Source organism: Nicotiana tabacum, chromosome 14, assembly GCF_000715075.1.
Source record: "Nicotiana tabacum cultivar K326 chromosome 14, ASM71507v2, whole genome shotgun sequence".
Taxonomy (NCBI): domain Eukaryota; kingdom Viridiplantae; phylum Streptophyta; class Magnoliopsida; order Solanales; family Solanaceae; genus Nicotiana; species Nicotiana tabacum.
In genome coordinates this window covers 55452808-55524896 of record NC_134093.1, presented here as the reverse complement: position 1 = coordinate 55524896, position 72089 = coordinate 55452808, and the positions used below count along the sequence as shown (strand labels likewise).

The window sequence follows — 72089 nt, the reverse complement described above, 5'->3', positions numbered from 1 at the left end:
GTGTGTGTGTGTGTTGCGCATGTGGCGAGACAAGGTGGGAACATTATTATGCACGTGTGGCGAGACAAGGCGGGCATTTATGTTACTATTACACACGTGGCGAGACAAGGTGGGCTGTGTCAGGGATTGATTTGTGATGATTTATGGCCTGGGGGCATTCTTGTTGTTGATATTTGTGTAGTGGTATACGTACCTGTGTGAGCTTTATCTTGTGAAAGCTAGGAGAAAATATTCTACATGTTATCCGTTCTTCTTCTTCCTTATGCTTATTTGCTGGTATGGACTATGTTAGGACACTTGCACAAGCATACACGTAGTTAAGCACTCTTATCGGATAAGAGATGTTCTTGATATTGTTCAGCATAGATGCTCACCCTTGTTTACTTGCCTTCTATGTGAGAATGGCTCTATTGGCACGTGAGTCGTCAGTGCGGTTATGAGGTGTTATCAGGGCACAAGATGCCAAGTGTTAGGGTTCAGGTATTGAGACGCGTCAGTTGTGAATTTGTCCGAGGTTCGGTACCTCGTGGAGTTGTTGGCTAAAACCTGATGTAAAAGCGGTTGTAGTTACTGAGCTATTACTTGTCCTTGCTGTATTCGTGATTCCGGATTTAGGTTGTGTTCCATTCACTTTGTCTGCGTCATTTTAATGATATTCCGCTGATACTTGTTGTTTCTTGCTTTAATGCTATTACTGTATCGTGAGCCATATTGCATAGTCTTTATGTAGACATCATACTTCTGTTATTCATATACTTATATCTGTTCAGTTTATTAGACCAGCGGGTGTCTTGACTGTTTCTCGTCACTACTCCACCGAGGTTAGTCTTGATACTTACTGGGCACCGCTGTGGTGTGCTCATGCTACTCTTCTGCATATTTTTGTGCAGATCCAGGCACTTGTTCATTAGCTAGCTGTGTGGACTGTTGCTGTGGAGACTCAAGGTAAACCTGCTGCTGTGTTCGCAGGCTTCAGAGTCACCTTCAAGTTTTCGTTTTGCGCTGTTCATTCATGTTCCTGGACAGTTGTATTTAGAGGCTTTCTAGCAAACACTCTGTAGAGCTTATGACTTGTACTACTGGTTTTGGGAATTATAAGAGATTCTATTTAAATAATATTATTATTTTAATTATTGTTAGGCTTACCTAGTCCCTAAGACTAGGTGCCATCACGATACCCAAATGGAGGAGAAATTGGGTCGTAACATAAATATTTCTATATGATAACGGGCAATCAAGGCAATTAATATCATTAGTGAGCCTGAATTAAGTAAGGGGTTCATTATAATTTTATCCTCCTATAAAAGGACTGAAATCTCATTTGTAATGGCACGAGATAATTATTGAAATTTATGCAATCATTCTTTACTTTATTCTCAGAGTTCTAAACCGTAATTTTGGGAGTGATTACTAATTTATTTCATATTTTCTTCGATAATTATTTCCATTCCTTGATTTATTCTTCAAATTATTATGAAAGTGAAGTAAATCTTGGTTATCAGTAACTAGAGTTCTTCTAGAGTAACTAGAGTTTTTGGATTAAACACTCTTTCCTCGCAAATTGACTTCCGAAAGCCTCGAAGATATCTAGCCACAAAAAACTCCATACAGTCAACACAAGCTATAGAAATCAATTCTATATGACAAAGCTAAGTTCTTTAACAAAAGTCATAAAGCCAACTCAAAAAGTCAACCCCATGACCACGTCTCGGAATCCAACAAAATTAACAAAATCCGAACACCCATTCAACCACGAGTTTAACCATACCAAAATTACTCAATTTCGATCCCAAATCGACCTTCAAATCTTCCAATTAAAGCCTATAAAGTTTCTATAATTTTTCCAATTTTACTCAATTCCGATCCCAACTCGACCTTCAAATCCTCCAATTAAAGCCTATGAAGTTTCTACAATTTTCCCCAATTTTTACAATCCAAAATACTAATTAAATAATAAAAACAATGATAGATTCATGTATATTAACCAAATACGACTTAGAATCATTTACCCTAATCAATTTCTTGAAAATACCTCTAAGAATCGCCTCAATCCGAGCTCCCAAAGTCCAATTATGAAATATAACTCTAACCCTCATTTTTCATATTTAACAGTCTGCCTAGATGTTCTTATTCGCGATCGTGGAAAGTCCCTCGCGATCGTGAAAAACTAAATAAGCTTCCCTCAAATAATAGCCTACGCGAATGCGAAGACCAAATCTCGAACGCGACTCACAGGCTCATCACACTACGCGACCGCGAACCTCTTCTCGCGATCGCGAAGAACAAATCGCGTGAACTCTAGTCGCCTTCTTTCTTCTTCGCAAATGCCACCTAACACCCCGTTCGCGTAGCACTGCCTTCCCAAGCTTCGCGATCGCGAACATCTTCTCATGAACGCATAGCTCAAATTCTCCAGCTGCCTACAACACTCTTCGAGATCGCGATCCTCCACTCGTGATCGCGTATTAGGAAACCAACATTAGAAAAATCAGCAGCTCTGCCAAGGTTCAAAATGCGCTGAACATGATCCGAATCACACCCAAGGCCCTCGGGACCTCAACAAAACATACCAACAAGTCCTAAAACATCATATGAACTCGCTCGAAGCATCAAGTCATATCAAACAACACTAAAACACAAATCGTGCATCGATTCAAGCCTAATGAACTTCTAACTTCCAAAACTAATGCCGAAACATACCAAACCAATCCCGATTAACCTCAAATTTTGCACACAAGTCATAAATGGCACAACATACCTATTACAACTTTCGAAACCAAAATACGAACCCGATAACCACAAAGTCAACTCTCGGTCAAACTTCTCAACTCTCCAAACTTCTAATTTTCCAACTTTCGCTATTTCAAGCCAAAATCACCTACGGACCTCCAAATCAATATTCGGACACGCTCCTAAGTCCAAAATCACCATACGAAGCTATTAGGACCATCAAAACTCCATTTTGGAGCCATTTAAACACAAATCAACATCCAGACAACTCTTTCAACTTAGACTTCCAACCTTGGGACTAAGTGTGCCCCTTTCAGGTTATCTGATGAGTGTGAGGAGAGCTTTCGAAACCTTAAGACTACCTTGACTACAACTCCAGTTTTGGTTTTGCCTTCAACATCGGGTTCTTACATAGTTTATTATGATGCTTCACAGATTGACATTGGATGTGTGTGTTGATGCAGTAGGGTAGAGTTATTGTGAGAAGAACTACCCAGTGCATGATTTGGTGTTGGAAGCCATTGTTCACATACTTAATATTTGGAGGCACTATCTCTACGACGTGTCTTGTGAGGTGTTCACGGATCACAAGAGTCTCCAATACTTGTTCAAGCGAAATGATCTGAACTTGAGACAACAAAAGTGGTTAGAGCTACTAAAGGACTATGATATCACCATTATTTATCACCCGAGGAAGGTCATATGGTGGCTGATGCTTTGAGTATGAACGCTGAGAGCATGGGGAGTCTTGCTTTTATTCCGGTTGGTGAGAGACTGTTAGCTTAGGGTGTTCAAGCTCTAGCCAACAGGGTTCGTGAGGTTGGATATTTCGGAGCCTAGCCAAGTTCTTGCTTGCATGGTTTCACGATCTTCTTTATTTGAGTGCATCAAGACACATTAGTATGATGATCCCCACTTTCTTATTCTTAAGGACATGGTGCAACACATAGATTCCAAGGAAGTTACTATCAATGGTGACAGGGTAATGAGGCTTAAGGGTCATATTTGTGTTCCTAATGTGGATGGGTTGTGTGAGTTGATACTTGAGGAGGCCCATAGTTTGATCTGAGCGCCGCGAAGATGTACAAGAACTTGAGGCAGTACTATTAGTGGTGTATGATGAAGAAGGATATTATTGAGTATGTTGCTCGATGTTTGAACTATCAGTAAATGAAGTATGAGCATTATAGACTGGGTGGTTTGCTTTAGAGGCTTGATATTCTGGAGTGGAAGTTGGAGCGTATCACTATGAATGTTGTAGTTGGACTTTCACAGACCTTGAGGAGATTTGATACGGTTTGCTTTAGAGACTTTATATTCATGAGATTGTTCGCCTCCATGGTGTGCCCCTGTCTATTATCTCATATCAAGGTGCACAATTCACATCGTATTTCTAGAGAGATGTGTAGCATGAGTTAAGCACACATGTCGAGCTGAGTACAGGAATTTTATCCCCAGATGGATGGACAATTCGAGTGCACTATTTAGATATTGGAGGACATGTTATGATTTTGTGTCATTGATTTTGGGGGTTCACGTGATTAGTTTCTTCTGTTATCAGAGTTTGCTTACAACAATAACTATCAGTCGAGTATCTAGATGGCTCCGTATAAGGCCTTATATGGGAGGCAATGTCATTCTCTGGTTGGTTGGTTTGAGCCTTGGGAGGCTAGGTTGTTGGGCACTGATTTGGTCCGTGATAATTTAGAGAAGGTAAAGTTGATTCAGGAGCGACTTCTTACCGTGCAGTCTAAGAAAAAGCGTTATGCTAACAGGAAGGCTTGTGATGTTGCATATATGGTGGGTGAGAAGGTTCTACTATGAGTTTCACCCATGAAAGGTGTGATGAGGTTCGGGAGGAAGGAAAAGTTGAGCCCTAGGTATATTGGACCTTTTGAGGTTCTTGAGAGAGTGGCAGGGGTGGCCTACAGACTTACCATAGCACATATTCTATCGGGAGTTCACCTAGAGTTTCATGTTTCCATGATCTGGATGTATTGTGCGGATCCGATACATGTTTTTTACTTCAGTACGGTGCAGCTAGATGGGGATTTGACTTATGATGTTGAGTCAGTGGCCATTTTGGGCCGGTAGGTTTGAAAGTTGAGGTAAAAAAATATAGCATCAATAAAGGTTCTCTATAGAGGCCACCTGGTCAAGGAGGCTACTTAGGAGACAGAGCAGGAGATGCGGAGCTGATATCCCTACTTTTTTTAGACTTCAGGTAAGATTCTAGACTCGTTCGAGGATGAATATTTGTTTAAAAGGGGAGAAAGTAATGACTCGGTCGATCGTTTTGAGTATTTTAGTGTCGTTTATCCTATTTGATGCTTTTCATATGTGTATTTGTGGTTACGTGACTTTCGGAGTGGTTGCTGGTTTCATAAAAGTTTTGGATTGAATTAGGACACTTAGTCCCTTAGTTGAAGGCTTAAGTTGTAAAGGTTGACCAGAGTTTGACTTTTGTATAGAAATTCGGAAAGGTGTTTTGATAGTTTCAATAGGTATGGTGATTTTGGAGTTAGTCGTACAACCGGATTTGGATTTGGAGATTCTTAGGTTATTTTGGCCTAAATTAAGGAAAATTGGAAGGTTGATAGGTTTGACCGAGAGTTGACTTTATTGTTATTGAGTTTAGATTTTGGTTCCAAGAGCTGGAATAGGTTTGTTTTGTTATTTAGAACTTGAATGCAAAATTTGAGGTCATTACGAGTTGGTTTGATGAGTTTCAGCATGGGTTTTGGAAGTTGAATGTTTATTAGATCCATAGGCTTGAATTGAGGTGTGATTCGTAATTTTGATGCTGTTTTATGTGATTTGAGGCCTCAAGTAGGTTCGTATTATATTTTTGGATTGGTTGGTGTGATTAGACGGGGTTCCGAGGACCCCGGGTGTGTTTCAGTTTGATTTCAGACCATTTTGAGACTTAGTTGCATCGCTCAAGGTTTCTGATTACTGGTGCTTAAAGGTGGCAAGTGGGCCGGTCCGAACCCGGGGCCGCGGGCCAAATAGGCAAGGACCGGTATTAGTGGACCTAGGCCGGTCTCGTGGGCCGGTCCTATGCTTTGGGACCGCAGGGACCGGGACCGTTTGGACCGCCAGGGACCGGGACCGGACCGGTCCCTTGGCGGGCCAAAAGGTCCCAACTGCTATAATTTATAAAAAAATTGAAAAGTTTAAAAAACATCCGTTGGGGACTGTCAAAAATAGCCGTTGGCTATTTACAAAATAACCATTTAACCCTCCCAACTTTGTTTTAACCCCAAATATTTTATAATTACACTTTTCCCTATTTTCAACTATAATTACCCCTTGATTCTTTTATTTTTCTTACAAAATCATCAATCTATCACAATCTCTCTCTAATTTTCTTCTATAATTGCTACTATTGCTTACTTTATTGTTACAATTTGTGAAAAAATTGTGAAGTTGGTGAATTGACGTCTTCAAGTCTTCAACAGTAATCAGTTTCAACAATTTTGTGAGAGATACCATGTAACTTGTATGAACAAAAATTAGTATGTATTATGTAACTTGTATTTTGGCACATCTTGATTAGTTTTATTTTCTTCTCAATGGTGGTATTAGCACCTTGTTGTGCTCATTCCATAGGTGGAAGGAAGACTAAGAAAGATATTGCCATATTGTTTTAATGCTATAATAAAATTACAAGGCATTGCTTTGAATATCTCTTTACAATATTTTTGTCTTTAGACTTTAAAGTTGAATTAAAAAATTTAGGTCACAATTCTATAATAAAATTTACAAGGCATTGCCTTAGATATTATTTTTAACATCTTTTTGTCTCTAATTTCTATTTAATTTTTTTTTAAAAGTAAAAAATATTTGTTGGGTCCACTTAGCTCACTTAGCCCGCGGGCTGGGACCGTTTAGCCTGGGACCATGACTTCGTGGACCCGGTCCCGGGCCGGTGCCTACAAAAAGACCATTTGGCCCGTTTAATTTGGAACTGGCCCGGGACCGTTTGGACCGGCCCACTTGCCACCCTTACTGCTGCTTTTGCACATGCGAAGGAATGGATGCATGTGCGGATCTGCAAGTGTGGACATGTAGCGGCAAAAGCGAAGCTGGGCAGGTTGGGCTGAGTTTGCAGGTATGGACATTTGACCATAGATGCGGTGTCGGTTGAGCCCGGGAGTTTCCGTAGATTCAGGATCGCTAAAGCGGGTCCTCAGGTGTGAGGGTGAGGAAGTAGAAGTGGAAGGCCAAGTGTTTAGAGGGAATCGCATATGCGATGATTTGATCATATAAGTGGCACCGCATATGCGGTTAAGTGTCTGTAGATGCAGAATCACTGGGCAGGCTATATGATTTCGAGGGTTTGGTCATTTTTCATTATTTGGAGTTGTGGAGCACCGTTGGAGGCAATATTTGAGAGACTTTTCACTACAATTTAAAAGGTAAGTGAAGTTTACTTAATTTTGATGTTAGACATTGATTACCCATGGATTATTACACCTAATTTATGTGAATTAAAGATGAAATTTGGGGATTTTTGACTATGATTTTGGAGAGTGAGATTTGATTATTTGAAGGTCGATTTGAGGTTGAAATTTGATGAAAAATATATATTTGGACTCGTATCGGAGTACGTGTTCGGAATTTGTGAGTTTGGTTGAGTTTCGAGGTGCGGGCCCGGGGTTGAATGTTGAGTTGAATTTTTTATTTTCTTTCAAGATCGAAGCTTTATTGTTTGAGATTGTTTTATATAGCTTCTATTAATATTATTAAGTTATTTGGCAAGATTTGATCCGTCTGAAGGTTGATTCACGCGGGAAGGGCATTTTGGAGTATTGATTTGGCTTAATATCCCTTAGGTGTTAGCCCTAAATAGTTGATTTCTATGATGTGAAAGTGACGTGTACATGAGGTGACGAGCATGTATACGGGTACTATGTGTGTTTTTGACCGGAATGGACCGTAGGCTATTAATATGCCTTAATGTGATAATGAGATTATTATGAAACATCTGGAGAAAACTCTACTTTATTTGTTGAACACTTTTCGCTTTTATGATTATTGTTGTCATGACCCCAAAATACCACCTTGAGGATGAGATCAATAGAATTGAACCACTTTTACTATTAAAATAAAGCTGAAATGCCATAACAAAATAAAGAGCGGAATACAATAGTAATACATCCCCAAATCGGTAGTATAAAGTCATAAGCTCTTCTGAGAGTACGTTAAAAATTTCAAATACATCATTGTTTTGGAATACAAATGACAGTAATAAGGAAGCTATGGAAGATGACTCCGAGGCCTGCAAGCGGAATAACATATATACCTTGATGTCTCCTTTGCTATTCGAAATCAGACCACTAATATTCGACACGCTTTGAGGTACCTCGATCTGCACAAAATTATACAAAAGTATAGTATGAGTACACCACAAACGGTACCCAATAAGTATCAAGACTAACCTCGATGGAGTAGTGATGAGGTTCAAGTCAAGACACTTACTAGACATAAAACCTGTGCAGAATATCAATATAGAGCTAACAACGGAGAGCATAAGCAATAAATGAAAACAAAGAGTAAGCATGTGATAACACGACAAATTAACCAAAGCAAGTAATACACGAAGTGAAACTAGTTAAGGAAACAAAGAAAGTTCAAATCATCAAGTCGTTCCAACCACAAGAATAACAACAAGAATCACCCCGAGGTACCACAACTCATAATGACAAATCACAAGTCACAATTCACTGATCATCCTTATGACGCCGCGTGAACTTCACATTTTTAAAACATTTTCCCGACATAGCTTCACGCGCTTTAGACCCCCTTATCTTGCCATGTGTGCTTCACAATGAAGTATTTCCCCTTACTAGCTACACACACATAAGCCCCCTTATCTCGTCGTATCCGCATAAATATACCCACCGCCCTTATATCGCCACATGTGCATCTCAATCACAACACAACAATAACAATCAACCATACACCACTTGCTCATAAGCCACAACATTTCTCAAACCACAATACCAATGCAACAACAATACATAGCCCACAACTCAACAACAGCGTATACAAGAATTATAACAATAACATAAAAGTACGGGAACTAAATTAACAAATGAGATGCTTCATATAACAACGAACTTCAATTCAAGGCATATTAATAGCCTAAGGGCTCGTTTTGCACAAGGGATCATTAATCCCAGGATTAAATTTGAGATGAGTTTATCCCAAAATTGTTTGGAATAAAATCATGGTATAACTAATTCCGGGATTAGTTATACGGGGAGTGTAGTATTTTTTTATCCCCATGGGAGGGTAGGATAACAAATTCCGAAATAATTAATAATGGGATAACTTGTTTCCCAACCAAACGACCCCTAAGGTCTAATCCGGTCAATTACCACACATAAGCCTGTGTACACAATCGTCACCTGGTGTACACGTCTTTCACATAGTATGAATAGTGCAAATAGACCAAATCCTAAGAGGTAATTTTTTCCATACAAATTTAGGCAAGATACTTACCTCAATTAGACCAATTCAATACTCTAAATAATGTTTTTTCTTAAAATGTACCTACAATCGGCTCAAATCTAGCCAAAAAATAACTTAATAATATCAAAAAAGCTAGAGAAATCAATTTCAATTAATAAAGCTAAGTTCTTTACACAATTCCCCAAAAGTCAACCCCGGACCCGCCCGGTCAAAACCTGAGATAAAAGATAGACCTCGACTACAAATAACCCCCACGAGTCCATATATGTGTTTGATTTTCAAATTCGAGTCCAATTCGACTCTCAAATCTCAAATTTTAATTTTTCAAAATATAGTCAAAAATCCCCAAAATTTCTCTTCAAATCTCATGATTTAGATGTTAAATCTCATAAGTAATCAAGTTATGTAATAAAAAATGGATAAAAACCACTTACCCAATAGCTGTGTATGAAAATCCCCCCCTCCAACAATCGCCTCCCATTGAGGGTAAAAAATATGATAAATGAGACTAAGTCCCGAAATCCCAACCTTTTGTTCAGTTGTGAATGTCGCAAATGCGGTGTCTGCTAATCCTAGAAAATTTCACAAATGTGACCATAACTTCGCATTTTCGAAGTTAGGCCCCGTCACAAAAGCGATCAAGCCCGCTCAGATCCTCAAATCGCAAAAGTGATAAATAGTTCGCAAATGCAAACAAGGCAGCCCCCATCCCACCTCGCAAATGTGTTTCCCCACCTCGCAAACAGTCTCTCGCATTTGCGAGACCTGCAACACCAGTCAAGCAACAACAACTATGAAACATGACCAAATCAATCTGAAACATGTCCGAAACTCACCCGAGCCCCCAGGGCTCCACACCAAACCTCCGCACAAGTCTAGAAATATCATATGAAGTCGCTCGCACGATCAAAACACCAAAATAACATTTGAAATTATGAATTGTACACCAAAACACAACTTTTTCTTATGAAACTCAAAAGTCACTAGAATCTTAACCAAGTGTTCCAACTCAGAATGAAACCAAATTTTGAAGACAAGTTTCAAATGAAAAAATGGACCTATTACAAGTCCTGAATTCAAAATTTGAACCTAATAGCTATAAAGTCAACCTACGGCCAAACTTAGGAAATTTCTAAACCTTTAAATTGCCAACCTTCAGCGAAACAAGCCAAATTAACCTACGAACCTACGAATTCAATTTCGGGCATACAACTAAGTAAAAAATCACCATACAAATCTATATGAACCATTAAAACACTGTTCCGAGGTTGTTTTCTCAAAAGCCAAACCTCGGTCAATATTTTCAACTTAAGCTTCTAAGCTAAGAACCAATCATTCCAGAACCTCTTTGAAATGAAATCAACCATCCCCGCAAGTCATAAAATCATAAATACACATACAATAAGCTTTAAAAGGGGAAACTAGGCTCATATACACAAAATGATCGGTCAAGTCATTATATTCCCCCTCTTAAAACAAACGTTCATCCTCGAATGACTATAAAGACATACCTGACATGCCAAAAAGTAAGGATAATGACTCTACATGTCGTGATAGGTCTCCCATGTCACTTGCATGACTAGTTGACCTCTCCATTGAGCCTTTACCGATGCAATATTCTTCGACCATAATTTTCGGACCTGACCAAAATAGCCACCGGCTCCTAAACATAGGTCAAATACTTGTCCAGTTGCACTTAAATAAAATCTAACATATGAGACGGATCACCATAGTACTTCTGGAGCATGGAAAAATGAAACATCGGGCAAACTTCTAATAAGCTGGGTGGAAATTCGAGTTTGTAGGCCACCTCACTAACTCTATCAAGAATTGCAAAAGGACCAATATACCGAGGTCTCAACTTGACCTTCTTCCCATACCTCATCACATTCATGGGTGAAACTCTGAGTAGAACCTTCTCACCCATCATGAATGCCACATCACAAGCCCTTATATCAGCATAACTCTTCTTCCTGGACTATGCTATACGAAGTCGGTCCTGTATCAACTTCACCTTCTCTAAGGCATCCCGAACCAAATAAATGCCCACCAACCTAGACTCCCTAGGCTCAAACAAACCAACTGAAGAATGACATTGCTTCCCATACAAGGCCTCACAAGAAGCCATCTAGATGCTCGACTAATAGTTGTTATTGTAGGCAAACTCTGAAAGCGGTAGAAATTTTTCCCATGAACCCCTGAAATTACTGGAATGAATAATATAAGGAAAGCTCAAGAAAGGTATGTTGGCTAAACTCCCTTTCTAGAATCGGAATCCATGAGTTCCTCGTAATTTCCAAATATGGTTTGATCAATCTCTTTTCCTACGATTTCAAATTACTTCTGATGATAGATTTTCCTAAATGCTTATGTAATCGAGTCATGTTTAAATTTCCCTTATCATATTATGCTCCCCTTAGTGGGAAAATGTTCAAATATGGTTGTTGTAACTAACGCATATGATTTGTACCCATGTTTCAATCGTAAATCACCATGCTCAACTTTGTAAGTATCTCCAATATGTTTTGAGTTCTTACATACTCATTAGTTGAAAATGTGTATTGCCCTTTGGGAGAAGTATTTCAAAAATAAATGGTGTATTACTCATTTATGATTTTAACTTGTGCTTTGATTGCCATTCGTTTTGCTCCATTCTTTGGAAAGAAATCCACTGTGTGTAAAACCTTCATTACTTGTGAACGTAAAGTTATGATTTTCGAAATATGCTATAAGTTTATATTTATGATGATGATCCTTGAAAGTAAAGAAATAAAAGTGTGAAATATGAAATACGACCATCGTACGTTGAATGAAGAACTCTGTGTATGGCCAAGAGAGCCAATGAAATAATAATTTTATGAGAGGTTATGAGATGAATGCATTTATATTTATATTTCCTTTATTTATAAAAATATTTTTGGGAGTATCATTAGCGAGCCAAGGAAGGGTGGGTTGTAAGAGGCCACACTCGAAACTACTCGTACCGGTGCAGGCGATGATTGAAGTTATTCCCCTTAAATTGGGATGATATTGATGTGTTGAGATTATTTTCCTTAATTGGGATGAGATTGTTGCTCGCCTTTAATTGATGTCTACTCACACAACATATGTGGGGAGACAACCTAGCCGATCGTGTGGTGATCGGATGCCATGTCGCGCGCATGGTGGTTCCTTTATCTTATTATCATATTTTATTTGCATCACCATGTCAATCCACATTGATTTGTAGAGATATGGCTCAGCTAATCGAGTTTGTGATCGGACTACATGCCTCGTGTATGGTGTGATGATCAAAGGATAATGATCTCCCAATCAAAAATATTAATTTCTTATTTATAAAATGGTAATGTTTTAACTTGGCATTTGAAAATAATTGTTTTTTCCTTGTTGTTTTCATTTATTTTTCCCTTCTTATATGGGCATTCTATTTCATGAGAGGGTATTTAGCTTTACATACTAGTATTATTCCATATGTACTAACGTCCCTTTTGCAGGGAGGTGATGTATCTTTAATGAATGCAGGTGGTTCCTCAGCAAGCGACTCTGATCCTCGTTAGCAGTTACCCTCTACAGGGCAAGTTTTGGTGAGCCCTACTTTATTTTGGGGCCTTATGTCGCTTGACATTGTACATTGTGTTTAGAGGTATAGCTAGGGTCTTGTCATTGACACTTTCATACTACTCATCTGTTATTCTTAGATGCTCCGTAGACAGGTTGTAGGTGGTGTTCGGTTTAGGGTAATGAACTGTAAATGTTGTTGTTGCCAAAATATTTTCCCTTCATAACTATGAACTTCTAATAATTTGGAAATTGTAAATGAAACTTCTATAAGTAATGGATAAAGGATGTGTTACACTTTACGCTTCTCATGTCTATTTCTTATTACTGATCCTTAGATTGTTCACGGGTAAAGTTGGGTAGAAGGCATCAAGTAGGCTTGCTTAGCTGGGATGTCTCGGTCGAGCTTCGGCCGCACTCCTCAAGGTCGGGGCATGACACAGATGCAGTGATAAGTCTTTCAGTCTATTTGTGGTATGAAGGATGAGTGTGCACTTGGCAGAGTCTTTGGAGTATTCTACGACTAGTATTACCTGAGCTTATGAAGTATTCAGTTGATTCATAGTGGGGGATCGAGGCAGCTATGAATATATGGTACTATAGATTACCGACGATATGTTCTATGGCTTTGAGCTAAGTGGGAGAGTTTGTTATCGATGATCAGATTGCGTGATTGTACATTGTATTTGTTTTGGGGCTGAGGTATTGCTTGGTTATTTCCTTGAATAGTCATGCGCTGGTGAAGCGCGGGTTTCTAGGTGCATATTAGCTATGTATTGAAGATCAGAGTAAGGTGAGTGGTTATTGATAAGGTTTTGATGAATTCCATATCATATGTGGCGCTTAAGGACTCCTGAATTTGTGAATGAATAAGGCTTAAGTTTAGTACTGAATGGTGACCGGATCTGCGATATTTCTATGTCAAGAATGATACTACATGGCAAAATTAAAGAAATTTAAGAAACTGCTTCGGATTCATAGAAGGTTCCTTAAGAGCGAGCATATCTGATTGGGTTAACTTTGGGTTGGCAGTATGCGATTGAGTTAGAGGAGATCAGTTCTGATGGCTTGATTTTGTGTTAATGAGTTTTGAAGAATTAATCATGGCTACGGTCATGACCCGGAGTTGATGTTTTCTACAGGTATAGCAGATATATTGCATGTGGTGATGTTCTACTAGTTTGAGTTAAATGGGAAGTTCTCGGTTGATGAGGCGTTCATCCTATTTGTGACTCAGAGTTGATTATGGGATTTTTGAGTTGTATCGAATTAGCATGTTAGTGGCGGTACACCATGTGGGGTTGAGAGTTGCGAGTTCAAGGTTGCAATTTGGTTTTGAAGGGAAGGATATGAGTTCTTGATGGCACGAACAATTTCAGGTGTTTAAGAGAATGTTGTCACTATTTGATGTCGCTGGAGGAGAGTGCGCCTGTTGGCAGGTGCATTGTGTTTTCACTTGTGGGTATTTTTTGTAAGATGATGTAATATGAGTGACGTATCATCCATTTGAGTAGCGTTGTTGAGATTGGACATGGAGATTCTGGTATTCATGAGGTTCAAAGACTGGATGTTCTCGTTGGTAGACTATTCCTTGATTGCGAAGTGTGAAGAAATGTTGCGAATTGGATAATTGATGGTATGTGTTATGGAAAGGTTGCTATGGACTTTTGGAAGATTATTTACCTATTTGGGAATGATCAGAATTTGTTTTGGGGGAATATTGTGAGCCTAATGAGAATGTGTATTATGTACCTGATTAGATTTACTTGCTCTTGCGTAGCTGTTACCACATGTATATCATCGGGCGGAACAGATGTTATTCGTGCCTTGGTCTATGTTGTGTGTTTCTCTCTTATGTTATGACCGGTTGTGAAGGTTAAATGATTATTCACACGCATATTGCAATTCCATCTAGGCCTTATGGCGTTATGGGCGAGATCGCCCTCGCGATGTTTGTTTGCTTATTGCACCATAGTTGCGCTTGTCCTTCTCTGTATTATTTGTGCCTAATCATCTTCCCAAATTTATATTTTTGCACTCTATCGTGCTAGATTTTCACGCACATGTGATCAGTGAGCTCAAGTATTATGGCTCGATGGGTACCCCTATGTGGATTGATATGATTGGATCGGGTTGTGCGCCGCAACGATACTGTGATGAGATGTAATTCCTTATACTTATTTTGTGTGTTTTGCTTTTAATTTGTTGAAAATAGTTCATAGAAAGATGTTATTATTACCCCTTTTCCCATGTTAAACTTGTTTGGTAGCATTCTTATTTAACCATCTTACTATTATCGGTCATGTCTAAATTATTACATGTTTGGTGCACGAACCGCATTGTGTGGGGGCTCCATACAACTTCTGGTGTGACTTGTCGGTTGGGCTTCTTGAAATAGCGGAGATGAGGTTTCTAGGCCTGAGATTTGCACTATCGTATTAGGATGAGGAATGTTTGGGAGAATGATACCATATTTCCACTCGAAATTGGGCAATGGTCCTTGTAGGACGAGTGAGCTTCTTGACTTGTTGATTTGATGAGTGGTTATGAGATTCTGCATGTTTCTTTCATCATTGTTGTGAATATTTTAGTTATGTGATATATCATGTTATTAAATCTTGGGTTATAGTTATGTCTTGATACAATTTGTTTAGACTTATACATTGTGTAGATGCGGGATTCGGGTCTTGTAATAAATTTCAAATGTTGGAAATTGGGTTCTAAGGTTTACAGATTAATGTTAAAGTAAGGATCTTCAGTTATATTGTGTTGGCGGGATTATATAGATTGGGTTGACTTGTGATCACTCCCTTTTATGTGCATGGTAAGGTTATACCGTGATTTGATGGCCTTGGAACGAGTCTTGGCATGTTCGTGGACGGACATATGTTTAAGCAGGGGGGATGTAATGACCCAACCGGTCGTTTTGAGCATTCACATTCCGTTTGGCTGTTTGAAGCCTTGAGTAGCTTCAAATGATGTATTATGACTTTTGCGAATTGTCGGTTTTGGTTTTCAAGTGCCTTGGGATGGACTTGAAAGAATGAATCTCATGTTAGAAGCCTTAAGTTGGAAGAGTTGACCAAGTTTGGCTTTTGTGTATTTGACCTCGGATCAGAGTTTTGATGGTTCCTTTAGGTCCGGATGGTGATTTTGGACTTGGACGTATGCCCGATTTTGCATTTGGATATTTCTTGGTGGTTTTGGCGTTAATTGGCAATTTGAAGGTTTGAAAAGTTCATAGGTTTGACCAGGAGTTGACAGTGATGGTATTGGATTCGGATGACAGTTCCATGAACTTAGCTTTGTTATGTCATTTGGGACTTTTTTGCAAAATTTGAGATCATTCCAAGTTGATTTGATGTGGTTCGGCACGCGTTTTGGGAAGTTAAAAGTTCAAAGTTCATTAAATTTGATTTAAGGTGTGATTCGTGATTTTGATTTTGTTATGTGTGATTTGAGACCTCAAGTAGGTCTGTATTATATTTTGAGACTTGTTGGTTTGTTCGCACAGGGTCTCGAGAGGCTCGAGTGAGTTTCAGGGTAGAATGAAACCATTTTCTTCATGATTTCATTGTTAGTTTCAGATGCATCAATAGTTCTTTGCAATTGCGAAGATGCGGACGCGATATTGTAAGGTAAAGTCTGGAGGTGGGAATTTTCTTCTTCGTGTTCGCGAGAGATTGAACGCATTCATATAAGTTGTGGGGGCTCGTGCATCGCGTTTGCATATGAATAATCGCGGTTGCGTAGTGTTGAGGCAGGGTAGTTGGGAGATGGTGATTTCTCTTTCACATTCACGTGGAATTGTCAGCGTTCATATCTGTGGGCATCGCGTTCGTGTGAGTTGGCTCGCGAACGCGTAGAATGTTTTAGGGCAGTGTGATTTTTCTTCTTCGTGATCGCGATTGTATTTCCGCAATCGCGATTCATATATATGTTCAGTGATTCTAAGAACTATATTTCAAAGATTTTGGTTAATTTATCACATTTTAAGTTATGGAGCTCGTATTTGAGCAATTTTGGAGGGGATTTTCACCACATGGATTGGGGTAAGTATTTTCTACTCGGTTTTGATATATTTCATGAATCTATCTTCCATTTTGGCGAATTTAAAAAGCAATTCTGCATTTTGAGTTTTGAACCTCGATTCAGAGTCGGATTTTAGTGAAATTAGAATGGTTGGACTCGTAGTTGAATGGGTTATTGAAATTCATGAGTTTTGTCGGGTTCCGATATGCTAGCTCGAGTTTGAATTTTTGGTTGACTTTGAGTAAATTTGTAAATATTCGACCTTTATCGTTTGCGTTTGCTTCCTATGGCATTATTTGATGAATATAGGTTGATTTTGGCTAGCATTGATTCGTTTAGAGGTTGACTTGAGCGGGATGGCGCTTCTAGTGTATGGATTTAGCTTATTTGAGGTAAGTGTCTTGCCTAACTTTGTTGGGGGAATTTTTTCTTTTAATTGTTATTGTTTGCTACATGCGTGAGTGATGTATATATGAGGTGACAAGCGTATATGCATATGCCAGGGTTAATCATGCTTGGAGGTAGATTATACAATTATTTATGCCTTGTAGGATTATGTGACTTTCTTGTTTTGTGTTTTACTTAACTTCTAAATATGAATATGAAGTTGAATGCTAGAAACCATGATTTAGTATTATAACTTGATTAAATATTTGAAGAACGTTTTGTGAAATTATTGATGTGTTAAATTCGGTCGTCACTATACGAATCATAAATACATCACTATGACTATTATTCATGATGTATTGGATTTTATACTTGAGTCGAAGATTATTTTTGAGATTTGTTGAGATACTTGTACAATAAGGTTCTTGAGATTTATTGTATTGTTATTGGCTTGAAACCTGCGATTTATGTTCATTTGGAATATTCGCTTAAATACTCTCCTTGATGTTATTCATGCTTCTTACCTTGCTTGTTATTGATATACATGTGCTTGGTGAGGAAGAGTATAAAGCACGAAGGGTGATGTCGTGCCATTTCATATACATTACCATGAGAGGAAGAGTGTAAAAGCACGAAGGGTGATGTCGTGTCATGTGACTTAAGCACGAAGGGTAATGTCGTGCCATGTGAGGAAGAGAGTAAAAGCACGAAGGGTGATGCCCTGCAATTGTTTTTATAATATTGTATGTTTATGGCATGAAGGGTGTTTCCGTGCAGGCGAGTACGAGAAACATAAATTATATTGTGATATCTTTTTCTTGTGCATATAGTCATGCCTTTATCTTGAGTTGTTAATGTTGCACTATATTTTCTATGTGACTTGTTGTTGTTGTTCTGTGTTTGTCCTCTACCTCAATTGTTGTTGTAATATCCATGCCTTCTATCTGTTTAACTTGTAAATATCATATTTTCCTTCTTGTTTATCATATCTACATCTATGCCGTTTCTCATTTGTTGCACTTTCATATAAGCCTTCTACCATGTTAGTTATTCATGCCTTCTATTTGTTTAGCTTATAAAGATCACGCTTTCCCTCTTGTTTGTTATATCTACATCTAAGCCTCATATCATGCTAATTAGTGAAATTTATGTTCTTCTATCTTAATTGCTGTCATTACTTCTATGCCTTCTACCTAGTTTGTTACCATTTTCCATATGTACTGCCTTGTTCGTTACTGCTACCTGTGTAATTCCCACTTGTTGTTATGGTTATTAGCATTTCTTTCACTTGGTTGGTACCGTTATACATATATTTGGAGAGAATGAGATAAATGCACGTAGGGTATTGCCGTGCCATTTGATTTGATATCTTGAGTACATTTCTCACACTATGAAAGTTATGAAATTACTACTGTGGTGTTTTGGTCATCGTTTTTAGGGAAAGATTGGTTGCGATATTGAGAAATATTGAAAGTGATTTCTTCTAGTAATCATTTACTGCTTCACATATTTGTTCTTGTACTCTTTTCTGTTATGTTCCAATATTGTTTCAATTGATAGTCTACTGCACAAATTATATCACTGAGTATATTTTAACTAAAACACCTTGTCACTACTTCACCAAGGTTAGACAAGATACTTATTGGGTACATGGGGTCGGTTGTACTCATATTATACTTTTGCACCTTGCGTGCAGATTTTAGAGCCAGACTTGTTGTATATGACAGGAGCTGACTCTAAAGATATATGTGCCTTTCGAATGTAGCTACCACTTGTCCCTGGGTAGTTTTAGAGTTGAATTCTGTTTATGTACCTTTCAAATAGAAGTTGTAATTATTTCATATCAGTTTTAGCAAAAAATCAGTCTTAGTAGCTCATGACTTGTACTATCAGTCCTTAGGATAATGTATGGAATCCAGATATATCATTGTTGATTACTTTTATTTTATTAGAATTGTGTTAACTGTTAATTAGCTGACCTAGCAGGTTAGGTTAGGTGCTATCACGACTAGTGAATTTTGGGTCATGATAATCATTTATAATTCTTGTTTTTTACCTCGCCGAGGTTAGTTATGATACATGTTGATTACATTGGGTCGGTTGTACTCATGCTACACTCTGCACTTAATTATGTAGATCCAGGTGTCAGACCCAGTCTTCAATAGCTGAGACTTGTAGTAGAGCTGAGCATCGAGAGACGAGGTAGAATTGCACACTCGACCATAGTCTTGACGTCTCTTTCCATATGTACTATTGTCTTTATTACATAAAGTATTATATTTGGCCATTTCAGACTTGCATTTCTGCATTAGAGCTCATGACTCTGTATTTGTCGGTTCTGGGGGATTTATCATGTATTAGTATTATTATGTTATATTAAGGTTTCAGACTTATGTTATCTCTATAAATTCTACTATTTTGGTTCTTTATTGTTATATCCGTCTTGCCTAGCAAATGTGTTAGGCGCCATCAAAACTGGTTGGGTTTTGGGTCATGACAGAGAGGCATATATTCAAGGTGATGAGTTTATGAGCGAGCCATGTGATATGTATGCGAGTGAAATTTGTCTTACTTGTATCATATTAAATTGCGAGTTGTGTCTTCCATGTCATAGATAGATTATAAATCCTTAATTTCTCACTTTCAAATTACTTCTTATATTGAGATTTTTGCGATATTGGGTGTTGAGAACATGGGAAATTGTTGATTGGTTGTTGGCCTTAGTTGTAAAAAGATTCTCTCATATGACGAGCATATTTTCATATTATTGTTGAAGTTGAAATTGCTTCCCACCTTGCTTGATATTGTATTTTTGTTATTGCTTGGCGAGGAAGAGTGAAAAGTATGAAGGGTGTTGTTGTGCGTTGTTTGCATTTTGATATCTTTGCTAGAGTGAACATGAGGCTAAAGCACGAAGGGTGATGCCATGACCTTATTTTCTCTATTTATATTATTATGTGAGGATGAGAGTAAAACCATGAAGGGTGATGCCGTGCACATGCCCTATTTATACTACATAGTGAGGATGAGAGTAAAAGTATAAAATGTGATGTCGTGCACTTGATTTATAATATATGGTGAGGATGAGAGTAAAATCACGAAGGGTGATGCCGTAAAATTTGTTGATTTCATTGCTTTGACTTGATACTTAGATTTTGAATTTAACTTGGCGGTTTCATTGTTTATTTTGGAAAGAGACTTACTTAATGATTCTTAGCTTTATTGTTCTGATCGTTGTCTCTTTTTATATGTCCCCACCCTGATATTGCTTTTGATGCTTTACTCGTTATATATATATATATATATATATATATATATATATATATATATATATATATATATATATATATATATATATATATGTGTGTGTGTGTGTGTGTGTGTGTGTGTGTGTGTGTGTGTGTGTGTGTGTGTGTGTGTGTGTGTGTGTGTGTGTGTTATGTGACCTGCAGGGATGGTTGGTTCGGTTTTGGGGAGGTTTTGGATTGGAAGCTTAAGTTGGAAATAGTGACCGAGGTTTGAGTTTGTGAAAATGACATCGGAACGGTCTTTTGATAGTTCCAATAGGTTTGTATGGTAATTTTAGACTTAGGCGTATTTTCGAAATTGGATTCAGAGGTCCCTAGGTTATTTTGGCTCGTTTGCTGAAGGTTGGCAATTTGTAACTTTAGAATTTCCCTATGTTTGACCATGGTTTGACTTTATGGATATCAGGTTCAGATTTTGGTTTCGGGACTTAGAATAGGCCTGTTTTGTCATTATTTTTACTTGTGTGTAAAATTTGGTATCATTTCGAGTTGGTTTGGTACAAATCGGACCCTTGGGTGTGATTTTAGTGATTCTTTAGTTTCATTGTAATTTCCATGTGTTTTGGTGTCCGATCCATAGTTCTCAATGTTATTTTGGTATTTTGAGATTGCGAGTGAGTTTGTATGATGATTCTATACTTGTGTGTATGTTTAGTGTGGAGCCTCCGGGGCTCGAATAAGCTTCAGACGCATTTCAAAGTGTTTTAGGATGTTTCAGATTTTTTTGGTTTTGGGTTGATATTGTAGGTCTCACAAATGCGAGACCCTATACGCATTTGTGGACCTCGCATTTGCAAGGTGGGCATCGCATTTGCAAGGCGGGTTAGGGTCTGCAGTGTTCACTTTTGGGAACTTTGGATCGCAAATGTGATTTGGCACCTACGCATGGACGACCGCATTTGCGATCAACTGATCGATTTTGCGGAGGGGGGCAGACTTCGTGTTCTCTTTTGCAAACTTTGGATCGCATTTGCGATTTGGCACCTGAGTAGGGACAACCGCATTTGCGATCAACTGATCTCTTTTGTGGAGGGGCGTAGACTTTGCAAATGTGAAATCTGGGTCGCATTTGCGACATCCGCAGCTGAACAAAAGGTTTGGATTTCGGATTTAGTCATATTTTATCACATTTTTTAGCCCTAAATTTAGTGGGAGGCGATTTTAGGAGGAGACTTTCATATCAAACTATTGGGTAAGTGATTTTGACTCAATTTTGATTATATAATATGATTGTTTATGGTTTTTAACATCTAAATCAAGAAATTGAAGAGAAAATTTGCACAACTTTATACTATGTTTTAAAAAATAAAAATTAGAGATTTGAGAGTCGAATTGGGCTCGAATTTGAAAAATCAAACACATATATAGACTCGTGAGGTTATGGGCAGTCGAGATCTACTATTCAATTCGGGTTTTGATCAGGCGGGCCCCAGGTTGACTTTTGTAAACTTTTGTAGAATTGTGTAAAGACCTTAACTTTATTAATCGAAATTGGTTTCTCTTGCATTATTTGATGTTAATAAATCATTTTTGTTAGATTTGGGCCGAACGAAGGTGAATTTTAAAGGAAAAGCATTTGTAGAGCATTGATTGAGGGATTTTAAGTTAAGTATCTTGCCTAACCTTGTGTGGAAAAAATTAGCCCTTAGGATTTGGCTTATTTGCTTATTTGTGATATGTGTGAAACGACATGTGCAGAAGGTGACGAGTGTGTACATAGTCGTATGTGTGATTTTGACCAAATTTGAACCGAGGTTGCTCTTATTGCCTTGTTTTGATTGTGAGAGTTCTACACTACGTGTTTCTTCTTTGAATTATTACTTGAGTTCATGTTCCATGTTAGAGATTATGTTTTAAGTATTTGAAATTCCTAAATTTTCTAAGTTGGGCATTTTTAGATTGTTGCTAAATTGAGTTAGCTGAATTCATACTTATATGTTGAACACCCATCCGCATTCCTTTTATTGGTTTGACCTTGTGCTCTATGTTGGCAGATTGTGAGTCTATTTCTTGATGAGCAAGTTGTGCTTTTAGGATTATGGCACATGTGGACTTGTAGGAAGAATTATTCGGGTGTTTGCACGAAGTTTTTGTCATGTTAATGTCATTATTGATATTGCACATGCGGCGAGATAAGAAGTGATACATATATCCATTTGCGCATGTGGTGAGACAAGGTGGGATGATTGTTAATACGCGTGTGGTGAGACAAAGCGGGCATTTACTTTATTGTTGGCAGATGGTGAGATAAAGGTGGCTGTGTGGGGATCATATCTGATGACCTGGGTAGTTTTATTGATGATGTTTGTATGGTGGTAAAAAAGGGGTATTCTTGTTTGTGCTTATGACTTCCTTGTGGGTGTTATGCATTTTACGTGATTTGTTGCATTCTTTCCAATATGCTAATGCATGTCTCTGTTATTACTTGATGGTTTGGTTGCCAGGATGGATTTGCTTGCCTGGAGTTGTTATCCTACATTCTATTGAGTTGTTGGTAACATAACAGATTGAAGTAAGAAGAAAGATGTTATGATGTATTACTTTATTTGACTTTTGATAAATTCTTTTTGAACATGTTATTGGTTACTAACACGTGTACAATATACGTGGTGGCACGAGGTCTTTATCGTGCGGTTGTGGTATATGTTGAGGCACGAGGTCTTTATTGTGTGAGTGTGACTTATATTGAGGCACGAGGTATTTGCCATGCGAGTGTGACTTATATTGTGGCTCCAGGTCTTTGCCGTGCGAGTGTGACATATGTTGTGGGATGAGGTCTTTGTCATGAGAGGGTGATTGATAATGTGGAAATGAGGTGCCATGTGTATGTGATTCTATTTGATGACTTTTCTAAATGGTTATCGTTTATTCTAAAGAGATTTCAATTATTGCCTTATATTATTCTTCCTGTTGCCGGTTTTTAAAATTTGCACAAGTTATGTGAGTAGTGAGTGTCTTGAATTAAACCTTAACACTACTCCATTGAGATTAGTGTTTATACTTACTGGTTATCGATTGTGGTGTACTCATACTATGGATCTGCACAAATCGTGTAGGTCGCTAGAGTTTTGAGCTGAGTTGTGGGGACTTCAAAGTATACCTGATGTTCCGCCTGCAGGCCTCGGAGTCACCTTCTATTATTCCTTAATATTTGTTTATTGTATTTCCAAATTGTGTTGTATTTTGATATTCTAGTGTCTCTACAGAGCTTATGACTCAGTATTACCAGGTGGGATATGTGTGACTATGTATTATGCTTTTAGTTATGTTATGTTACTTTTCAGCTTTCATTAATATTTAAGTTGGTGCTTAGTTTTGATATTGCTATGCGATAGGCTTACCTAGTTCTAGGAACTAGATGACATCACGATCCTCAAGGTGGAAATTTGGGATCATGACAAATTGGTATCAGAGATCTAGGTTCAAAGGTTCTATGAGTCATAAGCAAGTTTAGTAGAGTCTTGCGGATCGGTATGAAGACGTTTGTACTTATCTTCGAGAGGCTATGGAACTATTAGGAATCTTCTCTTCTTTCATTCCTATCGTGGGGATTTATTGATTTCGGAGTTTGAGCCTTTGTCTTTCTATTCTCTCACAGATGGTGAGGTCACGGGATGCAGTTACTGATGATGCTGCCCCCCGGGGCTGGTCTTGCTAGGGGTCGGGGCAAAGGCTGAAGAGAGGCTCATACTATAGCTAGAGCACCTGCTAGAGCATCAGCAGAGGAGCCACCAGTAGCTCCAGTTAGGGAGAAAGTAACTGAGGCGCCTGTTGCCACCCCTGGACTTTAGGAGACTTTAACACACTTCCTTAGCATGTTTGGTACCTTGGCTTAGGCGGGGTTGATCCAAGATACACCAGCTACTTCTCAGGCTGGGGGAGGAGCTCCGACTCACGCTGCTCGTAAACTAGAGCAGCAAGCTCATATTGATCAGGCTCCTGGTATTATACCGAAGCATCCTGTGATTGCAGTTCAGCCCGAGGTCAGGCCAGTGGCATCAAAGGAGGAGACTTTCAGTGGCACAACTTCTGAGGATGCATAAGGTTTTTAGACTAGTGTCATTGTATTCTGTGCACTATGGGCATTGTGGAGTTAAGCAGGGTCATCCTTACTACTTTCTAGCTGGCGGGGCCGGCATATAGATGGTGGAAGACTTATGAGGAGAGTAGCACAGAGTGCACATCGCCACTTACTTGAGTTTATCTCACTGATCTATTTTTAGGGAGTTTATTCCACAGATTCTCATGGATGTGTTGCGCCAGGGGACTATGAATGTGTTCGAGTATGCTATGAGGTTTTGTGAGTTATCTCGTCATGCAAATTATTTGGTTTCCAATATTAGAGAGATTCTGCATGATTATTGAAGGGCTCAGTTATGGTCTCAAATTCGGGATGGAACGGGAGTTGGAGACTGATACTCTATTTCATTAGGTTGTGGAGATTGCTAGGAGGTTGGAGCGTATCCGCGATCTGGAGAGGGAGGATAGGGAGGCTAAGAAGCCTCGTGGACCTGGAGGATCTACTGGTCCCTATTTTGGGGGCAGGGGGTAAACTCACACGTAAGTATATGCGGTCGTCAAGTAATAAAGTGATAAGATAAAGTGTCGAACCCACGAGGACTTGTGATTAACTATTAACCAAATTAGACTATCCTAATTACCTAAAAAAAAGTTAAACCTAGAAGTATATGACTCTGATCTAATTAAACTAAAAAGAAAATAAATAATGAACACTGAATAAAGGAAGTGTAGATTTTTATGTTATCAATGTAATTAAAACGATCCAGGGTTATGGGCTATCTAACATTCCTGTTGCATTCTTCAATTGAAGTGACTAACTAATTCATCTAGTTTATTGGTTGACATGGTTAATATTGCTCATAAGAATCTGGCGAGTTCTTACTCGCCTATTCAAGCTAACCTAATGCTTATATATCTATGGAGTTAGAACTAGCAAGAACGCTTTTATAATTCATGTACATCAAGCAAGCAAGACAATTAGGTATATGTCTATCCTAACCGCGAATTCGCTCCCTGATTCCCAGTTTCAAGAACTTTCTCTACTCAATCCTATGTGCAATCTAGAATTTTCACTTTCGAGTTCAATTCTAGATTCGTAGATAGTATTCAATTGGTGATCAAATAATCAAATAATTAAGTGTGAGATTGAATAAATAAACCAATATGATAAATCAAGAAATAAAAATCAATGTACGAATAACAATAGTCATGAAAGATATGGTAGCCAAATAACAAATCATACAAAGAAACATAAAAATAACTAAGTTGGTGGAAGAAGATGAAATCCGGCCTCCACGGTGGATCCTTGCTCTCCCTCGGTTGAATCACTTTCAAAAAGTGTGTTTGATGCCCTAAAAGAGGCATTTTTGACTTATATATTGCGTACAAAAGTCGTGGGCCAAAGTTTTCCTTTTCCTTTTTCCGAATCAGCTTCAGGGATTGATCCTGGGGTGGATGCTTCACGTCCACCCTCTGTTCCCTCAAACTTACTGTGCCTAGGTGCGGATGCTAAGGTGGATACCTTCTCCCGACTTCACTGCTAAGGGTGAACTAACTAGCCTTTTTTCAAGGTTGGATATGACCCATCCACCCTCTTCTCCTATAGCTAGAGCATCTTTTCTTCATATTTTCACACTCCAAATATCCTAAATCATCACATACAATTTAATTAGTCATAAAACCAATAATTAATGCATGTTGGGCATTTTAAAGACCAAATAGAACCAAACAATGGTTAAAACATGAGTAAAGTAACATTAAAACATATAATAATATGCCCAACATCACCACCCCACACTTAAACATTTGCTCATTCTCGAACAAACCATCACTATAGTAGATGAAACAAAATTAATCTTCGATCATTCAAAGCACACTACACCTATGTTCATGGTTGATAGCAATAATTAAGCCCTAGCATATGCATTTAACACATACTCCCCTTTAAATCATACCACACTTCAAACATATTCACAACAAAGATAATATTCTCATAACAATCCTAGCTTCAAAAACTGACTCAATGTCACAATGAACTTGTGGATTGAACGCTCAAAATAGTAGAGAAGTATAATAATATTACCTATCCCTCGTGAAACCATGTGCCCTCAAAAAAAGTAAGGAGGGTGAGTTGAATCCACACATTCGAATCTCATGATCAAATATAATTTAAGGACCTCACATATATCAAAGAAATCGTTCACTCTCACAAAGAAGTCACATGCGCGCAATTGGTACCATAGGTTTGCCCATAATGTAAACATCTAATAATGTAGGCTCGCTCGATCTAAAATCAATTAGGACTTTTTCATGGTTATAATGTGGACTAAGGGACGGGTAGGATATATTTTAGGAACAGCGGCTAACCTTCCTAAGCACTTTAACACATCACATGATAAACTTTAAGCGCATCTTCTTCAACACCACTTTAGTTTCACAAATAAGATCACACCCCAAAAATATTCCCTCTTTCTTTAAGTACTAACTTAATTTAAATCCCTCTAGCAAGAACAAGACAACGATTTATTCATCTATATTTGTTTCTTCCTTTTTCCAGAATTTTCTCTTCTTTTTTTTCAACTATTCTTTTTTTTTTTTCAATTTTCTCTAGTGGGGTATTATTTTACAAAATAAGTGTACCTTTCTCCCTTTCATTGGTTCCACTCGAAAGCTACCCAAATCCCCTCCTTACTTCTTTTAGCGCTCATTTCACAATTAAAGTGCTTTAAGAGGTAAAGGATCAAAAGCTTCAACTAAGAACAAAAGGGTATATGCTCGTAATGTGGGTGCCAAATAAATGGTCTACAGACTCAAGATATTTAACTAGGGATAGATTTTATTTATGACAAGCAATTAAGTTTTAAAATATCAAAGAAAGCCTAAAAGCATTTTTTTAAATCGAGCATCACCTAGAATTTCGCTTCAACTCACATACCAGGCAAGTTCTAGACTCAATTACAATACATGGACTACAGAAACCTCACAACACATGGAACATGACTCACTAAGTATGGTCTCATTCGGACTCTCAAATTAATTATCACGACTCGAAATTTCCACCTTCGGGACCATGATAGCGCCTAACATTTCACTTGCTAGGCAAGCCAATGTTAGAATAAATCTTAGCCTTTTTTAACAATTCAGTTGAAATGATAATAGATCAACCAAATATCTGGAATAAATACGAAGTAGAAATTTAATGCAATTTCCAAAACCGGTAGTACAAGTCACAAGCTCTACAGAGTTTACTAGAAAATCTCTAAATACAATTGTTCCAGAATAGAATCAATAGTGCAGGAAAATATCAGAAGGTGACTCTGAGGCCTGCGAACGTGACTTCCAGTATACCTTAAGTCTCCATTGCAATGTCCGATCAATTAGTAAGATTATCAATAACACTGAGGTACCTGGATCTGCACAAAAGATGTGCATAAGTGTAGCATGAGTACACCACAGCGATACCTAGTAAGTATCAAGCCTATCCTCGGTAGAGTAGTAACGAGGCCAGGTCAAGACACCTACCAGACATATAAACCTGTACAATATGTTACATAAGGCTAACAAGGAAAGAATATCAATATAACGCCAATAATAGAAGAATTTTCAATTCAATTCAACAATGAAAACAATGATAACGCGGATGCCATCGAGCAAACAATAAAGCAATTAAGCAACAACACAGTCAGAGTACAACTATAATATAAACACAGTACGACATCACCCATCGTGCTTTTACTATCGTCCTTACCATGAAATGATGAATAATTTAAACATAATTAAACACAATTCCAACTTGAACATAGTAAAATGTCTAATGAGTTATTCCAATTTAGGATTTAAATAAGGTAAAATAGTAGATATGTTGTACTAATAGAATATCAATTGAACTTACTTTAGAAATATATGATATCCGATAAAATATTGTATTTATACAAATAAGACATTCAATCAAATATTTTCGAGATAAATATGGGATTTATTAAAGTAACACGTGATAATAAATTTTACGTAATTTACACGACAATAAGATAATGATCAAATTTGAGATACCAATTAGAGTAGAAATATAATCACCATTTAGATTAGTAAATCTCCTAATAAAATATGAGTTTTATTTGTGAAAGACACACAAGTAGAACCTCTTGAAAATTCTTTCATTTAAATCTGCTAAGTTTCAACAATTTATCATATCACATAGGATGCATGACTCACACAAGAAGTCCATATTGTTCCATTTTTAATATATTGACGGTTAATTAATTATGTACAAAATATAATGAAGTGATTTAAGAAACCACAATAATCGTTCCAACATGAAATGCATCATGAGAATTACAATCAGAATTAACCTTAATATCACAGTAATTTCATATGTAAATTCCATTGCGGCGTGCAACCCGATCCTCCAATATATTCATATTAAATTCTGCTGTGGCGTGCAACCTGATCCTCCAATATATTCATTTTAAATGCCGTTACGGTGTTCAACCCGATCCTCCAATATATTCATTTTAAATTTTGTTGCGGTGTGCAATCCAATCCTCTAATATATTCATATTGAATTCTGTTGCGGCGTGCAACCCGATCCTCGAATATATTCATTTTAAATTCCGTTGCGGCGTGCAACCTGCTCCTCAAATTAAACATTTGACATATTTGTTGTGGCGTGCAACCCGATCCTCCAATATATTTATATTAAATTCTGTTGCGGCGTGCACCCCGCTCCTCAAGCAACACAAATTAAATAACCAATTTACAACTAACTACGGTGTACCACAAAATCAAAAGGAATAACGAGTTTCCACAAAGAAGTCACAATTAATGAAAAAAATGCTACACGATAACTCACGATGTCAAATAGCAAGGTAACAATCCATAATCAAGGCATGTAGCATACAAGCAATGATTCAACAAGTGACTACAATAAACAATTAGCATATAAAGGTGAACTTGACAACAAGGATGGAAAATGTACTAACAATTTCAAGTAAAGCACGTACAAACAATTCTAACAACAAAAGATATAATCATGACACGATATTTACAAACAATTGTATAAAAAGAGTCTAACGGTCCTAACCGGTCAAATACCACATATAGGTTGTGTACCGACTCATCACCTCGCATACACGACCTTCACATAATACGAATGACACAATCATCTCAAATCCTAAGGGGTGATTTCTCCCACATAAAGTTAGACAAGACACTTATCTTAACAGAGTTAGGCCGATATTCCAAAATAGCATTCTCACGTGAATTGCACTTCGAACGGCTCCAATCTTTCTTGAGCTTTCCTTACATTACTACAATGTTTTGGAAATCCTAGAAACTTCAATCTATTTAGAAACATAACAAAAGTGAAACATAATTAGGAAACTATTCGTGGGTTCACCTCATTTAAGCATTTCATCAAATACTAGGTGTGCATCTTGATTTCAAGATTCTTCTATGGTGGATTCTTTTATCCCCAAACCCAATCTTTACTTATTTGAGCTCAACAATATCCCCACAACCTTATTGGTACAAGCATATATACATAATACTCTTATACCCAAGAATCATACTCTCAATCACCCATCTTTTACCCCAAACTCGAAATTGAAGACTAGAGGTTTGAATCTTACCTCTTGAGTGAAGATCTTGTGAGATTTTCTTGTTCGATTTCAAGGATTGAGCTAGATCTTGATGAACAAAATACTCCATCTACTTCCTCTCTCTAGAACACTCTCACTTCTCTCTAAAATTATCAGATAATTTCCCCAAAATAAGCCCCAAAGTCTATTTATCAAAATGGACCCTCATAACTCAGGTATGTGGGTCGCACAATGGACCGCACAATGGGTATGCGGGTCGCACAATGGACCGCAAAACCAATGCCCAAAATTGGGTTGCACTGGTCAGGTTTGTGACCATTTTGCGGTTCGCAGACCATGTTTGCGGTTCACATAGTGATTTTGCGGTCGCACAATTGGGCGCAAAATCACATTCTGCCAATGTTTGGTAATTTGGCCATAACATCTTGTAGGAGTGTCCAAATGACAAATGGTTTGGAGCGTTAGAAACTAGATTCGAAGATCTTTCATTTTATAGATTTTATCATCACATAACTCCTTATATATATATATATATATATATATATATATATATATATATATATATATATATATATATATATATATATATATATATATATATATATATATATGTTGATATGTGCGTACTCATTTGGAACTTTAGTCTATCATAAAATCTCCAACTTGACTTAGGCTTAGGCCTCTCCTTAGACCCCACATCACTTATAATATGCCTCGTACACTTATTATCATATCCAATTGATATCCATCATATTAATAGTCCTCATCTGCACACATAATAATATAATTAGCACACATCAACCATTTAATTTTTTCAAAATGCGCTGAATTGTTCTACGGACTTCCAACTCCAATTTCGGACATACGCCTAAGTCCGAAATTACTATACAAAGCTATTGGAACCATCAAAGTTCCATTCCGGGGTCGTTTGCACAAAAGTCAAACTCATATCAACTCTTTTCATTTAAGCTTCCAAAATAATAATATATTGTTCTTTCAATTAAATCTCGAATCATCTGAAAATCAAACTCGACCGCGCGCGCAAGTCATAATACACATTACGAAGCTACTCGTGGTCTTAGGCCGCTGAACGGGATGCTATTTCTTAAAATAACAAGTCGGGTCATTACATTAATGCAAGTATTCACGAAGCCACGAGATATTAAGCATAAAGCACAAAGTGAACGCAAGTCAAAGGCTCCTAGGTTCATCATTCTTCCTCCATTTATTCCCTAAATATTAATCTACTCTAAAAATTGAAAAAGTACTATCCGGTTTAAATTACATCCCATGAAAAAGAACCGAGACACAAAGGAAAACCATGGGGGATTATTACTACCTATAATTGTATTTTTCTATTTTGAAATTTTTTTGTATTTTGTTTTTTTAGACTTTAATCCCTCAAGATAACTGTCTAGGAGATCCATCGTCGGGAAAAGTCCATTTTTTCTGTTTTTCTATTTTTCTATTTTTTCGAAAATAAAATAAAATAAAAAAATAAAAACTACTACAGTACTCAATACTATCCCGGAGTATCCTCAAATAACATCCATAATAGTTTTCAGCAAGCTAACGACTTTTCGTCATTCTAAATAGTTTGTCACTAGATTGAGTAATGAGCCTCAGAGATATTCTTATATAATACTACCACTGCTCTTGGGGAAATTATTACATTATATCTATACCACTTCAGTTGGGGACATTATTATATTTTACCTATATCACTATAGTTGGGGACATTATTATATTTTACCTATATCACCATTGTAGTTAGGGACGTTACTATTGTATGTATGTATGTATGTATACATATTGACTGAGCTATAATCGGTTGGGAATGACCTAATATGGCATATCTATTGTAATATAATTACTACCACCAAGCTATAACCGGTTGGAAATGGCCCTATATGTCATATAGTCCTATGAGACATACGTAATGTATTATAAGTGAAAGAATGAACCTAATGTATGATTATCCCAAGTGTTTTAGTGAATGATCCTAGAATGACGCTCCACATAGCGACCCAAAGATATCATCAGAAAGACTCGAAAAAATATTCAGAACGAGTTAAATACTATAAGACTTAATATGAGTTCATGTAAGATGTTACGAAGTTTTCTGATGTATTTAGTCGATTTTATTCCATTTGTCTCTTGTATGAGTTTCTGTATTTGCACATTCTTTTTTGTATGCCTTACATATTCGGTACAATCTTTCTGTACCGATACCCTTTGTTGGGGGCGCTACATTTGTTATATTTCACATAGCATATCTAGATATACAAGTTGGTAGCCTTTCTCACTAAATAGTGTAGATGTTCAACGGAAGGGTTGTAAGCTCCATTTCTACTTGGAGCTGAGTCAGGCCTAGTGTCTGTTACATCAAAGTTTCAATGATGACAATTGTGTAAAACTAATTCCTATCTACATTGATTGTAGGAATCAAGGCACCAACAGAAGGAAATGAGAACAAAGAAAGGTTGGTGATGCTAAATCAAAGGAGACAATGCTAGGACAAGAAGCTATCAAAAAAGGAAACCAAATCCCAGAAGATTCAGCAGAAGCACAAGCCAAGAAGACCAAAAAGGAAGGACGAAAGAAATGGGAGATAATTTAAGTAGGAAACACAACATAGTGGGAGACAATTGGAAGTGTTGCTCCTTTCTTTGATAAAACAATGAAGCACTCCTTGAATTCATTAATCCACCCCACCAAATGAGACAACTTGAAGTGCTGCTAGCACTTCTTGGATTAATAAATCTAGCACATATCTCTTGAAGGAATCTGAGACACCTTCCTCGAGTAAAATACCAAATACAAAACAATACTCACCTATAAGAACACTAGCAAACTCAAGGACTGAACTGCGTAACTACAAACACTATTTTCTAAGTCTCTCTAGTTCTTAGCACAAGCACTGTATTCTTAAGTCTACAAGTGCCATAAAAAGATAGGAAGAGTTAGAACATAAAAGAGAGTTGTGTCAACATCCAGAATTTATTGTTGCTAAATAGCGTTGGTGGTGAACGAGCAAAAATCCCTTCAGTGTTGTAATTCTTTATCAAGATCTAAGAGAACCCTTGTGACCCAAGGAAAAGTGGACGTAAGTATCACATCGGTACTGAACCAGTATAAAAACTGTTGTGTCTTATTTTGTTTTCAATTCATTGCATTCATCTCTATCTTATCTGTGTGTTGTTCGAAAACCAGTCGACTAAACTCAACCTTAGTCAACTTAGTTTTAATAGTCCACAATTCACCCCCCTCCCCTATTGTACTTTTAATTGGTATCAGAGCCAGACTCACAAACTTTGCTTAACAGCTAGTGAGGAAAATATCATGGGATCAAACACAGTCGTCGGTGCTTTATTTCAAAAAGGAACCTCTCAGGTACGACCTCCATATTTCAACAGACAACATTTTTCTCACTGTAAAGTTCGTACGGAAACATACACTATGTCATATGACATCAGAGTTTGGCACGTTATCAAAAAGGAAAATCTTCCAATTCCGCCAATGAAAGATGAAAATGGTCAAGTCATTGTATTAACTGATCCACTTGACTTAGATGATTACACTGATGAACAAGCTGTTATTTTAACTGTGTATGCCAAAACAAAAAAATCTACTATATAATGCTATCAGTGGAGAAGAGTATGAAAAGATTTCAAGTTGTGAAACTGCCAAGGAAATGTGGGATAATTAGAGATCACATATGAATGAACCAACAAAGTGAAATAAACAAGGATTAATCTTCTAGTTTGTGACTATGAGCTATTTCAAATGAAGGATGGAGAATCAGTGGAAGAAATATTCTCCGATTTCAGAAAAATCCTTGGAGATCTAAAATCCTCTGGTAGACCAATAAAGAGCGGAGAACATGTTAGAAAAATCCTTAGAAGTCTGCCCACAATTTGGCAGCCCAAGGTTATTGCTCTAGAATATCAGGACCTTGACAAAGTATCTTATGATGAACTTAGAGGTGATCTAATTGTCTTTGAGAGAACTCACTTGGACAGACAAATTTAAAAAGAAAAGAATAAAACAGTAGCCTTTAAAATAACTGTGGCTGAACTAGAAAATGAAGAGGAAGAGGAAGAGGAAGGAGGAGAACATGATGAAAACATAGCCATGCTTTCCCAAGTTGTAACAAGCATGATGAGGAAGAACAGATATAGCAGAAGAGGAAAATCATGTTTGTGTGTGTTAAAAACAATCTTTTTTTATGCTTGCTTTTGTTTTAAGACTTATCTTTTTTGCATTGGTCTGTATAAACCATCACTTTATGCCTCTACTGAAGGCATTACTTATGTTGCCCTAACTAGTATGCATATTCTCTGTATATATTTTCTTGTGTTATATATACTGGGCTTGCATTTTCTTTCCTTTTTGATTGATGTCAAAGAGGGAGAACATTATGGAGAAGTAAATCAACAACTCAGGGGGAGCAGTAATGAGTACAACAACTCAGAGGGTACAGGCATCTCAAAGTGATGAAAGGAAAATATACTTTGTTTACTCTCTCTTTATTGTCATCATCAAAAAGGGGGAGATTGTTACATCTAAGTTTCAATGATGATAATTGTGCAAAATTAATCCCTATCTACTTTGATTGTAGGAATCAAGGCACCAACAGAAGGAAATGAGAACAAAGAAAAGTTGGTGATGCTAAATCAAAGGAAACGATGCTAGGACAAGAAGCTATCAAAAAAGGAAACCAAATCCCAGAAGATTCAGCAGAAGCACAAGCCAAGAAGACCAAGAAGGAAGGAAGTAATGGGAGACAATTTAAGTGGGAAACAGAACATAGTGGGAGACAATTGGAAGTGTTGCTCATTTCTTTGATAAAACAATGAAGCACTCCTTGGAATAATTAATCCACCCCACCAAATGAGACAACTTGAAGTGCTGCTCATTTTCGACATGGAACAGAGCACTTTTTGGATTAATAAATCTAGCCTATCTCTCTTGAAGGAATCTGAGACACCTTCCTCAAATAAAATACCAAATACACAACAATACTCACCTATAAGAATACTGGCAAACTCAAGGACTGAACTGCATAACTACAAACACTGTCTTCTAAGTCTCTCTAGTTCTTAGCACAAGCACTATATTCTTAAGTCTACAAGTGCCACAAAAGATAGGAAGAGTTAGAACACAAAAGACAGTTGTGTCAACATCCAGAAATTATTGTTGCTAAACATCATTGGTGGTGAACGAGCAAAAAAACCATCACTGTTGTAATTCTTTATCAAGATCTAAGAAAACTCTTATGACCCAAGAGAAACTGGACGTAAGTACCACACCGGTATTGAACCAGTATAAAAACTATTGTGTCTTGTTTTGCTTTCAATTCATTGCATTCATCTCTATCTTATCTGTGTGTTGTTCGAAAACCAGTCGACTAAACTCAACCTTAGTCAACTAAGTTTTAATTGTCCACAATTCACCCCCCTCTTGTACTTTCAGTGTCCTTATTGATCTTGAAGATTACGAGTAGGCCGGGCCCTTTCCCGACGTTGAATCAGTTGTTCAGTAGTAGGTATTTATAAAGGCTTCATACACCGTATTTGTGTGTTTACTTGCATTCAGTTCCACACCTGTTTCATGTCTTAGGCCAATGGCCACGGTGATATATATAAGACTTTTACATTTTGCATTTGCCTTTCAAGTTATGGCATGTAATCTATTACAGGTACATGTTAGTTGCATATAGAGCATAGTCCACCCCATTCAGACTTGGGGTGTGACACAGGCTTCCCATCAATACTTAGTTTGATAATTTATGTTCTTATAATCTGTTTCTATGGCAATTGTTTGGCTGATATTGTAGCAACAACTTTCTGAGATAGCAGGCAAACCGTGGAGGGAGTCGCGTCCACGAGTTTGTTATTATGATCTATATTTCATGAATATAATTTTTCCATCTCATCTGCTTAAGTATTAATCATGAGTTTTGATGGAAGAGTTTACTTTGAAAAACAGCAGAAGTTTACACCCGTTTGGTATAATTCTGGAACATTAAGTTGACCTATCAGAAGAAAGGGGAACTAATGGACAAAATTCAGCTTTCAACAGAATATTATTTCTTACTTAAATAATAGATCTTCATTACGTTATTAGAGTGAATAAAAAGATTAGGCTAGTTGGGCCTAATTTGTGCAATATAAAGGAAGGGATTAGGCTGAACAATTATAGTATGATTGCCCAGTAATTGCCTTCCAACAACAGAGACCTAAATAAAAATCTTCAACAAGCCTCCACATATACATAGTCTATTTCTGGGAAGTATGTATATCAAGCTCCATGCGAAAGTTATACATGAGCTCTTGATACTTGGTGGCTGATAATTTTGGAGTTCTCTGGAGATTATTAGTATAGTTGACATAGTAAAGTCCAAATCTTATGGTATATCCATCTAGCCACTCAAAATTGTCAAGAAGGGACCAAACAAAGTACCCCCTTACATCTGCACCATTCCTGTTGGCATTTGCCAATGAATTTAAGTTGCTATGTAAGTATTTCACTCTACGAAAATCGTTCAAAATATCCTCTATAGAAGAACTGTTCCCAGCAAAGCCTGCAACATTGCCAGTTATGTTAGTAGTTGTATCCGCCGGTAGATCAAATTGCATCTCGTACAAGTAATTAGTTGATGAAATGTATCTCATTCTAAAGGACAAGAATGTGAAATATTTTTCATACCATTTTCAGTGATAAACATAGGAGTATTGTTGAATTTTTCCTTCAGATACATCACAACTTTTTCAATCCCTTGTGGGTACACAAATTGCCAGTCCACTTCCCCCTGATTCATTAAAAAAACATTCTTTAGCAGTGTAAAAAGTGCAAGTAATAATTTGCAGAATAAGATTAAAGATAAGAATACTAATGTGATTTAAGGAAACATACAGGTTCCCCAATGTAGATGCCGTCTCTTTGTGTAGTCCTAAAATAAGAACCCTCTGACCAAGAGTTTCCATTTTCACAGGCAGAATATAAGCAATCTTTGATATAGCAAGCCGAATAATGATTGATGCCAATGAAATCTAGGCCATAACTCAACTTGCTCAAATCATTCATTGAAAATTCTGGAAGATTAGATCCCAAAATTTGTACCATTTCTTTAGGATATCTTCCTAATATAATAGGGTCTAAAAACCTGCATGTGGGTACTTAGTAAGAAAATATTCTTTTAATCTCTTTCCGATGCATAAATATCAGATCGTAGAACCAAATTACTTATATAGAAGGCTTACCAACTGTCATAGAATGATCGAGCTCTATGAGTTGCAGCTATGTCTTCTGAGGAATTGCTTAACGGTTCATACCATTCGAAACCCATAGTAATGCCAATCATGCCTCCTTGACTTTTCTGAAAAGCAGCAGAAAATAGACTATATTACTGATATCTTTTTGGGTCTTCTAACGAACTAATTACAATTTCAGGGTCGATTGAAATGTAGGAATTGTGGGACCCATAAATAAAACAAAGAAAAGGATTGAAAAGTTGAAGAAGCGGGTGGGCGGCTGATTCAACAATTTGCAAATTGTTGAATGAGCAAATTTAAATTTGATTGGTTGAGAGGTTGGCAATTTTGCCTATAAATAGAGATGCTTCCCTCTATGTTTAATAGACCAAAAAATAAAGAGAAGCTAAATAGAAAGCAAAGCAGTGAGAGTAATCCACAGATTGTTGTCTGTGAGATAAATAATGAGTGGGAATATTATTGTAGTGAGGTGTTTTAAAATAAAGAGTGTTATTTCTTTCAAAGTTGTAGTAGTCTCTTGACACTACTAAGTTGTAATATTATAGTGATAATATTACTCTGCTCGGGTATTGAATTTTATCCCGTTAAAAGATTTGGTGTTATTTTTACTCTCTTGTATTATTATTATTTGCCGTGGATATTATTCCTGGGCGGGATATATTTATTTTTCCCACAACGTGGTATCAGAGCCATGGCAAATAATGGTACGCTGTGTTTTCAGTACCCCCGTCTCACAAAAGATAATTATGAGAAATGGTGTCTACGTATGAAAGCCATTCTTGGCTCTCAGAATGTGTGGAAAATCGTAGATAGAGGGTATGCAAAATCCGATAATGAAAAAGCTCTGCCTTAAAATGAAAAAGATATCTTGGCAAAGACGAGGAAGAAGGATCAACAAGCCCTTGCGCTCATCCACCAATGTTTGGATGATGACATGTTTGAGAAGGTGGCAGATGATACCACCTCAAAGGAAGCTTGGAGAAATTTACAAAATTCTCTTCAAGGAGTTGACAAAGTGATGAAGGTAAAACTTCAAACTCTAAGGGCTGATTTTGAAGTTTTAAAAATGAAAGAATCCGAATGCATTTCGGATTATTGTTCAAAAGCGAAGACTGTTGTAAATTAATTAAGAAGATATGGGGAGGACATAAAAGATGTCCGTATGGTAGAAAAGATCCTTCGCACTTTAACACCTAACTTTGATTTTGTGGTGTGTGTTATTGAGGAGTCTAAAGATTTAGACTCTATGCCGGTAGAGCAATTGGAGGGCTCTTTACAGGCCCACGAAGAAAAGATCAAAATGAGACAAGAAGTGCCATTAGACCAATTTCTTAAAACTCAGGCATCCTTCAAGGATTATGGAGGTGAAAAGAGCTATCGAGGGAATGGACGGGGACGAGGCCGTGGCAGTCATGGAAGAGGAAGAAGCAATGGTAACAACTTCAATAATGAAGTTAAAATCCACTAGACATTCAGAGGTCGTGGTCGTGGACATAGAGGAGGAAGAGAACGTGGCTACTACCAAGAAAATAATGGACAAAGGTATGACAAATCAAAAATTGAGTGTTATAATTGTCATAAATTTGGCCATTACTCTTGGGAATGTCGTAGCAATGTTGAAGAAAAAGCTAACTTTGTTGATGACAAGAAAGAAGAAGTTGAGTCAACGCTGTTGATGGCACTCAAGGAAGAAGATATGGATGATTGCAGCTCATAATATTTGGACAATGGAGCAAGCAATCATATGTGTGGATGCAAAGAGAAGTTTGTGGAGATCAATAAAATGGTGAGAGGTAATGTGTCCTTAGGAGATACCTCAAAGATTCAAATTGAAGGGATAGGTACGATTCTGATCTCCTGTAAAAATGGTAGTCACAAGTTAATTCAAGATGTTTATTATGTCCCAAAATTAAAAAATAATATTTTGAGTTTGGGCCAACTTCTTGAAAAGGAATATGACATCCACATAAAAAATATGCATCTTTGGCTTAGAGATTCAAGTGAAATTCTAATTGCTATAGTGCATATGGCTAAGAATAGATTATTTTCTCTGAATCTTAAGACAATTGATGCAAAGTGTTTGAAGGCTAATGAGCAAGATGAATCATGGTGTTGGCACATACGATTTGGGCACTTGAATTTTGAAGTGCTCAAATCAATGGGAGAAAAGAACATGGTGCATGGGATACCATTAATAAGCCATCCCAATCAATTATGTGAAGCTTGTCTTCTTGGAAAACATGCAAGGAGGAGTTTTCCAAAGGAGGCCATGTCAAGATCAACCAAACCGCTTCACCTTGTTCACACTGATGTGTGTGGACCAATCAATCCACCTTCCTTTGGTAAAAGTAAATACTTTCTACTCTTCATTGATGACTTTAGTAGAAAGACTTGGGTTTATTTCTTGAACAAAAAATCTGAAACTTTTGTTGCTTTTAAAAATTTTAAAGTACTTGTAGAAAAAGAAAGTGATTATGAAATAAAAGCTTTAAGGTCCGATAGAGGAGGCGAATTCACTTCAAAAGAATTTAATGACTTTTGTAAATCTCATGGAATTCGTCGCCCTCTAACTGTACCTTATTCACCCAAACAAAATGGAGTTGCGGAGAGAAAGAATCGAATGATTCTTAATATGGCTAGATGTATGTTAAAAGCTAAAAATATGACCAATGAATTTTGGGCAGAAGCTGTATCTTATGCAGTTTATTTGAACAATAGGTCTCTAACAAATAATGTTAGAGATCAAACCCCTCAAGAAGCATGGAGTGGAAGAAAGTCAAGTGTCAAGCACTTGAGAAGCTTTGGGAGCATAGCCTATGCTCATGTGCCACATCAAGGGAGAGTGAAGCTTGACGATCAAAGTGTCAAGCATGTGTTTGGCTATAATACGAGTTCAAAAGGCTACAAGCTATACAACCCAAGTAGCGACAAGATGGTGGTAAGTCACGATGTTGAATTTGATGAAGAATTGGCATGGAACTAGGAAGCCCAGGAAGAAACTTCATATGATTTTCTTCCATACTTTGGTGATGAAGAAGAACCAGAGACCATGGAACCTGTGCAGGATACAACTCCACCTCTTTCTCTAACAAATGTTGCAGTTCCCTCTTCTCAAGAAAGTTCAAATGAACAACCGCAAAGGACAAGGAGTATTCAAGAGCTCTATGAGGACACAGAAGAAGTTACTAATTTTGATTTTTTATATTGTCTCTTTGTTGATAGTGAACCAATGAACTTTGATGAAGCTGTTGAAGACAAAATGTGGAGACAAGCCATGCAGGAGGAGATCGAGTCAATAGAGAAGAACAACACTTGGGAGTTAACAACACTTCCTAAGGGTCATCGAGCAATTGGAGTTAAATGGGTATACAAGGCAAAGAAGAATGCTGATGGAGATGTGGAGAGATACAAGGCACGACTTGTGTCTAAAGGGTACAAACAAAGGCAAGGCATTGACTATGAAGAAGTCTATGCACCTGTTTCCCGCATGGAGACAGTTTATTTGTTTATCTCTTTGGCAGCGCAAATGAAGTAGAAGATCCATCAACTAGATGTCAAGTTAGCCTTTTTGAATGGCTATCTTGAAGAAGAAGTCTATGTTGAACAAGCATTGGACTTTGTAGTCAAAAACCATGAAGATAAAGTATTATAGTTGAATAAAGCTTTATATGGATTAAAGCAAGCCCCATGAGCATGGAATAGTTGCATCGACAAGTATTTTCAAGACAATGGGTTTACTCGTTGTCTCCATGAATATACTCTTTACCTTAAAGTTCATACTAATGGAGATATCTTACTTGTTTGTCTTTATGTTGATGATCTTATTTTCACGGGTAATAACCCAAGTTTGTTTGAAGCTTTTAAGAAAGATATGTCTCGTGAGTTCGAGATGACAAATGTAGGGCTCATGTCATACTACTTGGGCCTAGAAGTAAAGCAAATGGAGGATGGAATTTTCATTTCTCAAGAAAGCTATACGAAGGAGATCTTAAAGAAGTTCAACTTGCTCGATTGCAACCTCGTGAACACACCGATGGAGAGTGGGACAAAATTGTCCAAGTTTGATGAAGGAGAAAATGTTGATCCCACATTTTTCAAAAGTCTTGTGGGAAGTTTGAGGTAATTGACTTGTACCATGTCAGATATACTCTTTGCAGTTGGAGTAGTAAGTCGCTTCATGGAAGCTCCTACCTCCACCCATTTGAAAGTCACTAGAAGAATTCTCCGTTACTTAAAAGGTACGATTGACTTTGGGTTATTTTATTCTTCTTTTAATGATTTCAACCTTATGGAATTTTGTGATAGTGATTATGCAGGAGATATTGATGATAGAAAAAGCACAACTGGTTTTGTATTTTTCTTGGGTGATTCTATTATTTCTTTGAGTTCAAAGAAACAATACATAGTTACTCTCTCGACTTGTGAAGCCGAATATGTAGTAGCAACATTATGTACCTGTCATGCAATTTGGCTAAGAAGATTATTGAAGGAGTTTAATTTGCCATAAATTGAAGCTACAGAGATTTATATTGATAACAAATCTGCACAGGCACTCATCAAGAATCCGATGTATCATGATTGAAGCAAGCATATAGATACAAGATATCACTTCATCAGAGAGTGCATTGCCAAGAAGGAAGTCAAACTCAAATATGTAAAGTCTCATGATCAGGCTGCAGATATCTTTACAAAGCCTCTTAAGTTTGAAGATTTTCAGAGACTGAGATCAAGTCTTAGAATGAAAAAGAAAAATTAAAATTAAGGGAGAGATTTGTGGGATCCATAAATGAAACAAAGAAAAAGATTGAAAAGTTGAAGAAGCTGGTGGGCGGCTGAAGCCAAGTTGGGCGGCTGATTCAACAATTTGCAAATTGTTGAATGAGCAAATTTGATTGGCTGAGAGGTTGGCAATTTTGCCTATAAATAGAGATGCTTCCCTCTATGTTTAATATACCAAAAAACAAAGAGAAGTTAAATAGAAAGCAAAGCAGTGAGAGTAATCCACAGATTGTTGTCTGTAAGATAAATAATGAGTGGTAATATTATTGTAGTGAGGTGTTTTAAAATAAAGAGTGTTATTTCTTTCGAAGTTGTAGTAGTGTCTTGATACTACTAAGTTGTAATATTATAGTGATAATATTGTTCTGCTCGGGTATTAAACTTTACCCCGTTAAAAGATTTGGTGTTATTGTTACTCTCTTGTGTTATTATTATTTGCCGTGGATATTATTCATAAGCGGGATATATTTATTTTTCTAACAGGAATCAGAAGGAAAAGACCCCAAAAAGAAGAAAAGAAAGAAAGTGGGATTACTTGATTATGGTGATTTGATAGATAGCATAAAGGAGGGAGTTTCCAAGGATAAAATTTTCACATCTAGTCGTCTAAATATACAATTTCCCTATTTTACTTCACCAAAAATAGTTAGAGACTCATGATGATATCTTGCTTTACTTAGTGTTCCCTTCCCTTTCAATAGACAAGCCAACATGAGTAGCATTGCACTAGAAGAGTAATTACTATTTGAACAAGTTGTGTGCAAGATCATGCCATGTTGAGAATTGACATGATAATGGAGAAAAGGGAATTAAAGAGCTGTCGAAAAAACCTGATATCTGGTGCGGTAAATGCTGACAGCATCTGCATGAGATAGGATCATATTGTGAGCTGCAATGAAGGGTTCCCTTTCTGAATCCCCAGCACTACAATTCCCAAATATACCAGAGCATCGAGTTGGAGGGCAAGTCCCATCTCTATAGCCACTAATGGCCACGAAGTTAGCCTCATTCATCGTTACCCAGTATTTAACTCTATCTCCCAAGTATTTGAAGCATATGTTTGCGAAATAGCTGAAATCATCCCTGAAATAAAACCCATGTAACACGAATGTAACTTGTTCATCGTTTTGGGTTTTGATAGAATCTACAACTAGCTTTAAGTATAAGAGGGTCCCAACTACTTCCCGTAAGTTATGGACAATTATTTGGACTAAATTAAATCTTAACCATGTGATTAAAGCGAGCATTAGTTGTACCCTGGTCCACAAGAGAATTCTGAGTTCATTGGGATGTGTGAACGTATTTATAGTACTCCACTAGTTAGAAGTAGTTGTCAGTGATAAAGTGTGGCAAAGAAGTTAAAAATTGAGTTAATTAATGACTCTAATAACTCCATTAAGTTAATATATACCTTGAGATGGAGTAAGTTACTGGAGTAATCAAATGAAATGGGATTTGGATGGCTTGTAACCAATTGTGAACCTAAATGGAGTAAGTTTGAAATTGCCATAACAGGTATTGATATAGTTTGATACAAACTATCATGTTGGTTGATTTAATTGGACGTGCTTAACGTCATTTAAGTATTTGGAGTGCGAGGTAGATGTAAGTTGAGATGTATGTCCCTTTAAGGTATTTTTATGAAAAATACATATTTCCTAAAATATAGAAAATGTTTAGAAATGTTTATAATGTAGAATGCATGCTCTTATAAATGTTTTAAGATATGTAGAATGCATGTTCATATCATGGATAGATAGATGTTCAGTTGTTTCACTTGATACACAGTTTAAAGCATTGGGCTGTGACGCTTACCGTATCTGTGAACTTAGCCAACCACCATATCTGTCCTCAAGTTCTTGTGGTATGTCAAAATGTGTTAATGTGACAAACGGCTGGATCCCTGAAGTCATAGCAAATAACGAACTCGTTTGAGCCCAAAATTTTACTTCTTTTCTACATTTTGGAATATCTAAAGCATAAAATTGTAATTAGCAAGAGAAGCAGAATTGACCTTTCTGTAGGAGTGCATCAATGAGCTTACTGTAGTGCTCAATTCCGGCCATATTAACTTCTCCAAATATTCCCTCTGAATAAAATTACAACCGACCAAAAAAAAAAACAAAAGATTCTCATTGTAAACGACAATTAGGAGTTTGTTTGTTTAAGACGAGGAAGGGGAGCCTTGGCGTAACTGGTAAAGTTACCTCCATGTGATTAGGAGGTTACGGGTTCGAGCCGTGGAAACAATCTCTTGCAGAAATATTGGGTAAGGCTGCGTACCATAAACTCTTGTGGTCCGGCCCTTTTTCGGATCCCACACATAGCAGGAACTTAGTGTACTGGGCTGCCCTTATTAGTTTAAGATAAGATGAAGGAAAGAGAGCAGTGACAGTTATAACTTACTGGGCAGAATTCTTGCCCATGAGATAGAGAAACGAAAGCTATTCACACCCATATCTGCCATGAGTTTGATGTCCTCCTGTTTACATTTTAATACCAAACAGATTAGAACTCTTCCATTTCATGATTTACGCTTTTATATTATTGCTAATACACTGCATTAGTCTAAGCAGCTTTGAAATTAGCAACAAATGCGCATGTTCTTATCTGCTTTCATATGATGCTGATTAGTTTTGACCCCTAAACTGAAACCAATTATGTGAGTTTTAAATCCTAATTACAAAGAAGAATCTAACTTTTTTCGCCCTTTTGTGTCAATATGCATGTATGCCTTCTGTCCAGCACAATTAGGCTGTTCACTTTTCTTATGCAGGAACAAAATTAATTTTGATCTCCTAATAAAGTCACAAATTGTTCAATTGTTAGTACCTCCTATCTAGTTTATATATTGTTGTGTGAGCAGTATTTCATAATAGCATGAAAACGTTTTGAGTGAGTTTCAGTAGGCAAAAATTATTTAGCAAAAACCATCTAATTAATCTCAATGTCCCTCACTTTTGATTCATATCAACTGGTCTGGCATTTCACTCAGGATAAAATACAAATTGTGCAAGGTTCAGAAATATATTGTCCCCCCACTAACACCTCTCCCAGCTATATATATTTCTTAATTCTCTCTTTTCCAAGTTCATCGTTCTTTTTTCATTCACTTAATTACCAATCCTAACTCAATACGCGGTGTGGATCAACCTTCCCCCTTTTTGCCATCCCTACTGACATTTTTTAAAGGTAGTGGGTATTTGTGTAACAGCTGCCTCCTGTGCCAATATAGTGAATCTGATTTAAACACATATATGTAGTCAAGAAGAAGGCAGAAATTATTCTCAGTGCAATAGTAGAAAATTTACATAATATGTCGGGAGTATATATTTACATTTAGAATGAATGTATATGATTTTACTACATTAAGCAATAGTTACGTGACCGATCTTGGTAAAATTAAAGAAACCTACTTAATTCTATATTGATGCCTCTGAAGAAAATTTTTGATTGAGCGGAAAAGCAAAAAGAAAACCAAGTTAGATGTTGAATACGTTGAACAAAGAATCAAAAGAAGCCTAGAATGGGTTCGATTTTGTAGAATATATTGTATGGATGAAGATGGGATGAAAGTGAAGTTCGATGCTAATTGCTAGCTACCATGGAGTGATACTTGAGTATTTATTGTTCAAAATCGTCATTGATAGACCAAAATCATACTTTAGAAATACCATAATTATCTTTTGCAAACCTATATACTGTATAAACTTAAACAACGATAAAGAATTATAACCTAAGACTTGTTCGAATCCAGATGATTCTCATTCTACCATTTGGTATTTTCATTAAATGAAGATTGAAATTTTGATAATGAGTTGCATCAGCCTATTTATCATGGTGTGTTCCTACATTAAATGGATTGTAGCTAAAGAGGAAAATAGTAAAAAAAAAAATTATATTCTTTTCAACGCGCAGTTTGAATCACCTTCTTCAGCATCCGTGGAAAATCACCGTTAGGTTTTCTCATTGAACACGTGAGTTTTTTAACAAGAGTTAACCCAGTTTGTTAGCTAGATCAAACGTGCTCCACTTTAGAAAACTTAAGGGATTAAAAACGAGGACAAAAATAAATCTACTTTCATATATAAGAGACAATTTTAGCTTAAAACTCGGCAATGGGTTCTGTGTTTGCAGAAATTAATTAATTTTTGAAGCATTTAAAATAAAAAGGCTGACCATCAACTAGATCTAAATTACCAAATAACGATGGTAGTGATCAACAGCCACATCTCCATTGCTTCCATCCTTAACATGACCTGCAACAAGACCAAAATAATAAATTACATGAATTCTTTTTTCTCTATTTGTGGGGTGTGCGGGGAGCTGGTGACTGGTGTTGCTTGATTTGGTAGCCTAAAAACACAGTAAATAAAATTCGTGTTGCCAACATTTTAAGAAATTGGCATTCTGAAAGCTCACCAGCTTCATGGGTAAAAACGTCCCAGTTGCTGAGGCCTTTCCCATCACTGAGGAAAGCTCCTTCATACTACGGAGAAAAAAAGAAGAGCGGTTACAAACAAGAATATCGGGAAAAAGGTAAAAACAAAAAGGGGAATAAAGAACTGTGAGAAGAACCTGGTAATATGAAGAGGCCGTTCCAAACAAGAAATTGCTTGACAATGTAACTTGGTTTGAATTTTCTTGGAAAATAAGCTTGTCTGTTTGATGACATGACACCATGAAACCAGAAAAGAAGATACAAATTGCTAAGCAGGTATGCCAAAACACTGCAGGTTCCATGTTAGGAAGTCAAAAGTACACTGTTTTTTTCAGTGGAAATGATGGGAAGATAATTAGTTGCTTGTACTTCAATTTTAAAGTCAGAGAGAAAAGGCAAGAAGAAAAGGCAACATCTCACACGTTTAAATAGAAATAATCTTAGAGCAAATGGCCAGAAATATCCCTCAGCTATACTCAAGACTTAAAACTACATCCTTGTACTATCACAATGAGCAAAAAACATTCCCTAAACTGTCACAAAAATGAGAAATTACATCCTTCCGTTAGTTTTCTGTTAAAAAATAACGAGTTCAACCAGAAGCACATGCATGACTATTCCGCAGAACCACCAACTCTGTCGGAGTGCGAGCTGACGTAAATAAAAACTCAGCACATGCTTAAGCTCTCAATATCAAATCAATACATTGTCTGCTCACGAGTTGCATTAATCAAATATTGACACAATAATATTCTTACCAAAATTAGAAGGATATCTATAGTATATATCTTTCTTTTATTTTCAACATGTGAATATTTAGTTATTAGTAAAATTCAAATCGTTTTATGAATTGCCAATAAGAAGCAATTAATTGTAAAAATATTCAAGTTAACTCGCAGAGGGTAAGAGACGAATTATGTATCTCATTTTAACGTGAGTTTTACTTTATCTAAATTAAAAATCATCCTTATGTCTCTCTCTCCCCCCCCCCCCCCGGTTCAATTTTACGTCCCTTCTCAATTTCTATGTTTTTACATACATGGAAAAACGTAAATTACTCTTTAATGCTTTTTAAAAAAGTCAACCCTATGCCCACTTGGTCAATGCCCGAGATTCAGACCAAAATCCAATTACTCATTCATCCCCGAGCCCGTTATGTGATTAGTTTCGAAATCCTACCTCAATTTGAGTTTTAAATCTCAATTTCTCAAAATCCCCAATTTTTACCTAAATCTCTAATTTCTACCATGAAAAAGCATAGATTAAAGGTTAAAATCAATAGGTGTTTATGAAAATGTAAGGAAACAAGTTAAAATCTACTAATCTATGAAGTTGGGATGAAAAACCTTTCCAAAATTGCCTCTAGGCCGAGCTCAAACTTGAAAATGGTGAAAAGTGACTTATTTCCCGACTTTGGGACATTTTAATCACTAGGCGTTATGTCTTCTTCGCGTTCACGAAGGGCCTAACATGATCGCTAAGCAGCAGCGGCCAAAAGCCTTCGCGTTTCGCGGTCCAATGATCGTGTTCGCGAAGAGTAACTGTCAAGCTCCCTTCCCAGGCCTCATAACCCTACGCGTTCGCGAGAGGCTGGTTGCATTCGCGAAGGGTAACCCTCAAATGCTTCACGTTCGCGACCACGCCATCACATTCACGATGAAGGAATTCCGGCCCTCTCCTAGTTTCCCTTCACGATCGCGAAGCACAAAATCTCAGACACCACCAACAACAAGACGAACAGATTTCTTTAGTCCAAAATTGTTCTGTAGCCTATCCGAAACTCACCCGAGTCCCTCGAGCTCCAAACCAAACATGCACACAAGTATAATAATATCATACAAACTCGCTCGCGTGATCAAAACACCAAAGTAACACCTAGAACTACGAATCAGACATCAAAATGCATGAAATTTTCAAAGAAACTCAAGAACTATCAAATTCACAACCGAGCGTCCGAATCTTAACAAATCAACTTTGTTTTGCACCAAATTTTGCAGCCAAGTCTTAAATAGTAAAATGAACTATATCAATTTTTGAAACCAAAATCCGAACCTGGTAGCCATAAAGTCAACTTACAGTCAAATTTCGGAATTCTTTAAACCTTCAAATTACTAGTTTTCAACAAATCATGTCAAAAATAAGTTAGGGACTTCCGAATTCAATTTCGGGCATACGCCCAAGTCCAAAATTACGTTATGTACCCACCGGGATCGTCAAAATATCGATCCGTGTCCGTTTGCACAAAATGTTGATCGTAGTCAACTCAAATCATTTTAAGGCTAAAATTCATATTTTATTCAATTGTTTACATAAAAACTTTTCGAAAAAGACACGGACTATGCACTCAAATTAAGAATCAATAAACATAGCTAATCAAGGTCTTGAAACACTAAAATAAGTGCTAAAACTCAGAATGACCTATCGGGTCATCACAGTTATGTTCCTTTCAATTGATTCCTTGGGGATAAATCTAGATCTAACTTTCATGTTTCATGCACGTGGAAAGAAAAACAAGTTTGGTTTTTTTTCTTCTTATTTCTATTTTAATGTATTGTTGGCCTGAATGGTTTTAGTTTTGATGATTGACAAAGGAACACATGCATGAACCAAGTTCATGGATAATGTACACAGGGCACGGTCAGTTTCAAGCAAAAGGCATGCACGTGTAAGGGATAAGTATAAACGGTTATATCTGATATCCCCTGAATGAAAAGGTTACATAATTGATAAGGATTAGGACTTCTTACTTGAACAAAACTCTATCCTAGATAAGGAAAGAGTTAGAGATTGAAGTTAACTAGAACTCTTCCACCAAGGAAGAGTAAAGCATCAGGTTTCTACTTAATCATAATCCTACTAACTCTATATATTTCAATTGTGTTCTATTTTTCAGGTGACGCACAAATACTGAAGTTAAGCAAGAATTGAGAGCAAAATAGCAAAGCATTTTACAAGCGATTCATGTCTGTTTCAAGAAGTGTGAACCTGAAGATACATTAACCAGATAGAAGAACAAGTTCCATGTGTCTATCTTTTATTTTAGTTCAACTGTAGTAGGGCTTCTGAGTTGTACCTTTCAACTTTCTTAGAAGCAAATTGTATTACGTACTTGAGTTGTATTGTTCAAGTTAGAGTTAACTTGAACATGTCGCAATAGCCTGTGGCTGGTTGCTAAAAGGGTTAGAGGTAATCCTTAGGTTTACAAGAGTTTGTAAACAGTAGTTTTTTTGGCTCAGAGTTGTAGTGAAGTTTGGGAAAAATCCTACTGGGAAGTAGGTCATGGTTTTTTCACCTTTTGAGCCGGGTGTTTTTCACATAAAAATATTTATGTTCTTTACTTTCTGCATTATTTATTCCACAACAGTAGACTAAGAAACACATAGAAGAACCAAGTCCTTCTATAAACCAGTGCACACAAAAATTGGACACCACACAAATCTCTCCTCTCATCACACAATGAATTTAACTTTTTCGTCTGTATTATCTTTATTACAGTAAATAGCAATAAAATATAAAATGAAAAAGAGAATGAGGATCTTTTCAAAATTAAATTTCTGTAAAATAAACAGAATGGTGTTCCATATCTACACTGTATTAAAAGCACGAAGACTCTTAGTAAAATATCGTTTGCCTTTTTTACCCTTTAAAAAATAATTTTACACTAGATACCTTAGTGAAATATCGTTCGCCTTTTTTACCCTTTAAAATTATTTTTACACTAGATAAAATAGTCATTTCATTAATTTTCTATTGTTAGTAATTTAAAATCACCTAAAATGTTGGACCTTAAGTTATTCTTAATTTTAACTCTATAAAACTCTTAATATTTAGAAACTTATAATCGATTTACATTATATAAATTATTTCCTTGTTTGAAGTTGTAACGACGCGACCAATCGTTTTGAGTGTTGTAGCTCCGTTCCCCCATTTGCTGCTCATTTTATGCTTATTAGCTGCTATGTGACTTGCCGGGATAGTTGGTTCGGTTCCGGAGATGTTTCGGAATGAGTTGAGATACTTAGTCTCAAGGTTGGAAGCTTAAGTTGAAAAGGTTGACTGGATGTTGACTTATGTGTAAATGTCTCCAGAATGAAGTTTTAATGGTTCCGATAGCTCCGTTGGATGATTTTGGACTTAGGAATGTGTCCAGATAGTGATTTGGAGGTTCATAGTTGATTTAGGCTTGAAATGGCGAAAGTTGAAAAATTAGAAGTTTTGGAAATTGAGAAATTTGACCGAGAGTTGACTTTATGGTTACTAGGCTTAGATTTTGGTTCTGGGATTTGGAGTAGGTCTGTTGTGTCATTATGACTTGTATGCGAAATTTGACGTCAAGCGGACGTGATTTGATAGGTTTTGGCATCGATGGTAGAAGTTGGAATTCCTTAGTTTTCATTGGGCTTGAATTGGGGTTGCGATTCGTATTTATAATGTTGTTTGATGTGATTTGAGGGCTCGACTAAGTTCATATCGGGTTTTAGGACTTATTGATATATTTGGTTGAGGTCACGGGGGCCTCGGGGATGATTCATATGGGAATCAGGTTGAAATTTGGAGTTGAGAGGAAATCTGGGCTGCTGGTGTCTGGTGTCATCGCACATGTGGGGTTTTGGTCGCAGGTGCATGGCCACAGAAGCGAGGGAATGGTCGCAGGTATGGTTTAGGCGAAGCTGGCCAGTGATCACAGGTGCGAAGGGTTGTCCGCACCTGCAAGGTCGCAGATGCGGAGAGGTGTCGCAGGTGCGAGATTGGAAGAGGAAGCCAGGGGCGCAGGTGCGGAAGTATATCAGCAGATGCGGATGCGAATCCGCGCATGAGAGACCGCAAATACGGAAGTAGGTTGGAGGTCCTGGATCGCAGAAGCAATGGGAAATCTGCAGATGTGGGACCACAGATGCGGTCAAGTGACCCGCAGAAGCGAAAGCACTGGGCATATTATATTAATTCTAGGGTTCATGATTTTATCATTTTTGGACATTTCAAGCTCGGGCTAAGGCGAGTTTTGAGAGAGATTTTGAGGGGTTTATTGAGGTAAGTCACTTGTGATCATTTATTATATAATATTGCTTCCCTATTGAATTTCCCACCTAGTTTGTGTGTTTTGTAGGTAGAAATTGGGAGTTTGAGTCTAGGGAGTTGGAGAGTTTAATTTGGGAATTTGAGTGGTGATTTGGTATAGGAATTTGGTAAATTTGGTATGGTTAGACTCATGGTTGAATGGGCTTCCGGATTTTGTGACTTTTATTGGATTCTGAGATGTGGGCCCGAGGGTCGACTTTTTAAGTTGACTTTTTGACTTTTGATTAAGAATTTAGTATTTTCTTATGGAATTGGTTCCTTTAGCTCGCGTTGATTGTATCGAATTGCTTGTGGCTAGATCTGAGGCATTCAGAGACCGATTCACGAGGAAAGGGCTTATTAGAGTAGGGATTTGTACGGTTTGAGGTAAGTAACACTTCTAAAATTGGTTATAAGGGTATGAAACCCCGAATTACGTGTTATGTAATTGGTGTTGAGGTAACACACATGCTAAGTGACAGGCGTGTGGGCGTGCACCATAGGAATTGTGACTTGGCCAATTCCATGGAACTACGTAGTTGAATAATCTTGTCGTTACCCGTATTTTCACCATTTGTTAGAGAAGTTGAGCTGGCAGTCATGCTAGAAATCATGCTTAGGCTACGTGTTGGTACAGTTGGGACCCACAGAGGTTGTGTTACATGTTGAATTATTTGTTTAACTTGCTATTTTGTACTCAGTCACAACTATTAGTTGCATATTATATCTCAGTCTCTGTTGTCCTTTATTGATACATTATATCATCATTGTTTGGGCTGATTGTCATGATTTTTGTGAGCCTGAGAGACTGGAGAGATTGATGACTGAGTGAGGTCGAGGGCCTGATTGTGAGGATATTTATGGGACCGGGTTGCATGCCGCAATATTTTTATTTGATTAATGCCACGGTTGGCTTATTATAGCAATTGGGCTGGAATTGCCCCTCCAGAGTCTGCACATCTACAGTGAGCGCATGTACCTACTGAGTGCGAGTGCTGAGCGATTGGGAGGATTAAGTGGCTATGAGGATGGAGTGAATGTGAGGAATGAGTGACTGTGAGGATGGAGTGAATAGGAGGACTTAGTGACTGATACTCCGAGAGTATGCATAGGAAGACAAACCTTTTGTAAACTTAGTCGATTTTATCGAATCTTATGCACCTCACTCTCCGTCTTGATTCCAAAATAACTATTTCCACCCATACTCATCCCGATACGAATTCATATGTCTAAGATGTCATATTAATACTTATTTAACACGTCCACACATAGTACAAATTTACGGGGTATTACATAGCCCACCTGTGTAATTCTATATCGACATCTTCTAACGACATTGCCCTGGTTACAACCACCACGAAATCAGGAAATCCTTCTGAGACCACACTCGCCCACGATCTATAAAAGTCCATTCATTTCCATTAACACCCAATAAAGATCCAACAATGCATTCCAAAACTCAAAGTCATGTTACATCCCAAAACGATGGTTAAGCATTCACGTTCCTCTACATTCCAGGCAAACTCTTCCCTTCACATTCAAACTTCCTAAGTATAGAAACCACTGCCCCAAACAAAATACACAGACTTAGTCATTTGTCAACGATGACCCCAATCACTCTAAAATTTCTCAAAGCATATGGATATCCTACCACCAAAAATCCAAATGATATGCTTCCACTCCTATTCCGGTTAACCCATCTTCCTAAGCAACTACTCGATCTCTGCTGCTCGTACTTGATCTTCTAACAATTCAACCACTGCGAGACATGATCCTCCATGTCCTTTCTCATCCTTCGCTGCCAACAATGTTGTTTTAAATCATGATCCATCTCTATAGCACCCGAAAAAATAGATTACCATCAACTCTAAGACTCATTAAGATCATTTTCCTCGAGCCATCGACACTAGAAACACCGATTCGACCCTAAAGTTACAACACACTGTCATCCCTGATAATTACTTTTAGATTCCATTTCACAATACCGTGCCCTAAATACAAGCAAATGAAGACCATCATACCGACGAGCCTTGATGCGTCAAAGAAGAACGACAACACCATAACACAAACAAGATTTCCGCTAACTTCAAAAATAACCAATCTCGCTACTCTGCCAATCAATGCCTGAACATCCATAGTCCAATTGTAAGGCCCTCTTAAAAATTTTCTAATGATTTAAGATTTTAAAGTGTGCCAACGGTATTTGGAAATAACGTGTTCTAGTATTAAAGGAGAACCATGGGATAGAATCACATTATTTTGAAATGAAAATATATGTTTAAGGTGTGTTGGAACATACTAAGGAGTTTTATGAATGACAAGAATTTGTGTGGAACAAGTTGGATACATTAAGTGAAAAAGATATCTCAATTCGCATAATATCCTACTTCAAATGCATGCTTATACCAAAATATAATGGCTTAGGAGGTGATCTACCTACAAAATTAAATCCCTTTGAGTTTAGTTTCCGACACATCAAACAGTTCAGCATTTGGACACTCCTACAAGAAGTTATGACCAAATTCCCAAAGGTTGGCAGAATGTGATTCTACGGTCAATTTTGCGACCGCAAAATCATTTTGCGAACCGCAAAACTGGTATGCGGACCGCAGAATGGTCGTAGACCGGTCCAGTGCAGCCCATTTCTGGGCATCGGTTTCGTGGTCCATTGTGCGGACCGCATACCCATTGTGCGATCTATTCTACGACCGCAGACCTGAGTTCGTAGGGTCCATTTTTCTATGTTTATAACCCGATCCCATTTTGTTATATAGCCTTTGGGGCTTATTTGGGGCGACTGTTTAAGAATTTTAGAGATAGGCAAGAGCATTTTAGAGATAGAAGGAGGAAACTTAACATTCTAATCATCCAATCCTCCTCAAGCCTTGAAATTCAACAAGAAACCTCACAAGTTCTTCACCTAAGAGGTAAGATTCCATACCCTAGTTTTCAATTTAGAATTTGGGTAGAAGGTGGTTAATTGATAGTATGATTCTTGGGTGTAAGAGTATTATTTATACATGCATGTACCAATAAGATTTGTGGGAATATTGTTGAGCTCAATTAAGTAAAGATTGGGTTGTAGAATGAAGGAGATCTTGTAGAAGAACCTTGTAGTCAAATTTGCACACCTAGTGTTTGATAAAAATGCTCAAATGAGCTGAAACCGTGAATATCTTCCTAATTTGTGTTCAATTTTTTATGTCTCAAAATAGATTGTGATTGCTAGGATTTTCGGAATGTTGTAGTAATTTAAGAAAAGCTCAAAGCGAGGTATGTTGGCTAAACTACTCTCCTAGAATCGAATTCCATAATGTTCCCGTAAGTTTCAAGTATGGTTGTCTCAAGTTCCTAATTCCTATGTTCCGGGTTATCCCTTATAAACTTGACTATTCTGAATGAGCCTTATGTCAAAAGATATATGCTCAAAGTATGGGTTGCGTATTAAAATGTTATGGCTTTGAGTCGTGTTTTAAATGAAGGCTAGTACGCCAAATTGTGTGAGAAAAACTCGATATGCTTAAGACTCTTAATTGCTCATATGTATACCTAAGGTCTTGATTGAAATGTCTTGTTGTTGATAATCTATAAGATGCTTGAAAATTAAATAAGTGAATTGGGGATATAGAGTATGGCCAATGTGCCAAGGATGAAAGTTATACTTGTGGATAGTGGTGCCAATGAAATTAGATGATGTGAGGGAGATTATGAAATGAGCTTTGATTCAATTGTTTTAAAACGACTTCGAAAATAGAATTGCTTAAAAAGCTTGTGTACTCAGATTGTGCCCATATGTGGCAGTTTTAACAAATGCTATACTTTGTAAGTATTTTTCAATGTGTTTTGCGTACTTACATATTCGTGAGTAGAAATTGTGTATTGCCCTTTTGGGAAAAAGTATTTCAAGAATAAATGGTGTGCTACTTGGTTATGATTTTAACTTGCGCTTTGATTGCCAATCATTTTACTCCATTTCTTGAAAAGAAATCTGTTGTGTTTAAAGCCTTCATTTCTAATGAACATAAAGCGGTGGTTTCCAGAATATTATAATTGTTGATATTTGTGATGATGATCCGTGGAAGGAAAGATATAAAAGTGTAGAATTTGAAATACGGCCACCGTGTCTTGAATAAAGAATCTTGTGAATGGCAAAAAGATGCCAAGGACATATTGTTGTTGTGATTGGTTGAAAATACTAGTGAGGATTTATACAATGTGAAAGATGATGAGATAAATACATTTGTACCTATGTTACCTTTGTGTGCAAAAACAAAAATAATATTTTTGGGAGTATTATTAGCAAACCGAGGAAGGGTGGGTCATAAGGCCCATACCCGAAACTACACGTGTCGGTGTATGTGTGGATTGTGATTATTTCCCTTATTTGGGATGTGATTGATGGGTTGATATTATTCCCCTTAATTGGGATGAAACTGATAATGGTTGTGAGTTGGAAACGTCAACCCACACGGCATATATGGGAAGGCGACCTAGCTGATCGGGTGGAGATCGAACGCTATGTTGCACACATGGTGGTACTATTCTTGGTAACACTTTTTTTTTTGCATCACATGTCAAACCACATTATCCATGGGGAGATGGCCTAGCCGATCGGGCGTGATAGGACTCCGTGATAAAAACACGGTGGTATAAACACACAGTGGTATATCAGTGCTAATGATCTCCCAACCAAAAATATATATTATTTTCGTATTTTGAAAATTGTTATGTTTTAGCTTGGCATTTGGATATCATTGATTGTGACTTTCTGTTTCTATGGTTTTCTCTTTCTTATATGGGAATTCTATTTTGAAAGAGGACAATTAGCTTTATATACTAGTACTATTCCATATGTACTAACGTCCCTTTTACCCGGGACGCTGCATCTTCAATGGATGCAGGTGGTTCATCAGCGGGCAACTTTGGTCCTCGTTAGTAGTTACTCCCTATTCAGCAGGTTTTGGTGAGCCCTACTCTATTCTGGGCCTGATATCATTTGATGTTGTACTTGTGTTTTGAGGTATAGCCGCGGCCTTTTTGCCGACATTTCCATATTACTCTTCTGTTGTACATGGAGGCTCCGTAGACAGGTTATGGGTGGTGTCTGATGTAGGGAATTGAACTAGAAATGTTGGTATTTACCAAATATGTTTTTCATTATATCTATAAACTTGTTATATTTTGGAAATTATGAATGAAGCTGCTAATGGAAATGAAATGGGTTTGTTAATGAAATCTTGTCAGTGTTTAATTAATGGATTGCATCTTCTGTTTATTCATGGATGAGTTTGGGTAGAAGAAAATCTAACAGACTTGCTCAGTCGGGTTCACTCGGTTGAGCGCCGGTCACGCTCCCCGAGTTCGGGGCATGACACTAATTGTCTCTCCTCCGATGGCATTAAATGTGACTGCGGGATGTGTTCAAATTGTTTGATTATGACGAGAATAGTTTGCTTGAGATGTAAAAAGGGATATTGGGTGCATGATTATTGTCTTGATATGACGTATAGTCTCGAGGTATGAGTGTGTTGAACTATTTTCCATGTTGCTCATTCGTGGGGTGAAATATATTCTTATGTTCTGTTGACGAGCTTAGACTCGGGAAGACGTGGTGAATGCTTAGTGGTTATGGCCATGGTAGGACGTAAGGGCTACCAGTTTGGGGCTGAGAAGGTGGGTTATCTCCTGCGGGGTGTCCTGAAGTTGTGTGATTCCCTATGTTGTTTTGTGGAGAGTTCTCTCTTACCAGTGGATTATATGTGTTGCAATTTGAGTTTGGATCGATTGAGGAAGTTGGCTTGACTATTACAAGGATGGATACGAGTTTTGAAAATAATTTGAAGTAGCAGATGGTTTGTGTTGCATGGGATTATGAAGGATTGAGTTGAATTTCGGTGCGGGAATAAGTCAGTAATAGAGTATGGGCATTATGAATTGTCAAGCGTTTTGTTCTAGGGCTTTGAGCTAAGTGAGGGAGTCTGCTATCGACGATTTTGATTGCATGGTTATGTGGTACAGGTTTCGGTTTGAGGCATACTTATGAATGAGATATGACTTGCAGCGGTTGATTTTGAGGATGACTTGAGTAAGGGAATTTCTGGATACAGTATATGGGTATATGAAAATCATGAAATGATTGAGTTGTTAGGTGTAAAGGATGTAGTGCGCATGGAGTATGGATTTGATCAGTTGTATTAAGGTAGGGTTACTTCTGTGGGTGTTATTGTGCTAATGGGACATATGTCGTTTGGCCCGTTTGGGTGACGCAATTGAGATTTGAGTAGAATGGATGACTCTCGAGAACGTTCTGTTGGGTTCAAGATTTATATGTAACAATTGTGAATTTTCTGGATTGGCATATAGCTAGGATCTGAGATTTACATTGGATGGAGTCAAGACTCGCGGTATTTCTATATCATTACGGGCTCTATATTTCAGTATCAGGAAGGTGAAGGAAATGATTTTAGATTCACAGAAGGTCTCTTCAGAGTGGGTGTCTCGGTTGTGGTACGTTTGGGATGCTTAAGAGGGAATATAGCGGCTTATGGGCTTTAGGGGGTGTGGTTTTATGCTGGGATCCCTTGTGGTGAGTTTGGGTAGGGATCGTGTTGTTCTAGAAAGGAGAAGTATTAACTTGAAGGCAGTTCAGAAGGAACTCGGAGAAATAGGAGAGCTTGGTAGTAAGTTGGATCAGCACGACAATGGATACGATCTGTTCCTTGGGTACTTATGATGTGGTGAGTCTCTACAGGTGTTTTATGGAAATACTCTTAGGTTTGGCAGCTCGCGTGGCTTGGTTGAGTTAGAGAGATTCACTTCTGACGGCTTCATTGTGTGCAAATGGATTTCAAAGTGCTCTCGAGGATTTCTACCACGGTTAGAGGTGTATATTTCCTACCGGCATGAGGAACATGTTGCGTATTATGATTTTCTCCTGGATGAGATCAAATGGAAGGTTCCTGGCCAATTGAGTATGTAGTTTGCTTGCGACTCAAAGTTGATTATGAGATTCTTGTACTTTTCCTATGATGACATAATAAATGTGGTGTGTTATGTGGGATTGAGATTTTCATGTGCAAGGTCACGGGTCTGTTTCGAAGGGAAGATCATAAATTCATAGACAATATGGACGGTTTCCGAAGTTTAGATGAATTCTATAACTATTTGGTAATTCCTAAAAAGGGTGCGCATTTCAGAAGGTGCACTTGTTCAGACTTACAGATGCTTTATTGGTATTGTGGTACTCGCCTGGTTGATCGAATCCTGATATTCAGATTTTTCTAGGTGGCACGGAAGAATTATAGCAGTATTCATCGTGGGATGATCATGTATAAGAGATGTGTTAGACATTCGGGCAGTGGAGTTAGGATCATATATGGTGATTCATGCGTTCTATGGACTTGGAGACCAGGAGTTCTCAAAAACATATTATTTCGTGGTTGTGGGATGTGAAAATGTGGCCAAAGCTAGCCAGATGACAATATGTGTTACAGTTAGGTCATTGTGGTCTTTAGGAAGGTTATGTATCTATTTGTGGGTGACCAGAGGTTATTTGGTGTCCATTGGTAGGCCCAATGATGATGTATATTCTCATCGGGTCGGATCGGTTGACTCCGCATTACTGTTGTTGAGGGATGTGCCATTCGGTTAGAGTTGAGCTTATTCATATTCTGAGATGCTCTATGAGTTACCCTTCTATGCTACGAGGGGCTGTGATCAGTTGGTTATAGGCACACTTGGTGCGAGTCTATTTGGGCCTTATAGAGGAATTTGAGCGAGATGGATATGGGACTGTTGAATGATTGATTGTGCATTTGGTTATGTTCTTTCTAGACGATAGTATTGTATTATTGGTTCCTTCGTGGTTATAGTCATGCACCTTAGGTACTTGATGTCGAATTATGCGTGGCTATTGGTTTTAGGTATAGTGGCTAGAGGTATTTTATATAGACCAGTGTTTGGATGGGGTCACGCATTGCGACAGAGTTTTGTTGAGATATGATCTCTTATGTTAGATTCATGTATCTTGGTTATACCATGTATGATGGACTCATGGCATTGCGATTGTGGTGGTACTTGTTGAACTTGCGGGATGGTTCTCTCATTTGAGTCATTTTCCATGATTGTGTACATTTGAATTGTTGCATATTGGCGCGTGGCTTGCACAGTTTGTGGCTATGGGTTATATTGGTGTGGCATGTTAGTAGGGTAGCTCGTATTTGAAAAGATGAGGCCGTCGGACATAGAATGGGTGCTATCAGATTTGATTGTGGTATATTTGAAAGGATAATGTCGTTGACCGGCTTAGAAATTAGCTATAGTTCTTGTCGAAGGAGAGGGAGATCCATGACTTGTTGATCAGATGAGTGAATATGAGTTTCTGCGTGATTCTTTCATCATCGGCAGTGTACGAAGGTTTCAGAACGAGGTTTTGTTTGATACGAGGTTTATTACCGGTATTGGGTTGTTTTGAGCAGCTACTGTGATCGAATAATTTGCTACAAGTATGCGAGTTGTGTGGTATGGCATGTGATTACATCTTGGGTTATGGTTATGGCTTGATACAGCTTGTTCAGACTTATACAATGGTTATGCCGAAGTAATGGTCTTCAGTGATGTTGCGTTTCCGGGCCCATATGAAATAGGATGACGCTAGATCACCCCCGGGTAAGTACATGGTAAGATTACACGGCAGTTTGATGGCCTTGGAATGACTCTCGGCACGTTCGAGGACGAACGTATGTTTAACTGGGGGAGGATGTAACCCGGCCAGTCGTTTTGAGCATTTGCACTTCGCTCAGTAGTTTGGGGGCATGGGTAGCTCCGTATGATGTATTATGACTGCTGTGTATCGTCGGTTTTGTTTTTTAGGTGATCTGGAGTTTGATTTGGAAAAATGAATTTTATCGTTGAGGCTTTAAGTTGGAAGAGTTGACCAAGTTTGACTTTTGTGAATTTGAACCCGGAACAGAGTTTTAATAGTTCCTTAATTGTTTGTTAGGTCCGAATTTGGACTCGGACGAATGCCCTGATTATGTCATTTGGGACTTGTGTGCAAAATTTGAGTTCATTCTGAGTTCATCTGTTATATTTCGACGCGAGTTTAGGAAGTTGAAAGTTCAAAGTTCATTTAATTTCAAATTGAGGTGTGATTCATCATTTTGATGTTGTTATGTGTGATTTGAGGCCTCGAGTAGGTCCGTGTTATGTTATGGGACTTGTTGGTACATTTGGACGGGGTCCCGAGTGACCCGAGTGAGTTTCAGACTAGTTTCGGATCATTTTTGTTTCATGTTGCATTGCTGAAGGAATGCTGGTTTTGGTGCTTCAGCATCTGCGGAAGAATGGACGCAGATGCAGACAATTGGTCGCAGAAGCGTAAACAGGCTTGGCTGGAGATCATCGCAAATGCGGAGGATGAGGCGCACCTACGTGTGCACATAAGCTATGATTTGGAGCTCAGGTGTGAAGGTTTTCACAGAAGCGAAATTTGCTACCCCATGTGCGAGGTGATCTGGGTCTAGCTATTTTCGCAGAAGCGAGGCATTTTACCGTAGAAGTGTGGGTCGCAGATGCGACAGTGTGACTGCATATGCGGAATCTCTGAGCAGAAGCTATAAAATCGAGGTTTTTGGTTTTTAATCATATTTTGAGATTTGGGGCTCGGGGTGAAGCAATTTTGAAGGCAAATTTCACAAAAGGAATAGGGTAAGTGTTTTATACTCGGTTTTAATTATATTTCGTGATTCTATCTTTGTTTTTGGTAATTGAATTATGAAGTTTAAAGAGAAATTAGGGGTTTTAGCCTAAAGTTTCATAGAGTGGGTTTTTAAGTTTTGAACATCGATTCGGAGTCGGATTTGGGTAAAACTAGTATGGTTGGACTCGTAATTGAATGGGTTGTTGGATTTTATAAGTTTCGTCGAGTTCTAAGGCACGGGCCTGGGTTGATCTTTTAGGTTGATTTTGGGCTTTTGATTAAAGATTCAACCTTTATCGATTGAGTTTGTTTCCTTTGGCATTATTTGATGTATTTGAGTTGCTTTTGGCTAGTTTTGAGTCGTTCAGAGGTCGGTATGCGCGGGATGGCATTTTTTGAGCATCGCTTGGCATGCTCGGTATTGGATTTGGTTTGTTCGAGGTAAGTAACACTTCTAAACTTGGTTCTGAGGGTTTGAAACCCCAAATTACGTATTATGCGATTGATGTTGAGGTGACGCGCATACTAGGTGACGGGCGTGTGGGCGTACACCGTGTGAATTGTGATTTAGTCTATTCCATGGAACTGTGTAGCCATCTTATCTGAATATTTTACTGTACGCTATGTATTAGAGCACTTGAACTGTAATTTATGCTAGAAATCATGTTTAGACTATATGCTAGCACTATTGGGACCCATAGTGGTCGTTGTTTACTGTTGAGTTATTTTCTTAATTGCAGTTATGTACTCAGTCGCATTCATCATTTCATATCATATATCAGTCTCTCTTATTGTATATTGTCACATCTCGTATCATTTATTAGGGCTACTTAGTATGGGCAATGTAAGCCCGAGAGACTGGAGAGATTAGTGACTGAGTTGGGGCCTGAGTGTCGTGCTGTGAGATATATATATATATGTGTGTGTGTGTGTGTGTGTCTGTGTGCGTGGGGGGGGGATATGTGGATCGGGTTGCACACCGCAACAAGCCTTATGGCTATATATATGTGGATCGTGTTGCATGCCGCAACAAGCCTTATGGCTATATATATATAGTGGATCGGGTTGTACACCGCAACAAGCCTTATGGCTATATATATGTGGATCGAGTTGCACGCCGCAACAAGCCTTATGGCTATATATATATATATATATATATATATGTGTGTGTGTGCGTGTGTATGTGTGTGGATCGGGTTGCACGCCGCAACAAGCCTTATGGCTATATATATGTGGATCGGGTTACACGACGCAACAGGCCTTTTGGCTATATGTTGATCGGGGTGTATGCCACAACAGGTATTGTACAGTGTTGAGTGACTGAGTGTGTTGAGTGACTGAGTGTGCTGAGTATTGAGCATGGTGAGAGAGAATACGAGATAGTGAGATTGAGTACTCTGAGAGTGTGAGTACATAAGTCCATCGCTGAGATACATTGCATTTGATATGTGTACTTGAGATACATGCATAGAGATGCATTCCCTTCTGCTACCCAATTTTGGTGAAGTTCATGATTTCACCTGTATATTGACATGTAGGCATCGAGATGTATTTTCCTCATGCTATCTGAAAATGAAACATTTTATCTATGGTTGAATGATTTTTGGAGAAATCACAGTTTTTAAACTTACTCATATGCTTTTGGGGTTTTCGGTGAAAGATTTGGGATTTACTGTTATACTTGAAAAATATGTCTATTTTTCCGTAACGAGTTGGGCATCTTACCTCTGAGTTATTTTCATGTGCCCTTTTATTATATTGTTATGAACTGTTACCGGTTATTGGAGTTGGACTCTGACCCTTGTCCTAGCTCGTCACTACTTTCAACCTAAGGTTAGGTTTGTTACTTATTGAGTATATGAGGTCGGTTGTACTCATACTACACTTCTGCACCTTGCGTGCAGATGTTGGATGTTGATGTAGCTGCGTACAACGGGAGTTGGATCTGAAGATGTACCTGCGTTCCAGTCATAGCTGCCTCTTAATCTTGGTAGATTTAGTATTTCAGATCTGTTCACGTATATTTCAAACAGATGGTGTATTTTATTTCAAGCCAGCTTTGTAAACTCTATATCTTAGAAGCTCATGATTTGTACTACCAGTCCTTGGGAAATTCTTGTATAAAAGCAGTTGTATTATCATTTCTTTTCTTAATAAATCTCATTAAATTGGATAGTGATTAATTGGCTTACCTAACGGGTTGGGTTAGGTGCCATCATGACTAATTGAATTCTGGGTCGTGACATATTCTTAATTGGTTCACATTCTACCCGTTATCGCCAAATAAACTCTTATATGCTTTAATTGAACTTGTTGCCTCTCTTATTATTACCTGTTATCTTTTCCATTATTGATTTATCCTTATTTGAAATCATTGTTATACGTTATCTCTCCTATTATTGGGTATTCTCATTTGATATTGTTGTAACACATTATCTCTCATTGTTGAGTTATTCTTATTTGAAGCCATTATTACTTGTCATGTCTTTCATTGTGAGCTCAATCTCCCGTTTCATTGTGTTTTTGGTAATTCTTGTGTTGATTTACTTGTCGTACTCCCGTGTTGTTGTTGTTGTTGTTGTTGTTGTTATTGTTGTATTAGAGTTGTGGTATGAGGAAATGTTATGGCATATGGGCACATGTTCTGAAAGCCATTTTATTGTGTTTTTATGTTTTGGAACACGTGGTATTGTTGAGAGGATTGCCAGGGTGTTCGCACGTGAGTTGTTCGTGCTATTGTTATTATTGATATTTGCACATGTGGAGTGACAAGGCGAGCTACATATGTGGGTTTTTGCATGTGGTGAGATAAGGCGGGAATATTATTATGCGCGTGTGACGAGACAAGGTGGGCATTTATTTTATTATTACGCACGTAGCGAGACAAGAGGGGTTATATCGGGGATGAATTGTGATGGCCTAGGGTCATTGTTGTTGATAATATTTGTTTAGTGGCGTGCCTACTTTGTGTGATTCATGCATTTTATATTTTGTTGTGTTATTTCCTATGTGCCATTTATTGTCTTTGATCTTACTTGTTGACTGGAGTCGTGATAGAACACTTGCACAAGTATACACCGTAATTAGTCACTTATATCAGTCTAAGAAGATGAACCCTGATGTTTACCGATCATTTACATGTATTTTTGTATACTTGCCTTCTATGCGTGAGTTGTACTATTGGCACGTGAATTGTCCGTGCAGATATGAGATAATTCTGCTATTGGCACGTGAGTTTTTCGTGCGGTCATGAGGTATTATTACTGCTAGTACGTGAGTTGTTCGTGCGGATATGAGATATTGTCACTCTCTTAGCACGTGAGTTGTCTGTGCAGATACGAGGTATTAATGGTATTTTCACATGAGTTGTCCGTACAACACGTGAGTTGTCCGTACGATTGTGATTTGTAATGTTGGAACAAATGCCAAGTGATTAGGGTTCGTGTTTTGGGACCCGAGATTTGTGATTATGAGGTGTGGTACCTCAGGGAAACTCTTGCATAAACCTGGGGTGAAAGCGCTTGTTTTATTGGGTTGTTACCTGTTTTTCCTTACTTGGTTTCACTAAAACTTTAGCTATATTCTTCTTACTTTTCGGCGTTATTACCTGTTGCTCCTTGATGTTAATTGTTGTTTCTAGTTCTTAATACAGGTATTGTAACGTTATTCTTACCATGTTTAGCTTTATATTGTTCTCTATTAGTTTTATATCCATACTTGTACATGTTATTATGTCTAGTAGGTGTCTTGATTGTTCCTCGTCACAACTCCACCAAGGTTAGTCTTGATATTTACTAGGTACCACCGTGTTGTACTCATGCTATGCTTGCTGCATATTTGTACAGATCCAGGTACTTGGGAGCGCGCTGGTCATTAGTTAGTTGATCGAGTATTGTTGTGGAGACTCAAGGTATACCTGTCGTCGCGTTCGCAGGCCTCAAAGTCACTTTCTGAAGTTTTACTTTGTACTATTTATTTCTATTCCGGAACAATTGTATTTAAAAATTTTTTAGTGAACTCAGTATAGCTTATGACTTGTACTACCAGTTTTGGGATGTTGTATATCATGTTGGGATTGTTGGCTTTATATAGAAATATCGGGTCCATGTTTAATAGTTGTTGGTTAAAATCTGTTATTAATTCAGTAAGGGGTAGACTTACCTAGTTTTAGAGATTATGTGTTATCACGACTCCCAATGAGGAATTTTGGGTCGTGACAATAGTACAAGCACAAAATACATGCCTAAAGACTAAGAAGGAAGTATTATAAATAAAAATATGGTAACTTGTGATATCGAATATAATTATATAAGTGGAGTAAATTTTAATCTCAATATATTGACTAAGATGATTGAGTACTTCTGCGGGCATAATATTTTCCTTTATTGAGTTAGCTAAATAGGATCGGCGATAATTATTTTTAAAAAATTTCACTTTTTCTATAAATTTTATTTTTTATTTTTAATATAATATTTATATAATTTTTTTAAAAAATTATATTCATTGAAATAGATACACGCACAACAACAAGACTAGTACATAAGAAAAGTGCAACAAGTTTTTTCTTTTGTTCTTATCGGTATCTGAAAGCGATAGGTGGAAAAATTGGATAGAAAAATTAGACCCACTTTGCCAGAAAGATAAAAATATAAAAATACTCTTATAATTAGTAGTTCTTTAATACAACAAGTCAGCAACATATGACAAAATGTAATTCTTTATATTATGACAAGATTCGATTCTTTATACTAGCACCCCTATGACAGCACGAGATAAATATTTAATACGAAAACAAATATGACAAAGTATTGTTTCTCTATATTATGGCAATAGATAATTCTTAATAATTAGTTCTTTATTAAAACAACATATGACAAAATGCAATTCTTTATATTATGAGTTGACAAAATTCGATTTTTTAAGCTAGCACCACTTTGGCAGCAAGAGATAAATATTTAATATTAAAACAAATATGACAAACTATTATTTCTTTATATTATGGCAATATATAATACTATATTAGCAACACCTTCCAGCAAGATAAAATATTTAAAATCAATTGTTATGTATTCGACGAGCGCAAAACATAACACATAATTATTGCTCGCTAGTCAAAGATAGTATAGTTTAATTATTGTCTCCACTAGGATTGGATTTAAACAGTGTTTGAATAATCTTTAGTTAATTACTATCCAGGAAAATTAACACTTGATTTTATGATTATCCACTACAATTAACTACTAAAAATTAAGCGATTAACAATTGATCACAAAAGATAGCAGATGAGCAACAAAGAAATATCAATGAGAGAAATAAGGGTAATTGACTAGACAAGTGCAAGATAATTGACTCGGGATCCAATTCTTGAGTTAGTTCACTCTATAATACTGTTGATTCTCACGAATTCAATAGATAATTAGATTACACCTGAAGCTAATGTTCATCTTTCGATTAAACGTTAATTTCAGTAACTGATTCAATTGAAGCACGGTAAACAATTGCAATGAATAAAATGATGGTTATGGTCTAAAGGGTAACTTCTCACGAATATTTTTCTATTTTTTTTAGTTCCATTAACAATTCAAGAGGCTCTTTCGATTACCTATTCGAATCACGAATATAAACTAGAGTATGAGATGTAAAGAAATTCAATATCAAGCTCCTTTTTCGATTAAGCAAAATAAGAAATAACTTCACGATACAAATTAAAATTCCATCAATTAATTCCAATAATTATCAAGAATCGAAATCAAGTTATCAAAATACTGTATATGTCAACACCCTAATTAAAATTACTCCATAGTAATGAAAAAAGTCATCTCAATAAGGTTTAAAAACATAGAAAATATCAATGCTAATGATTCGATATAAACTCCCGTATTGCACCGATCGTTGGTTCAAATCTTGATGAATTCTTGTGCCTTCTTGCCTTAGTTGCTTTTCCAATCTTTCGTAGGTCAAAAGATCTCTAAAATTCGTATTTTTGATGTATTTATACCATGTAGGAACGGGCCCGGAAAAAAAATATTTTGAAGTAGAAGTTGGAAAAGTTGGGCGAGAAAATATACTACCGCAACGCACCGGGCGGCGCACCATGCGCCGCATTAGCGGGTAAGTTCAAAGGCCTATTTTTTTTCACTCTGCAGGAATTTTGCACTAGTCCTCCCCCCTTCCCCCCACCGCGCCTCACGGCGCGGTAGTGCATTTTTCTCAGAGTAATGTTTTTCTCACTTTTTGACATACAGACTTGGTCCTCGACCCCAGACGTGATCTCGGCTTAATTTTTTGGGCTTCTACTCATATTACAAAGCTCCAAATCATCCATTTTAGCTTCAAATTTGATTCTTCACTCGAAATCACATCCTACACAACATAACACACGTAATAAGTATAAAGTACTAAAAGTTAGGCTCAATTATAATCAAAGTGTAGTAATTAGAGTACAAAATATAGCTAAAACATGAGTTCTTAGCCTACCATCAATACCCCACACTTAAACTATTGTTCGTCCCCGAGCAATCAAACTACACTTCACATAGAGACGACCTTTTCATCAAACAAATTCCCTAACCCATCATGCCAAGGATATTTTAAAACAGACTAAGCACCATATCATAACATCCTAGCCTCAAGACTCGACTCAAAAGCACCACGCATTTTTCACATCCTGCTCACTTACTCTAATACATAGGTCAAAGGCTTTACCTTACCTTCGCAAATCATGTGCCCTTACACAAACAATAGAGAGTAGTTCCACATATAATAAAATTCAAGAACAATTAGGAACTCAAAATAAAAAGAATTCACTAACACTCATAAAAAAAATTCAAATGCTATAGAAGACGTGCTATAGGCTTGCTCGTAATGTAATACTCTACTAATTGAGCTAATTCAGTCAAAGATCAAGTATGAATTTATTTTGGTTGTAATGTAGGCTGCGAGACGGGTAGGATACATTTGAATATAATGGCTACACCTTCCCTAAGCACTTTAATACATATACATTAACAATTTAAACTCCACACTTGTGTTGAACCAAACTCCAGTCTTCATACATGACATCATCAAGCTCCCAATATCTTTAAGTACACCAAAGATGAGAATTACCACTAGTAAGGAATCGATTTTTTTCTTTTCTAACTTCTGATTTTTTTTCTTTTCAAGGAAACTCATTTTTTTTTCCTTTCAATTCCCTATAAGTAGATCTCACAATTTTTCAAACGATGCACCTTTCTTCCTTATCAATAGTTCCACTCAAAAACCCGATCATACCTCAACTTAGATTTTACAAGCTCATAAAAAATTCAAGTGCTCATAGAGAGGTAAAAGTTTCAAACAAATAGTCAATTCAAACAAAGGGGTCAGACTTGTAGTGGGTTGCCAAAGTATATAGGATTACTGGCTCAAAGGAGCTAACTAAGATACACAACAATCAGGTGGGTCACAAGCATATATCTGGCTTAACAAAGAAACACCTCTATCATATCCTAGACTAAACAAAACTGCTATTTCGCTTTGCAAACATACGGAAAAAGATCTAGACATCAACTAACATGCACCGAATATCACAACAACCTCACACATACCATGGTACATAACTTACTTAGGATCAGATCTATCCCGACTCTCTAGTCAAAGTAGTTATGCAACATCAAAATAGGAACTTATACATGAGTCAAAAACTAAGCCTAGGCGTCACAACTAAGGCACTCACTACTTTCAAGATACAACAAAATCAAGAAAAGTCATGTCCATTTAATACCATAGCACAAGACTTCAAATTTTCTAACAAAAGAAAAACTAACTACATATGGTACTAGCAAATACCTTGGAAAAGAACCACAGCACAAAGATAAACCAAAGGGGAATTGTTACACTACCTATGAAAAAACAAAATAGATATTTTTTTCTTCGACTTTAATCCCTTAAGAAGACCACCCTTTCTTCCCCCACTCTGAGCATGAGATGCCTTTCTTTAATGTCCAGAATCGCTCTGCCAGTAGCCAAGAAGGGTCTCCCTATTATCATAGGGATCTCCATATTCATCACGATGAAGTCCACAGGGAATACAAATTTATCCACCCGAACTAGCACATCCTCCACTATGCCTTTAGGTATGATAGTGGTCTGATCTGCAAACTGCAAAGACACAGGTATTGATCTGATTTCTCAAATCTCTCCCTCCAATTTCCTGAAAATAGACAAAGGCGTAAGATTAAAAGAAGCATCCGATCACACAAAGATTTTTAAAACATAGTACTTCCTAAAGAGCATGGTATAGTAAAACTCTCTGGATCTCCACACTTTTGAGGGAGCTTATTTTGCAGAATGGCACAACAATCTCTGCGAGCCTAACAGACGATGTCTCTTCCACTTTCTGTTTTTTGGATAATATCCCTTCAGGAACTTAGCATAGGCTGGCATCTGTGAATGGTAGATTAACATGCACCTGGTTGAGCACTTATAGAAAACGCCCGAATGTTTGCCTAGCTTCTCTCTTCTTTGCTTCTAGGGAAAGGTAGAGCAGGCATGTACTTTCTTTCCTCAGTCTCCTCATTCATTGAATTTCCATCTTTCTTTTTCTTCTGAACTCTAGTCTTCCCCTTCTTCTTCTTCAGACCATCAACTACCATCACTTCACCTTCTTGAATATTGCTATTTTTCTACTCCTCCACAATCTCCACTTGTCCTTCAATCAACTCATCCTTTTGTTTTGCCCTGTGATCCTCTAATATGTTCCCACTTCTCAAAGACACTACATTTATTATCTCTTTTGGATTTCTTTCACTATCAACAGGGAGAGTTCCCAGAACCCTCTCAGACAATAGATTAGTAAGCTGCCCTACCTGTTTTTCCAAGTTTAAAATAGCCATGCCCTATTGTCGGATAGCTGTGCCTTGTTCTCGTATATCTGAGCCATGGGTCTCAAGCATCTCGTCTATCTTTATAATAAAGGCCTTCATCAGATCTTCCATGCTACACTGATTAGACTGTGGAGGCTGATATTGCTGCCTTTGTCGATTTTAAATATATGGAGCTCCCTATCCCAAAGGCCTGTAGTTCTTTTACTACCATGTGTTTGCACTACTACCAGGTGAACTCCAAGAAATGTCGTGGTGCTTCTGACCCATGGAGTTAAAATTATTTCCATTTTGGTAGTTGCCTCTTACAAATCTCCCTACAACATTTACCATAGTCGAGGCCTGACACTTATGTGTTGGGTGACCCATTCTACAAAAATCACAAACCAAGGATGATCGGCTTTGGACCTTGGATAAGGTTAACTTTCTTATCTCTCTGGCCATAGTGTCTAGCTGGGCTTGCACTGATGTGTTAGAATCCACTTGATGTACCCCAACCTTTTTCCTTCTCTCGTTATCCTCTGCAGGCCATTGATTTGCATCTTCAGAAAATTCATTCAGAATTACAATAATCTTCTCAAGAGTTTTCTTCAAAAGAGAACCCCCAACTCAGTTGCTTAGCGTCCTTTTGCTATAGGGTGTGTCACCACCCAAAATCCCTCCTTGTGAGTCGTAAAGGAACATAGTATCTAAGACTAGGTAAATTTATCACTTACTGAATTACTAACCGATTTTAACCAATTAACTATTAAGCATGAAACATAAATTTCTATATAAAGCCAACAACCCAAGGTAGATACATTGCCAAAATTGGTAGTACAAGTCATAAGCTCTATTGAGTTTGCTAGAAAATCTCTAAGTATAACGTATCGGGATAGAAATATACCGTACAAAACTTCATAAGGTGACTCCAAGGCCTGCGAACGCGACGACAGGTAATACCTTGAAGTCTCCATAGCAATACTTGATCAGCTATCTAATGATCAACACGCCCCGAGGTACCTGAATCTGCACAAAAATATACAGCAAGCGTAGCATGAGTACACCATAGCGGTACCTAGTAAGTATCATGACTAATATCGGTCGAGTAGAGATGAGAAACGGTCAAGACACCTACTAGACATAATAGCCTGTATAATTATAAATATAAAACTAACAGGGAATAATATAAAGCTAAACATGGTAATAATAATGTTATAATATTTGCAAGAAAAACTAGAACAACAATTAACAACAAGGAGCCAACATGCAATAATGCCATAAAGTAAGCAAAATATAATTTAAGTCCAATGAAACCAAGTAAAGGAAAACAAGTAACAACCCAATAAAACCAACAGCTTGCACAAAAGATTTATTCAACAATTTCCACGAGGTATCACACCTCATAAGCATAAATCACGGGTCCTAAATCACGAACTCTAATCAGTTGGCATCTCGTGCCCACATTACAAATCACAACCGCACGGATAACTCACGTGCCAATACCATTAATACCTCATATCTTTACAGAAAACTCATGAATCAGACCTCCAAAACACATGAAATCAACATGAAACTCAAGAACTTCTAAAAACACAACCGTGAGTCCGATTCGTATCAAATCAACTCGGAATGACACCGAACTTTGCGGAAAAGATTCAAAATGACAAAATGGAACTATTCCAAGTCCCGAAATAGAAATCCAAACACGATAGCTATGAATTAAACTTACAGTCAAACTTATCAAAATTCTAAGCCTTTAGATTGCCAACTTTCGGCAAAATATCACAAATCAACCTACGGACCTCCAAATTCGATTCCGGTAATACACCTAAGTTCAAAATCACGTTACGAACCTATTGGAGCCATCAAATACCACTAC

At 37.4% G+C, this 72089-nt stretch overlaps 1 protein-coding gene across 1 annotated transcript; it reads right to left on the bottom strand.

The window, feature by feature from the left end:
- Positions 1-36169: 36169 nt before the first annotated feature.
- LOC107794260 (beta-glucosidase 18-like) lies at positions 36170-47015 on the bottom strand. The gene is made up of 11 exons (XM_016616738.2): positions 46747-47015; positions 46591-46657; positions 46369-46427; positions 44575-44650; positions 44183-44257; positions 43984-44071; positions 42999-43251; positions 37378-37493; positions 37031-37280; positions 36824-36926; positions 36170-36698 (listed from the first exon to the last, which is right to left on the bottom strand). Exons 1-11 carry the CDS (start codon positions 46909-46911, stop codon positions 36394-36396), a joined length of 1557 nt encoding a protein of 518 aa, XP_016472224.2. The 5' UTR covers positions 46912-47015; the 3' UTR covers positions 36170-36393.
- Positions 47016-72089: the final 25074 nt, after the last annotated feature.

What these genes read in the sequence shown, in the direction of transcription:
- LOC107794260 (XM_016616738.2), bottom strand. Translation starts at nt 46,911, where the DNA reads ATGGAACCTGCAGTGTTTTGGCATACCTGCTTAGCAATTTGTATCTTC. An exon ending in ATCACTACCATCGTTATTTG is followed by an intron (nt 44,651 to 46,368) that starts GTAATTTAGATC and finishes AAATGTAAACAG; the next exon opens with GAGGACATCAAACTCATGGC. An exon ending in TGGCTAAGTTCACAGATACG is followed by an intron (nt 43,252 to 43,983) that starts GTAAGCGTCACA and finishes GTTTTATTTCAG; the next exon opens with GGATGATTTCAGCTATTTCG.